The sequence below is a fragment of the Ahaetulla prasina genome, chromosome 5 (genome assembly GCF_028640845.1).
Source record: "Ahaetulla prasina isolate Xishuangbanna chromosome 5, ASM2864084v1, whole genome shotgun sequence".
Taxonomy (NCBI): domain Eukaryota; kingdom Metazoa; phylum Chordata; class Lepidosauria; order Squamata; family Colubridae; genus Ahaetulla; species Ahaetulla prasina.
In genome coordinates, this window is record NC_080543.1 from 20089884 (window position 1) to 20161972 (window position 72089).

The 72089-nt window shown below is 39.9% G+C and overlaps 2 protein-coding genes across 2 annotated transcripts in view; both read right to left on the reverse strand.

Moving 5' to 3' along the window:
- Positions 1 to 28076: 28076 nt before the first annotated feature.
- On the reverse strand, positions 28077 to 54683 carry MMP20 (matrix metallopeptidase 20). The gene is made up of 10 exons (XM_058185582.1): positions 54558 to 54683; positions 51826 to 52070; positions 46718 to 46866; positions 44219 to 44344; positions 42054 to 42215; positions 37975 to 38125; positions 34544 to 34680; positions 31167 to 31323; positions 29614 to 29717; positions 28077 to 28177 (listed from the first exon to the last, which is right to left on the reverse strand). Exons 1-10 carry the CDS (start codon positions 54681 to 54683, stop codon positions 28077 to 28079), a joined length of 1458 nt encoding a protein of 485 aa, XP_058041565.1.
- Positions 54684 to 68221: 13538 nt separating this feature from the next.
- Positions 68222 to 72089, reverse strand: part of LOC131199618 (matrix metalloproteinase-27-like) — a 22226-nt gene continuing 18358 nt past the window's right edge. The window contains exons 10-11 of the mRNA XM_058185580.1: positions 70879 to 70982; positions 68222 to 69212 (exon numbers count right to left, since the gene is read on the reverse strand). Coding sequence (XP_058041563.1) covers positions 69112 to 69212; positions 70879 to 70982 — 205 coding nt within the window. The 3' untranslated portion in view covers positions 68222 to 69111. The remainder of the gene's footprint in view (positions 69213 to 70878; positions 70983 to 72089) is intronic.

The window sequence follows — 72089 nt, forward strand, 5'->3', positions numbered from 1 at the left end:
GCCTTGGGGGTGGGGAGGCCATTTTCACCCTCCTTAGGCTCCAAGAAAGCCTCTGGAGCCTGGGGAGGGCAAAAAAAACCCAGGCCTACTGGGCCTGCCAGTAATTTTTTTGCTGTCGTGTGTCAAAAGCGAGGGGAGCGCAGGAGGGTAGCTGGCGCATGCACGGGGGTGGGGCGGGGCATGGGGGGCATTGAATTATGGGTGTGGGCATATGCACACGTGACCCCTCCACACTCCCCTCACATTTGGCATGAGATGGCAAAAAGGTTAGCCATCACTCTCCTATACCATTTCAGACAAATGTCTGTCCAGTCTTTTTTTTTTGGAAAACCAGCGATGGAGCACTCATAACTTCTGAAGGCAAGCTATAGCATTGGTTTTTTGCCCTCACTGAAGGGAATTTCTCCTTAGTTCTAGGTTATTTCTCTCCTTGGTTAGTTTCCATCCATTGTTTCTTGTCCTGCACCCCTCAGGTGCTTTGGAGCATAGCTTGAGCCCCTCATCTTTTAGGATCCCCTCAAATATTGGAATATTACTATCATGTCTCCCCCTAGAAATTGAAAGGCTAGTGCTTTCCTACTTGAAAACCATCACGGATCCGCTGTTAGACCCCTTGCAATTTGCATACCGAGCAAACAGATCAACAGATGATGCTGTTAATATGGCTCTGCACTACATCCTACAGCATCTTGAGTCTCCAAAGACCTATGCAAGAGTCCTTTTTGTAGACTTTAGTTCAGCATTCAATACCATCATTCCAGACATTCTTCTAACTAAGCTAAACCAGCTACAGGTACCGGAACAGACTTGTAAGTGGATCACAAGCTTCCTAATAAACAGGAAGCAGCAGGTGAAGCTAAGCAAGATCACATTAAATACCTGTACAATTAGCACAGGGGCCCCCCAAGGCTGTGTGCTCTCCCCACTTCTCTTCTCTCTGTATACCAATGACTGCATCTCCAATGATCCATCTGTTAAGCTACTGAAGTTCGCAGATGACACAACAGTGATTGGTCTCATTCAAGACAATGACGAATCTGCATATAGACGAGAGGTCGAACGACTAGCCTTATGGTGCAGCCAAAACAATCTGGAACTGAACACACTCAAAACCGTAGAAATGGTGGTAGACTTTAGGAGAAACCCTTCCATACTTCCACCTCTCACAATACTAGACAACACAGTATCAACAGTAGAAACCTTCAAATTTCTAGGTTCTATCATATCGCAAGATATAAAATGGACAGCTAACATCAAAAACATCATTAAAAAAGGACAGCAAAGAATGTTCTTTCTGCGCCAACTCAGTAAGCTCAAACTGCCCAAGGAGCTGCTGATTCAGTTCTACAGAGGAATTATTGAGTCTGTCATTTGCACCTCTATAACTGTCTGGTTCGGTTCTGCAACCCAACAAGAAAAACACAGACTTCAGAGGATAATTAGAACTGCAGAAAAAATAATTGCTACCAACCTGCCTTCCATTGAGGACCTGTATACTGCACGAATCAAGAAGAGGGCCGTGAAAATATTTGCAGATCCCTCGCATCCTGGACATAAACTGTTTCAACTCCTACCCTCAAAACGATGCTATAGAGCACTGCACACCAGAACAACTAGACACAAGAACAGTTTTTTTCCCGAAGGCCATCACTCTGCTAAACAAATAATTCCATCAACACTGTCAGACTATTTACTGAATCTGCACTACTATTAATCTTCTCATAGTTCCCATCACCAATTCTTTCCATTTATGACTGTATGACTATAACTTGTTGCTGGCAATCCTTATGATTTATATTGATATATTGACCATCAATTGTGTTGTAAATGTTGTATCTTGATGAACGTATCTTTTCTTTTATGTACACTGAGAGCATATGCACCAAGACAAATTCCTTGTGTGTCCAATCACACTTGGCCAATAAAAAATTCTATTCTATTCTAAATGACAATCCTGCCAACAGTATCCATCCTCCTCCTTCGATGGTTATTTCATACTGGGATGCTGCACTGCTGTATTACCTACCATGAAAACCTGGACATTTGGACTCTTCTTTATATAGTACTTAAAGTAAAATAAAATTTTCAGTAAATGAAATTGTGAAATACTGGCCAAGTCTTTATTACTGCTTCTTTTCATGCGTTTAGAGGTGAACTGTGAAATGTTGACAGTATCTTCATTTTGTTTTATTTTGCTTTGCTTCCTTTAATGAGGTAAAACTGACAAGAGTTTTGCAGAGTTTCCCTTCTAGCTGCGACAACTGGAAGATCAATGAAATTGCAGCTATTCTTTTTCTTTTCTTTTTCATTTTTTTAACCCATTATCAAAAGATTTGCCTTTAGAAGCTCCAGTGACGTCACCGCTCCTGCTGGGTGCTCTAACAGAGCACTCCGTGTTAGAAGATTGTAAAAGTCAGTGAAACAGAAAAAATCACTGTTCACTGAGCTTAGCATACCCTCTGGGAAAAAGGGGGTTATGCAGAGTTGTGGAAAAGTGGCAGGTCTGACAGGGGGTTTGCTCTTAAGAGCGAATTTTCCTGGATTTATGATCCCACCGAATTCCACTCCCTCCAACTTCAAACACGCTCCTGTTTTTTATCAGGAAAAAGGAGTGGAGAGTCGCTTCTGCTCAAAAGGACTTATTAAATTGATTGATTTTCTAAGCAGACGGGAATTTCACAAGCGTTCGATCTTTGATGTAGAATCAGCACGGCAAGTACCGACTCCCTTTCTGAAACCTGAAACCTTTCTTTGTCTTTGATTAATTGACTTTTAAAATGGCGTCTGAAAGTGAAAGTAAATTTTTTTTAGTACGATAAAGTAGCGTTATTTGTGGATTGTTACAAACGAGTTTTTTTTTATACTGAAAGGAGGGAAGGAAAGTTGTTAAGTTTAAATTCCTGATTCTTTTGAAGACAGAATGGCAGCTAAACCTTTAAAGCCTTCTGGAAGAAGGGGATCTGAACCAAGTCTTGAGGATATATTGAAAGAACAATTAAAACTTTCTGAAGATAGGCAAAAAGAGATGATGGAGAATTTTAATGCAAAAATAAGAGAAGATATTCTCATGGCAGTTCAAGGACTGAGTAAAAAATTGAGGATTGGAAGGAAATGCAACAGATCTCTCAGTCAAATAAGCATTTAGAAGACAAAATGAAAGGTGTTCAGAAAAAAGTGGATCAAAATGAAGATCAGGTTGTGATATTACAATATAAACTTATGGAAGGAGCTCTTAGAATTCGTGGTATGCAAGAAGAGCGAGGAGAAGACTTAAGAAAAATTATATCAGAAGCATTGGCTGAATTTATTGAAGTGGAACCCCAAGAGGTAGCTTACCAAATTGATAAAATATATAGAGTTAACTCCTGGATTGCAAGACAGAGAAAGCTTCCTCGGGACATTGTGGTTTATTTTGTGAAAAGGACTATGAGAAATCAGATTCTGCAAGTTTCATATCAGACAACTTTAAAAATTGGAGAACAGGAGCTGAAGGTGCTGAAAGAGATTCCTTCAAAGATGTTAAGAGGTAGGAAGGAATTTGTTTTTTTTACACAAGAACTTAAAAACATCAGATTCAATTCAGATGGGAGGTGCCAGTTGGACTGACAGTATTCTATCAAGGAAGGAGATATAGAATTGACACTGTTTTAAAGGCAAAGGATTTTCTTTCTACAGTTTTGAAAGTCGAAATAGAAGTGATAGAAAAACTTTAAGAGATTCAAGAAGGCGTGGTGATCCAAGAGCCTTCATTGCTGCCAGTATTAGAGGAACCACAAGAGCAAAGGGTGACAAGAGGAGCTCTTAAGCGTAAAGAAGAGCAACAGTCTCAAAGTAAAAGTCAGGATCCCAGTATGGAAGCTGTGGGAGGAGCTAGACGGAAGATACCGGAGGAGGAGCTTCCGTTGTCTGCTTCAAAGCTTCAGGAGGCCAGTAATGGCAAATAGAATTTTGTCATGGAATGTTAATGGCTTGAATTCAGCTCAGAAAAGAAGGAAAATATTTCACTACTTGAAACAATTTAAAAATGATGTGATTTGTTTGCAAGAGACACATATAAAATTATCAGACCAAAAATATTTAATTAACTCAAAATTGGGTAACCATTTTGTTGCATCAGCTTTGGAAAAGAAGCATGGAATTGTTGTATATATCAGGAAGGATATACCAGCTAAGTTAATTGAGGCAGATATTCAAGGAAGATTTATTGCTATTGAACTGGTGATAGATGCAAAAAAGACTTTGCTGATAGGTATTTATGCACCTAATCAGCAACAAGAAAAGTTTTACAAAATGTTACACGAGAGGTTGACCCTCTGGGATTATAGTTCATTTATTTTATTAGGAGACTGGAATGGAGTAATTGATACAAGAAGGGATAAGAGAACCTCCTCCAAGAAGATACCTATACATGCAAAACTACCAAAATCCTTTTTTGAGGATTATTCAAAATGTACTGAAGAAGAAGATAAAGTTCCTGCCACAATTTTTCCTTTTGGGAATTATAACGGATTGTACAGGGATTGAGACTAAATTGATTCTGAATTTAATAACAGCAGCAAGACTGTTGATTGGACAATATTGGAAGAAAGAAGAGATACCTACAATAGAAGAATGGATACTGAAAGTTATTAATTTGGCTGAGATGGCTAAAATCTCAGCTTTTTTAAAAGACAATACGCAGGAAAGATATTTAATTGAATGGAAAAAATGGATTGATTATCTACAAAATAGATATCAGATTAAGAAATATCAGATTGCCTTTGAATAATTAGAAAGTTATTTTATGTAATGGGGAGGGGGTTGGGAGATGAAAAGCTTTGGATGTGGTTATTTGGATTGGAAGGGAAAATTTTATTCTATGTTTGGTTTATGTATAACAATACCTTGTGATTGACCCGGGAAGCCGGGGGGGGGGGGGAGGGAGGGGGGAAGGGGGTTTTTTGGGAGGGAGGGGGGAAAAAGGGGGAAAAATGTTTTTGTTTTTTAAAACTCTTTCAATTAAAAAAAAAAAAGATTTGCCTTTAGAAGGGAAAGCAATTCTGCCATGGGCTTTCCTGGTATGGGCTGGAGGGAAAAAGAAGTAGGAGAATCTAGCAATTAAGGGCTGTGTAAACACCAAACGTGGTGGCTCAATGGCTAAGATGCTGTTGATCGAAAGGTCGGCAGTTCAGCGGTTTGAATCTCTAGTGCCGTGTGAGCTCCCGTTACCTGTCCAGCTTCTGCCAACCTAGCAGTTTGAAAGAACATAAAAAATGCAAGTAGAAAAATAGGGGCCGCCTTTGGTGGGAAGGTAACAGGGCTCTGTTCACCTTTGGCGTTTAGTCATGCTGGCCACATGACCACAGAGACATCTTCGGACAGTGCTGGCTCTTCCGCTTTGAAATGGAGATGAGCACTGCCCCCTAGAGTCAGAAATGACTAGCATATATGTGCGAGGGGAACCTTTACCTTTAAACATCAAGCTGTCACTGTAGCAAAAGGGGAGAATGGGACTAAAATGCAGAAATTGATTTCTTAAACCAAATTCATTTCCAGTGGCATAACGCATGAGAGACAAGCAGCTGAAGGCTATATAAGGTTAAAGTTTGGCCTTTCATAGTCTTACCTAGAAATGTATCTATTTGCATGTCAATTATAAATTCTACCATTGAATTACTGACCTTTTTTTTAACCTTCCCATTTAATAATTTGGATTTTTTTTAAAGTTCAAAATTGGTCTTTACTCCTCAGTCTCCATTATATGACCTTCCGAGGTCTCTCTGTCATTGACTACTGAAAATAGCTGACTATTTTGATAAGGAAAATACCTGAAACCCATCAAATAAGCATATTAGCAAAACAAAGAAACCTTAAAATCTGGCCTCAAACTTATCTCTATTCGGGAGTGAGGTAACTTTGTCCCTTTTGCAAAATTAAGGACCTATCCCAAATGGTAAGTAAGATTTCTGGCAACCACAAGTTTGCCCTGTTCTAACTAAGGAATAAAATGAAATAAAATTTAGTAGCTTGGTTGAATTAAGTAGCATAATTCCTGTCAACAGGCGAGCTAATTTTTTTTTCCTGTGAGCTAAACAATTTTTTTTTTTGCTTCAAACCGATAACATAATTTTTCAATGACGGCACAAAATGCATTTTTTTGGTACAACCTTTGGATAAATCACTTAGCTGACGGTAGACTTTTGCCTACTTCTGCAAAAATTGGTCGTGAAATTTCACAACAGTCACAACATAAATCAGAAAATTGCAAAATGGAGCAATGTATTCCATATCCTAATATCCTCGGGTGACCATTTATCATCCTGGTTGTATCTCACATCCTTTTGGGAACTGTTGGGCTATTCTCAAGAATGAGTCAAGTGCTTTTTTTTTAGACATGTTGAAATGTCTAAAGCAGCTGTAAATTATGGGAATGGCAAGATTATAACAATGAATTACCTCAAGTTTTTTTTTTTTTTTTTGAAGGAAGGGAATTATAAATACACACCTCAAAAAGCTTCTGGACATGATAAAAAGATGAAACGTACAAAACAGTTAATGACAAGCAAATGATAATTATTTAGTTGTTGCATGGGATCATAGATATTGGATAAGTTTAACATGTTCAGGAAAGATGGAACAACAGTTCAGTGGTAAGGTAATACCCTGAGAAATGATATTAGTTATGTATTGTGGTCAAAAATAAAAAGCCAAAGTGCGTAAAACTGTTACTGAAAAGCAAATGTTTTTAATGTTTTTCCTTGTAAACTACCAGGAATTATTGGGAGTCAGTATACATTTATTTTATTTATTTGTTTGATTTCTGTGGCCATCCAGAGTCATTTACTGAGATGGATGGCTATAGAAATCAATCAATCAATCCATCAAATAAATACAATATCTGGTATCCATACACATTTCTAATAATAGCAATAACAGAAACCATTTCAACACAGAATTGTAGAGCTTCAACAGGTCAATTTGTTCAAGACAATATTTATTTATCCAAATTCCATGTAGAGTTTAATTATGCAGATTTTTTTTTTTACTTCTTGTCCTATCTAGGGTTGCTTTTCTAAATAACTGGCTAAATATATTAGTTAAATCACCCTTTGGTAGCTTTTTCTTGATCTATAAAGCAGAGATGATCATCTAAGACAGAGTTCTCCAATCATCAAATGTTGTGCACACTTGCACCACTCACCCACCTCTTCTGTGGCCCAGTTCCGAATGGCTCAAGGCTGAGTAATGAGCCATGGCTCCAAGGTTAACATAACAGATAAAGGCTCTGCGCATGCGCGAGGATGGCGGTTTACTAGAGGAGCTCGGATCGGCGTGGGGTGCTTTTCTCGAAATGGGGGACTCCGGATGACTTACCAGGCTGCTCCTGTCCCTCGGTGTGTTGCATCATCTACTTGGCAGCCGCAGGAGAGGTCTTTTGGCCCTCTCGGATGTGCGGCAGCCAAGAACGGGCCGAGGGAAGAGCGGCGGACCGGTTGGTGGTGGCCATTTTTGGGGACGCGAAGGAGGCGAGGGAGGCCTGCTGCTGCCTGTGCTGATTGCAGGCCTCGATTTCGGCCCGGCTCCAGCCGATTCCAGCGGCGATGAGAATTCGGCCCGATTCCAGCTGGGGCATGGATTCCGGTCCGTTCGCCTGGTTATGGGCCCGCCAGTTCCATCGGCGCTTTGTTGCGCCTGGCGAGGCCTTGTGGGCCGCGAGGCGCCCGTCCAGCGGCGTCCAGTGTTCTGCGGCCCCATCGGTTCCATCGGCGGCGGGCGTGGTGGGGCCGTGGTCGGAGGTGGGGGCGGGGGCAAGGCTATGGTTTGGCTCCCTCTTCTGGCACTTTTGGCACATTACATCGTGCTTTGTCCCCCTCCCTTTTGCTGTATGCCCTCCCTCCCCCCCCCCCCCCCCCGGACTTTTGACCATCGAAGCTGGGTCGTCAGGTATTTATACCCACGGGTTCCTGGACTGGACTGGACTGGATTGGACTATGGACTATGAACAGACTGACGGCCATTTCTACCTTATTAAGACCTTCTGTAGAAACATTTTCCATAGGTTTACCATGGAGGCTGCCGGCCTGTTTACCTGGGCTTATCATCTTCATCTGGTTCCAGCTTTATTTGTCCTCTTTGACATCTGGACATCCGTTGGAGGATCCATCTTTTAACGTCTTACCATCTGGGATGTTACCATCTTAGCACCCTCACCGATTCGTACTTTTCTATGCGTTCGCTGCACATGAACTCTTGCGCCTGCAGTGCCCCGCCTCGCAGGAATGGCCCGTCTCACTACCAAGGGCCGGCCTCAATGACGGGTCTTGGGACCCACAGAGGTGGCATGCGAAGAGGAAGAGCCTTTGGGGTTTTAGATAGGGCATTTTAAGGGGTGGGAGGGTTAGGGCGGTGTTGGGGTAGCCCGTCGGGAGGAAACCAGTCCCTGCGCGCTCGTGGCGATTATTTAGTGGGTTCGGAGGTTATGGGGGAATGTGTTCCTTTTGTGAGGTGGTTCCATTTGCACGGTAAGTGGGAGGGGCAGATATGGCGGAAGGGGATCGTGTCGGTCTAGGGGTCACGCGTTCGATGTCTGCAAGCGATCGCGTGCCCGATCCTCTGACTTTTCCCGTTCCCCGGATGGTCAAGACCCTCAGAGCCTGGGCCTTCGTCTTATGTTATGCAACGCACGGTCCGTGGCCAATAAGGCCCCCCTAATACACGATCTTATCCAGGGGGGCGCCGCGGATCTTATAGGCGTTCGGAGACCTGGTTGGGCACTGAAGGCGTGCCCTGGTGAAATGTGCCCACGGGTTTCCGTGCATTCCATCAGCCGAGGCCCAGGGTAGGGGTGGGGGTGGCGGTTGCTATTAAAGAGAGTCTAGAGCCGAGGAGACCACTGTACCTCAGATTGCGGGTGTGAATCCCTCTTTGTGAGAGGGGGTCATAGGTGTCAGATGGGCTTGCTGGTCACGTACCTGGCTCCTTGCTGCGTGACAGCGGCCCGGCCTGAGCTCCTGGAGGTGCTTGCCGGGGTGGCAGTGGAGACCCCCAAACTTTTAGTCATGGGGGACTTTAACTTGCCATCTGCCGGCTCGTCATCGACAGTGGCTCGGGAGTTCATGGCTTCCATGACGGCCTTGGACCTGACTCAAGTAGTTGATGGCCCCACTCACATCGGGGGTGGCACTCTGGATCTTATTTTTATCTCTGGTCAGTGGTTGAAGGATCTGGATTTGAGAGATGTAGTCATAGAACCTTTGTCATGGTCAGATCACTCTCTCCTTCGCCTGGACTTTCTGACCGCCACTCAACACGCAGGAGGCGGAACCAGCGTTGGTTCCGTCCCAGCGCCTGATGGACCGGAGAGGTTCGGACGGAGCTTGGGCCACTTCCTGAGGGTCTGGCTCACGGCACGGCAGAGGAACTAGCCGCAGCCTGGCAGCGGGCTGCGGCTGGGGCTTTAGACCGTGTCGTGCCTCTGCGACCTCTGACCCGGCGCAGATCCCAACCGGCTCCTTGGTTCTCCGAGGAGCTGAGGGGATGAAACGCCGGAGAAGGCGCCTAGAGCTCCTGGAGGTCTAGCCGTTTAGAAGCTGATCGGACACTAGTTGGGTCCTATACTAGGACCTACCTAGTGGCACTGAGAAGCGGCGTTGCTCGCCTCCTCCCTCATTGCGTCGGCAGATAACCGCCCAGCCGCCCTTTTGGGTGACCCGTTCCCTCCTTCACCAGGGGAGCGGATGACCCGTGCAGGGGCGTGCTGAGGAGTTTAACGGTTATCTATCGATAAAATCGTTCAGCTCGAGGCGGTCTAGACCAAAATTGCGGCGATTCAGATGAGGCGTCTGAGGGTGGTCTTGGTGACATTTGTTGGGATGAGTTTGACCCTGTGGCTCCGAGGACATGGACAGGTTGTTGGGTAGGCTGAATGCCACCACGTGTTTACTGGACCCGTGCCCCTCCTGGCTGGTGCTGGCCACTCAGGAGGTGACACGAGGCTGGCTCAGGCGATTCTGAGTGCCTCCTTGTTGGAGGAGTCTTTCCGACCGCCTTGAAAGAGGCGGTGGTGAGGCCCTCCTCAAGAAGCCCTCCTGGACCCGGCTGTCTTAGGTAATTATCGTCCGGTCTCAACCGCTTGGCGAAGGTTGTAGAAATATGGTGGCATATCAGTTTCCTCTGCACCTGGATGAAACTGTCTATCTAGACCCGTTCCAGTCCGGTTTCCGGCCCGGTTACAGCACGGAGACGGCTTTGGTCGCGTTGGTGGATGATCTCTGGAGGGCCAGGGATGAGGTTGTTCCTCTGCCCTGGTCCTATTAGACCTCTCAGCGGCTTTCGATACCATCGACCATGGTATCTTGCTGCGCGGTTGGAGGATTGGGAGTGGGAGGCACCGTTTATCGGTGGTTCTCCTCCTATCTCTCCGACCGGTCGCAGACGGTGTTGACAGGGGGCAGAGGTCGGCCCGAGGCGCCTCACTTGTGGGGTGCCGCGGGGTCGATTCTCGCCCTTCTGTTCAACATCTATATGAAGCCGCTGGGTGAGATCATCAGTGGCTTCGTGTGAGGTACCAGCTGTACGCTGATGACACCCAGCTGTACTTTTCCACGGGCCACCCCAATGAAGCTATCGAGTGCTGTCCCGGTGTTTGGAGGCCGTCGGGTCTGGATGGGGAGAAACAGGCTCAAGCTCAATCCCTCCAAGACTGAGTGGCTGTGGATGCGGCATCCCGGTACAGTCAGCTGAGTCCTCGGCTGACTGTTGGGGCGAGTCATTGGCCCGATGGAGAGGTGCGCAATCTGGGCGTTCTCCTGGATGAGCGGCTGTCTTTTGAAGACCATTTGTGGCCGTCTCCAGGAGAGCTTTCACCAGGTTCGCCTGGTGCGCCAGTTGCGCCTTTCTAGACCGGGATGCCTTATGCACGGTCACTCACGCCTCGTGACGTCTCGCCTGGATTACTGCAATGCTCTCTACATGGGGCTCCCTTGAGGGGCATCCGGAGGCTTCAGTTGGTCCAGAATGCGGCTGCGGGTGATAGAGGGAGCCCTCGGGGCTCCCGTGTTACCTATCCTGCGCAGACTGCACTGGCTACCTGTGGCCTTCGGGTGCGCTTCAAGGTGTTGGTGACAATCTTTAAAGCGCTCCATGGCATAGGGCCGGGCTATTTACGGGACCGCCTACTGCTTCCAAATACCTCTCACCGACCCGTGCGCTCCCACAGAGAGGGACTCCTCAGGGTGCCGTCAGCTAGGCAGTGCCATCTGGCGACACCCAGGGGAAGGGCCTTCTCTGTGGGGGCTCCCACCCTCTGGAACGAACTCCTCCCAGGACTTCGTCAACTTCCGGACCTCCGAACCTTTCGTCGCGAGCTTAAAACGCACTTATTCATCTGCGCGGGACTGGATTAGATTTTAAAGTTATTGGTTTTAAGGGGTTTTTTATTATTTATATTGTTTTTAAATTAGGCAATAGAATAAGTTTTTTAATTGTTGTTTTTTAATTTGTATTTATATGTATTTTAACTGCCTGTGAACCGCCCTGAGTCCTTAGGGAGATAGGGCGGTATATAAATTTGAAAAATAAATAAAATAAAATAATAATAACATAATAACAGAGTTGGAAGCGACCTTGGAGGTCTTCTAGTCCAACCCCCTGCCGAGGCAGGAAACCCTACACCATTTCAGACAAATGGCTATCCAACATTTTCTTAAAAATTTCCAGTGTTGGTGCATTCACAACTTCTGCAGGCAAGTTGTTCCACTTATTGATTGTTCTAACTGTCAGGAAATTTCTCTTTAGTTCTAAGTTGCTTCTCTCCTTGATTAGTTTCCACCAGTGGTGGGATTCAGCCAGTTCGCACCACTTCGGGAGAACCGGTTGTTAACTTTCTGAGCAGTTTGGCAAACTGGTTGTTGGAAGAAATAATTAGGGCAGAGAACCGGTTGTTAAATTACTTGAATCCCACCACTGGTTTCCACCCATTGCTTCTTGTTCTACTCTCAGGTGCTTTGGAGAATAGTTTGACTCCCTCTTCTTCGTGGCAATCCCTGAGATATTGGAACACTGCTATCATATCTCCCCTAGTCCTTCTTTTCATTAAACTAGACATACCGAGTTCCTGCAACCATTCTTCATATGTTTTAGCCTCCAGTCCCCTAATCATCTTTGCTGCTCTTCTCTGCACTCTTTCTAGAGTCTCAACATCTTTTTTACATCATGGCGACCAAAATTGAATGCAATATTCCAAGTGTGGCCTTACCAAGGCATTATAAAGTGGTATTAACACTTCACGTCATCTTGATTCTATCCCTCTGTTTATGCAGCCCAGAACTGAGTTGGCTTTTTTGGCAGCTGCTGCACACTGCTGGCTCATATCTAAACAGTTGTCCACTAGGACTCCAAGATCCCTCTCTACTATTTTTTTTAAATTTCTTTTGTCACAACAGAATACACAAACAATTGTTATAGATAAAACAACATATTTTGAAGAAAATATACATATATGTATAAAAATATGCATCAACTATATCAATTTGATATGATGAAGGGAATAATAGGACAGGAACGGTAGGCACTTTTGTGCTCTTATGCACGCCCCTTATAGCCCTCTTAGAAATGGGGTGAGGTCAATAGTAGACAGTTTTTGGTTGAAGATTTTGGGATTTTGAGTAGAGACTATGGAGTCAGGTAATGAGTTCCAAACATTAACAACTCTGTTACAGAAGACATATTTTCTGCAATCAAGTTTGAAGCGGTTGACATTTAGCTTGAATCTATTTTTTGCTCTTGTAATATTGCGATTGAAGCTGATGAGCCATGGCTCATTACTCAGCCTTGAGCCATTCGGAACTGGGCCACAGAAGAGGTGGGTGAGTGGTGCAAGTGTGCACAACATTTGATGATTGGAGAACTCTGTCTTAGATGATCATCTCTGTTTTATAGATCAAGAAAGTCTTTTATAGGAAGAATATTGCAATAGATGATTTTGTGTGTTAAATACAGGTCATGTCAAAGTCGACGGAGTTGTAAGTTTTTTAATCCCAGGATTTCAAGTCTGTTGGTATAAGGTATTTTGTTGTTTTCGGAGGCGTGAAGAACTCTTCTAGTAAAATATTTCCGGACTCTTTCTATTGTATTTATGTCAGAGATGTGGTATGGGTTCCAGACGGATGAGCTGTATTCAAGAATAGGTCTGGCAAATGTTTTGTATGCTCTAGTTTAGTAGTGTAGAGTTTTTAGAAAAGAAGCTGCGTAAAATTAGGTTTACAACTCTTAGGGCTTTTTTCGCTATGTAGTTGCAGTGAGCTTTGGCACTAAGATCATTAGATATGAGAACTCCAGATCTTTGACAGGGTGGGGGTCATCAGTTAGGTAATGTCCATCAAGTTTGTACTTGATATTAGGGTTCTTTTTTCCCATATGTAAGACTGAGCATTTGCTGGTTGAGATTTGGAGTTGCCAAGTTTTAGACCAATCAGAAATTAAGTCGAGGTCTTCTTGAAGTGTAGAAGTATTATTGGTGGTATTAAATAGTTTGACATCATCAGCAAAGAGAACACAATAACTTGAGATGAGGTCGCAGAGATCATTTATGTATAGTATGAAGGGTGTTGGTCCAAGAACACTACCTTAGGGAACGCCACTTTTGACAGGAACAGGATTAGATATAGCGTTGCCAATTTTGACCACTTGTTGTCTGTTTGACAGGAAGGCATTTATCCAATTGTGAAGAGGTCCCGAAATGCCGTAGGATTTTAGTTTGAGGAGTAGTTTATCATGTACTACTGAATCAAAAGCTTTGCAGAAGTCTATGTAGATTGCATCTATTGCTTTTCCTTGATCAAGGTTTCTAGTCCATATGTTTTTGCAGTGGAGAAGTTGTAGATTACAAGACATTTTTTTTCTGAAACCAAATTGTTTATCAGAGAGAAGGTTGTTTGTTTCGAGATGGAGTGTAATGGATTGGTTTATGATGGATTCCATTACTTTGCATGAGACACAACATAGAGAGATAGGTCTGTAATTTTCAACAAGGCATGGATCTCCTTTTTTGAAGATAGGAATGACTGTGGCTAGAGACCAGAGTTTTGGAAGGGAACTAGTTTTGAAGGCTTTATTAAAGATAATGCTTAGGGGTTCAGCTATATTAATTGAAAGGTTTTTTTAAAAGTATGCACATAGTCCATCTGGTCCAATAGATAATGATGGTTTCAGGTTGCGAAGGGCTTTTTCAACATTATCTTCTGTAAAGTCCACGTGTGTTAGGTCGTTGTTTTCTTCTGTGGAGTCTATGTGTGTTGAGTCGTTGTTAACATTTTTGATACGATTGAGGAATGTTGGATATAAGCCATCACTGTTTACAAAGACTGAGCCGAAGAATGTGTTAAAGAGGTTTGCTTTAATTGTTTCGTCGGTACATTCTTTACCGTTAGATTCTTTTAGTGGTGGAATGGTTCTTGTTTCTTTTAGTTTATTGTTTACAAAATTATACCAACTGGAATTGGTGGAATTGGTGCGTAGAAGGTTTTCTTTTTGTTTAGTGTGGTAAGTGTTACATTCTGTTTTTATTTGGTTGCAAATATTTTTGTAGCGGTTTTTGAAGTTTGTTACATAACCTTTTTTGTTTTTTTTCCAGAGGGATTTTTTTTTGGATTGCAGCTTTTTTATTGATATGGGAAATTTGCTTTTCCTATTGATTTTGGTGATGATTTGTGGTACATATAGTTTGATGATTTTATTAATTTCAATTAGGAGTACTTTATAGTGGTCTTCTGTAGTGATATACGGTACCTGAGCATTTTGGGTTTTTTGCCTAAATGTAGAACCTTACTTTTTTCACTGTTGAATTTCATTTTGTTAGTTACCGTCCAATGTTCAAGTCTGTCAAGATCCTTCTGTATCCTGAGCCTATGTTCTGGAGTGTTGGCTATTCCTGCCAGCTTGGTGTCATCTGCAAATTTGATGAGTTCCCCATCTATCCCCTTGTCCAAGTCATTGATGAAGATGTTGAAGGGTACTGGGCCTAAAACAGAGCCTTGGGGTACTCCACTGCATACTTCCCTCCATGTGGATGCAATTCCATTGAGGACTACACGTTGAGTGCGGTTGGTTAGACAGTTACGAATCCATCTGGTGGTGGTGGTGTCTAATCCACATTTTTCTACTTTATCTAGTAGTGGGTTATGGTCTACTTTATCAAATGCCTTACTGAAGTCCAAGTAAATTATATCAACAGCATTCCTCTGGTCCACTAATTTTGTCATTTTGTCAAAGAATGCAATGAGATTAGTCTGGCATGATCTGCTTTTGACAAACCCATGTTGGCTTTTGGTTATTACTTTGGTTGTGGATCCCTGATCTAAGAAGACATCAATATACTTAGCTATCATTAATGCTTCTGTCACATCATTTTGCTAACTCTGTGAAATGAATCCTGTACCTCTTCCCACATAAGAAATTAACAAGTTCCTTTAAAACTATGCAAAAGAACTACCTATGATTCAGGCTAGTTGTTGACACTAAAACACATAGAATTTCATTAGCCTAGCTCCGTGATGGTGGACCTATGGCACGCGTTCCAGAGGTGGCATGCAGCACCCTCTCTGTGGGCATGCAAGCCGTTGCCCCAGTTCAGCTCTGCTGTGTATGTGCGTGTGCACCTCCTGCCGGCCAGCTGGTCTCCAGGTCTCTGCTGCACATGTATGGGGGGTGAGGTGCATGCATGGGAGCCAGGTGCGCATTGCATTTTGGGGGTTTGGGTGCACTTTGGGCACTCGATCCAAAAATGGTTAGCCATCATTGGCCTAGCTGCACTAATAATCTGAGAGCTCTAAACCAGGGTTATCCAACCTTGGCAACTTTAAGACATGTGGACTTCAACTCCCAGAATTCCATGGCTGGCTGGGGGAATTCTGGGAGTTGAAGTCCAAAGGTCTTGGCCAGACTAGATGGAAACATGTGGAACTGGAGAATGTGTAAGGAAGGGAAGGTTGCATTGATATTTCCACTGTATTTTCCTTTTACATATGAAATACATAGGATACAGATTTGATAATAGTCCAAAAGCACTTAGTCAAAATAATAATATCAATTTTTAGTGGAGCAACAGCAGTAATAATGAATAGCAAAAGGCACATGATTTAGTTCTATTTTGACTTAGTGCTGGAGAAAGAAAAGTTTTGCATGTTTTCCTACCCATACTCATTGAGTTTGATGAATAAAAAGCCCTTGCTTTCAAAATTCTATCAAAGAAGAAAAGATTTTGGAAGTACTTCCCAGGGCCGAAATGTAGTGGTGTTAATGCATTCATTAAGTGGCTGAGACTTTTCTGGAATGACCAATTTTTATTTATCTGGAATGACTGATTTTTATTTACACAGTCTGTGTTTTTGGTTTCCCCTGCAACTTCTCTGGCTTCCTATAGTTCCATTAAATCCCAGCTCCTAAGAGAAATCCTCCCCGTGGGCTTTTTCAGAAGCCATTTGGCTGTAACTGCTTGAGTGGGAGTCTTGCCCTTGAGAAATTATGGGAGAAGATCTCCTGGTCGCCAATGTCTCTCCATGTTTTTGCTGAGAATTTGTTACAATCCTTTTGAAATTGGTTCTTCCCCGTAAGAGAAGTTTATTTTATTTTATTTTTTTTATTACTTTTTTTACAACAAACAAACAAAAAAAAAATACATTATTACACCCTTGTGCTATACATAAAAGGAAGATTTGGGTCTTCGGATATATCCTCATGATTGCCAAAATCCACGTTCTCGAGGTACAGGTACTGAAGCGTCCAATGTTCCAAGCGCAAAGTCCACAAATGGTTTCCAAGTCTTCCAGAAAATATCTTCTTTATACACACCACTTCTAATTTTAATATCACATGTCATTTTATCATTTAAAGCTAATTTCCACATTTCAGAATTCCACTCTTCTATTCTAAAAATCACATCTAGTTTCCAATATCTAGCTATTATAATTCTACCTATTATAATCATAATTCTAATCAATTCTTTTTCATATTTTGTTAATTCTATTTCCTTAATTACCAACAATAATATAGTTTCCACTCTCAATGTTATTACTTTCCCCATCATTTCAAATATCATTTTCTCCAATTGTTGCCAAAACTTTTAACCTTATCACAATTATACCACATATGTTCATAAGTCCCCAATTCCATCTCACATCTCCAACATTTTTACTAATTTTTTATCTATTTGTGACAATCTTACTGGAGTCAAATACCATTTCCAAACAACTTTATAATTGTGCTCTTTAATCCTTATAGATAAAGTTCTCATAATTCTACTCTTCCAATTCACATTCCAATCTGACTCTGGTATTTCAATATTAAGATCTTTTTCCCAATTTTATCCTCATCACTCTTTGTAATTTTTCATCAGAATTTATAATCTTATAAACCCTACTAACGAGTCCCTTTAGCCCAATTTCATCTTTCATAATCCGAGATACTAAATATTCAAATTCAGTTTCACATCTATTTATCGAATAATTTTCCTTTAGTTTTTTGTCCATTTTCTATCTGTATTTTTCAAACCAACTTAACCCTAATTTTTCAATAATTTCTTTATTCCTCCTTTCATTTCCATAACTTTTATCCAATCTCTAATAATTTCTATATTTTCCTCTTTAATCACTTCATTCGTTTTATATTATTTTAATCGGCCAAATTCGAGTTGTCTCCCCCAAAAAGATTATATCCGGAATTAAAATTTTAACAAATTTGTTCCACATTTTACTTAATCCCTTTAACCAATAACTTCTACTTACACATTTTAAATTTGCTTTATCTAAAAACCACCTTGATCCAAATTTCTCTATATCCCTTAACTCTAAATCTCTCCAATAGTTATCTTCACCTTTAAGTATTTTTACCACTATCCGGATACCATACGCACAGTAATAATTAAATAATTTGGGGATTCCTAATCCACCTTCCTTTTGATTTTGATACCACATTTTCTTCACTAATCTAGGTCTTTTGCCACCGTTGCAAAATTTATCCAGTTTTTTCTGATATCCTTCAATATCTTTCTCTGTCAAATTTAGTGGTAGCATCTCGAATAAAAAGTTGAACTTGGGCAGCAACATCATCTTACACATTGCAATTCTACCAAACCAAGACAACTTTAAAATTTTATATTTATCTATCTTCTTCTCAATTTCGTTAATCACCACATCATAATTAAGTTTTTTCAATTCTTTAACCTTAAGTGAAAGCACTATACCCAAATATTTCAATGTGTTTTAATCCTTATCCCAAATTGCTCTTGCATATTCTCAGACTCATTACCATTACTATCCATCAATAATTCTGACTTTGACCAATTTACTTTCAATCCTGTCATTTCCTCAAATTCTATCAAATGCTTATATATCTTTTTCAGATCTTTCTCTACATTTTCAAAATAATTAAAGTATCATCCGCATACAAATTTATCTTATACCCTTATATCCTTCTAATTCTTCATCTTTTCTATCATTTTGTCAATATTTCCATAGCCAATAAAAATAATGTTGGGGACAGGGACATCCTTGTCTCGTACCAGCTTCTAATTTTATCTCTTCAGTTAATATTCCATTCACCTTCACTCTTGCACTGCTCTTTTGGTACAATTTTGAAATAACATGTATAAACTTATTACCAAAGCCTAAAGCCTCCACAATTACTTTAATTGTTTCCCATTGTACAGAATCAAAAGCTTTAAAAATATCCAATGATACTATACCAATTTTATCACCATTATATTCAGCTACATCTATAATATTTAATACTCTTCTAACAATATCACTCATGTATCTACCCTTCACAAAACCTACTTGATTATAACTTATATATCTATCTATAAATCTATTTAATCTATTACTTATAATAGCAGTAAATATCTTTGCATCCTGATTAATTAAAGAAATGGGCCGATAGGACTCAATCCTTTCTAAATCTTTATCTGGTTTAGGAATTAGGGATATCACCGTTCTATTCCATGACGAAGGTACTTCCCCACCATGTAATATTCCATTAAATAATTTTTGCAATCTTGGTATTATTAATTCTTTAAATTCTTTATAAAACTCAACAGGTAATCCATCCTCACCTGGAGCTTTCCCTAATTTTAATTTTTGTATTATTCCATTAATCTCATCTTGTGTTATATCTTCTTCCATCAATTCCTTATATGTTTGATCAATTTTCACCACATACTTTTCTAAATAGCTTTGCAATTTTCCCCGATTAATTGGTTTCTTTGAATATAGATTCTGAAAAAAATTTCTAACCACTTCACATTTCTCTAATTTTTTATAACATCTTATACCTCTATCATCTATCAAAACTCCAATTTCTCTCTTCTCTCTTTTATCTTTCGCCATCTTTGCCAATAATTTAGAATTTCTATTACTAAATTCAAAAAAATTCCTATTTAAAATCTCAAATTTCTTTTACTAACTCTGTATCTTCTTCTATCATTTTATTTCTTAACATATTAAGCTCCTGAAGAATTTTTTTCTTTAGTAAGCAAAATTGATTTTCCAATTCTTTAATCTGATTTTATCTCTTTCCATTTTAATTTTTATAATTTTTATATTTCCTACTTGATAATTTAATACTCTCCTCTAAACACCGCTTTCATCGCATCCCAAACAATTTCAAATTTAACCTCCCGTTATCATTTAATCTCCAACTTTCCTCCAGTTTTTAAGTATCCATTTTTATCCTTTTCATTTTATACAATTTCTCGTCATATCTCCAATAGCTTCTTTTTTCTCAAAATTAAAATCTAAGTCCACCATAACTTCTGCATGATCAGAATCTTTAAAATTCCCACATCTACCTTATCCACATTATTCAACAAATCTTTAGAAAGAAAAATATAATCAATTCTAGAATATGTATTATATATCTTAGAAAAAAGTGTATACTCTCTCAATTCCTTTAACCTCTCTCCACACATCGACCACGCCGTTTCGAAGCATCCACATATTTAAAATCCCCATTTTATTTGCTCCTCCACAGCGGGGGGGATTAGTACTATCTATTTTATCTCTGATTAAATTAAAATCCCCAGCCACAATTACTTTCCCTACACTTTCATTCTCCAAAATTTTTGTTATTTTTTCAAGAAATTCTCTTTGTTTTTCATTCGGTAAATATAAATTAACAAGTGTCACTTTTTCCTCATTAAGATTTCCAACAATTATTACATATCTTCCATCTTCATCCAAAATTACCTTATGTTTTCAAAGTACACCCTATCTGATATCAGTGTTGCAACTCCTCTAGCTTTTGAAGTTCCAAATGCTTTTCATATATTTGCATACCTTTTATATACATTCTATTTGAATCTTCAGATTTCTGATGGGTTTCTTGTAAAAATAAAATGTCTGGCAAATCCTTTTAATCTTAAGCTCCAATCTTCTTCTTTTAATCTGATTCCTGTACCCTTCACATTCCATGACATTATTTTTATAACTCCCATTTAAAATATAATTTTTTTAATCCTATCCCCGCATCTTCCTTTCTGTGCCCACCACCCGACATTAAACTACCATATTTAACATATAAACAACAATAAGAAAACAGAAAAAACAAAACAAAACAACAATAAAGTACAAACAATCTTCTTCCCCACATCCTCATCGATTTCGCCTCTATAAAGAGAATGGGGAGAGGGACGTGCCAATGCCCGGCCACTTCTTTCGGGCTGTCCATTTAAATTCATCACTAAAAAAAAAAAAGATAGCGATGACCCGCATTCAGCTTCGTATTTTCCAAGACTCTTATCTGCTTCTTCTCTTACTGTATCCTCACGACTCTTCTTCTGTTCAACCAACACAGGTGATATTTCTTTCCTCTTTAACCCTTTGAGTCTTGCCTCCAATAGCCCCTTTTTCTTCTTCTGGGATTGATGTTTCCGTATGTTCCACCCATCTGAAGCATTTGATCTTTTATCTCCATTAAATCCTCCATCTCAATCAGTCCAAGCTCCGTAAATATAATAATGCATCTATATCTGGGGTGATTGTACGCATCCTTCCTTTATAAAAAATTTCAATTGTTGTGGTGGCCTCAATTGTATTTAATTCCATTATCCTCAAAACTTTTGTGATTGGTTTTAAAAAATCTCCATGCCCTTTCTTCTCTTGATATATCCGGGAAGACTTGAATAGTCTTCCTTCAAACTCAAAGCATCTCCCAACTCTCTCACCTTGGCCATAACTTCCAACTTATCACCAAGATTTGCGAACCTGACAAGCACATTCCTGTTAGAACCATTTTGCCTTCTATATCCAATTCTAAAAACACTTGCCAGGTCTGCTATTGTGAACGTAAGTTGCGTATCCAAATCATTAATCCATTTCAGAACCCGCTGTTTCAATTTATCCTCCTTTTCTTCTGAGATTCCTCTGATAACTAAATTATATTTCCTCATCTCTTCTTCCAAAAGACAGATTCTCTTATCTTGCTGCTCATTTTTATAAAATATTTTACCAATTTGCCGATCTACTTTTACCTCGTGCACATGCATCTGCTCCATTTCATCTTTAATCATTATCATTTCCTCTTTCTGTTTTGCAAAGTTTGCATTCATCTCTTGCTTTAAATTCTGCATTTCAGATGTCAGTTTCAATGTCAAATTATCTATACGCTCTGATAGTCCTGCTATTTTTTCCCCAATTTTATTTAAAGCTGCAGCAAGTTGCTGCGTTTCTGAAAGTTGTTGAGTCATTTTGAAAAAAACCAAAAAATTTCCCAAACTAAGATTCCAAACCAATTTTACAGAGGGTCTTAGTGAAGATCAAAGGACGACTGTCTTTTAATTGAAGCGAAGCGGCTTATTTGCACTGTTATCTCTCAAGTTCAAGGATACTCCACAAAGAAACACAAAACTTCACAGCTAACATTAATCAGCGCCATTTTTCCTCCACGTCAGCAAAGCAGAAAGGAAGACAAACCAACTTAAACGAAGCAAAATCCTTTTTTTTTTTTTTTGTAATATAAACAAGCTATTAATTTGCTCTCAAGAGAAAAAAAAAATAAAGAAAAAATTAGCTCAGTAAAATCCTCTTACTGCCAAACAATCCAATAAAAAATCAGTTTCTCTTCTCTTCAATTAAATTCTTCTTGGCTGAACTTCCGGAAGGCTCAAAAAAAAAAAAATCTTCTCATTATCAAATTCAGTCCTTAATATTCAGTCCTTAATATTCATTCCTTAGCCTCAGCAATAGAAAAAATTTTTTTAACACAGAACAAGATAGTTAATTTTGGAAAAACAGAACACAGTAATTTATTCCAACTTATCTTGTCTGCCGGCTCGGTCAACCCACGCTGTAGAAACTCCTTAATTCAAGCCGTTTCAGATGACCTACCAGTTTTAAATTCAATCTGCTGGGCTGTTAACACTTTCAGTTCATGATTTATTAACTTTCATCCATAACAGTGCATTCCAAACGACATAAATTCTCATAAATCTTCATTAATAAGCCCTGTGAAGTGAAGGAAAGGTCCTTACCCCACCACGGTCATGGCCACGCCCCCGTAAGAGAAGTTTATTCTTAGTTCTTCTCCATAAGAGTTCTCCATTAGTTTTCCATAAGAGTTCTTCATTATTTCTTCTTCTTCATCAGAGGTTCATTCTTAGTTATTCAAAATGAAGATGGGGAAATATTCTTAAAAACATATATTTATTTTTAAGCAGAAATCAGCTGTTCATCCTAAAATACTCTGTCATTGCTTGTTCTTCCTCAAAAGGAACAAAAATAGTCTATTTTTAAGAATGAACCCTACTGAACCATGAATAAGTTTGCAAAACGAGTAAGGCTGCTTATGTATAGGGTTGACTGATACCTTATTATTCGGAAGAATGGCCAAAACTATTACAGAATTACAAATAATAGAGCAACGTTTTCCTTTAAATATTTATGGAAAGATATCCCATAAAAAGTGAGTCATGTAAGATTACAGATTTTTCCCTCATGCCATCACTCTGCTGAAAACCTAATTCCTGCCTAATTGTCTTATATCTAAGGATATTTACTCATGTAGTATAGTTGTATTCCTCATCCTTCTCATCTTTTCTATTACCTTCTTTTATTGGTATCATTATTAGGATTATATTACTTTATTGTTTGTATGAATACCCGAGACAAATTTCTTGTGTGTCCAATCACACTTGGCCAATAAAAAATTCTATTCTATTCTATTCTATTCTATTCTATTCTATTCTATTCTATTCTATTCTATTCTATTCTATTCTATTCTATAATGCATTTTAAACCCCAATTTTCCATGGGCTTAGTTTTATATTTTAAGTGCTAGACTTCAGCATTTTAAGTATGCAGTGCACTAGACATGGCTGTGACAAAAGAGAAGGAGTAAGAGATCTAAAAAACAAAACTTGCAAAAATATATACCCCCAAACCTGAACTAAAGCATTATTAGAAAAACCACTTCCAAATAGCGGTTTACACAAATTATAGTACTAATTTTAGCATCAAATTACTCCACTGGTTTCTAATTCATGATCAGGTAGGAATATTGGGTCAATGAACTCGAGCATTATTAGTATTCACAAATACTTAGCACCTTTCCCTATTTAATAAATTTAACAATGTCAATCTGAGGTTTGTTGATTTCGACTAGACAAGTCAAAATCAACTTGTTAAATATTTTGGTTCCAAAATAAGTATGACCGTTGATTACAAATTCAGTGTCTTGAATCTCTAATCAACACAAAGAGACACATCTTGGCACATGGCCAAGCAATTGGTTTAGTGTAAGACTGGTGTTCAACACAATCTTAGAAAGCTGATATTTTGATATTTTCTTATTGAAATACTTAAGTTGATTGAATGTAATAATTATGAACAATTTCATTAGTTTTATTTGTATTAAAATGTATGACACCCAGGTATTCATGCATTGATTTGATATATTTTTTTTAAAAAAATAAAAAACTTAAAAAAAGAGAAATGTTACTATTTATAATCAAACAATTTACATTGTTTATAACATAAAACCTGGAAGGAGAGGGTGCGAAGGGCTGAGGGATCCGAATACGTCTGTTGGATGGGAGTAGCTGAATTCTGTTCTATTGAGTAGATATAGGCTCCAAGTAAAATAATCCTTTTTATAAATTTATTTACAGTATAAATTAGCATTACCGATAACCTTATGAAAGCTTATGAAAGGGCTTGGCATTGGTCTGCAGTTTGCTTTCCCTGAAACTGCCTTGAGCAATGTTTTTTATCACAAGGATCAAGTTGCTACCACTGCAAACTTTTTAATTGCTTCTGAAGAAAATTGTGAAGTGGTTGTGGGTGAGTTTCATAATTACCTGTTTGAAAGTTTCAATCTTTCCAAACCCAGATGTGTTAGAACAGGGGTGTCAAACCCAAGGGGCGGGGGATGGATCTGGCCCATGGGGTACTTAGATCTGGCCCATGGGGCCACCCTGGAAACAGTGAAGGACTGGCCCGCTGTGCTTCTGCCAGCGAAAACAGGCTCCCAAGCTCCGTTTTCGGCTGCCACAGCCTCCTGCAACCCTCTGCCAGTGAAAATGGAGCTTGGGAGGACTTCATATGGCCCTCCCGTGCTCTGTTTTCACTGCCAGAGGGTTTCAGGAGGTCTTGGCAGCCGAAAACGGAGCTCGGGAACCTGTTTTCGCTGGCACAGGCACGTCCAACACAAGTGAAGTAGAGCTGGCCACGCCCACCCTAGCCACACCCACCCCAGCCCACTGACGTCAAACACAACCCTGATGTGGCCCTCAATGAAATCGAATCTGACACTCCTGTGTTAGAATATTATGTCTGCAATTCTTAGTACAGTTGCTGGGAATTTTAATGCAACCAGCCTGGATTGTGTCAGATTGGAATGGCTGTAGAGCAGTGTGATTTATGATAAGAAAAAAAAAAGGGGAAGAGAAAGGAGGAAGTTTAAATTACATTGTACCCGTATGGTTCTATACTATATGGCAGACTGCAGTTATATTAATATAAAAAGGAAAAAATGTGGGAATGCATTCTAATCCACTTTCACTCAGAAAAATTACTGTTTTAACTGGGGGAAATCAGATTAATTATCTATCAATTCTTTGTGAAAAAAAGGGAGCCACCATTCCAATGTTCAAATTTCTTTACAGGAAAAGTGAAAAAAAAAATATCCAAAATAAATGGTGATAATCCAGGAAATGATGATCTATAAAACAATATTTTATATACAGTAAAAACACAGCTTTCATGGGATTGTACAAAATTGTTCTTTTTCCAAAATAGTTTTTGGCCCTATACAAGAACAGTCCCAAATTCACAATCATCACAAAACTTCTTTGATTGACAGACTTGTTCATAAGGCATATGTTTTTCCCCCTCTTCATAGCTCTAAACTCTGTCATTATTTTTCAGTGGGTTATTTTCCAGAGGCAAATATTCAGAAACAAACAAACCCATAATTACCACCCTCAAACCAAATAAAAACAAATTAAAAAGCAAACATGAGGTTTGGCCTTTGATATCCATATAGTAACATAAAGTTGTTATATATTGAATTTATGCTTGATGCAATTAAAGTAAATCTCATTTAAGGACCATTGCTCTTACTGTGCAGATAGTTTATTATGTAATTTTGTTTGGTTATTTTGTCTAGTATTGATTATCTATCTACAATAAATAGTTCTAAAATTATCCCAAATAGATTTTTTCCCCTTTCAAATAGAACAATATAAAATACAAAATAGAATATTTAAGTCAATTCGTCTGAAATGGCATAGGGTCTCCTTTTTAAGCAGGGGATTGGATTAGAAGACCAAAGTCCCTTTCCAATTTTGTTATTCTCTGTTGCATGATTTGAGAGCAATCAAAGGTAAAGGTAAAGGTTCCCCTCGCACATACGTGCTAGTCATTCCAGACTCTAGGGAGGTGGTGCTCATCTCCATTTCAACGCCGAAGAGCCAGCGCTGCCCGAAGACATCTCCGTGGTCATGTGGCCAGTATGACTAAACGCCAAAGGCACACGGAACACTGTTACCTTCCCACCAAAGTGGTCCCTATTTTTCTACTTACATTTTTTACGTGCTTTTGAACTGCTAGGTTAGCAGAAGCTGGGACACGTAATGGGAGCCCACCCCATTACGCGGCACTAGGGATTCGAACCGTTGAACAGCCAACCTTTTGATCGACAAACTCAGCATCTTAGCCACTGAGCCACCACATCCCCTTGAGAGCAATAATAAGGATTAAATAGTAATGATTAAATTCTTAAGATACTTTAAACCACGTATAAAAAGTGGCGCTTTGATTTCATGGTTGTGCCTGCCATCTTGAATTTTTTGACATTCCCACTGTGGACATTCATGACTAGTTTGGAAACTTGTACCAGTTTTGGATAAGTAGATTAATTGATGGGCCCCAAAATGCACAACTATCAAAAACAGCAACAATGTCAGAAATGGGCTTTGAAATTAATCACACAAACCCTTTCCTGCAACAAATAATCCCTTGAATATTCTTTTACTGGTGGAAGGAAAAGGAGCATCACTGGAAGGGTTTACGTCTCATCATACACAAAGGCAAGCAAATACATTGGCTTCAGACAAGATATGGTATTTGTTCTATTTGTGCTCAGAAGAAACATAATTTCCTGTTAGAATCAAGAAGCTTACAATCTTTTTAAGCGATGAGTATAACTTTGATACTATGAAAACAAAGCCCCTCTGATTATAAATTAATTATTTAATTAGCAAACTGACAATAGGATAGGTCCTCTTGAGGAATATTTATACCCTCTACAACTTTCTTGCAGGTAATGAATTAGAGAAGAGCCAGCTTGGTTAATGGTTAAGGCCAGTGGTGGGATTCAAATAATTTAACAATTGGTTCTCTGCCCTGGGTGGGCGTGGCCATGGTGGGCACATCCAGAGGGTGTGACAGGCAGCACTTGGCCTCCTGCACCCCCCTGGGAGCAAAAACGGGCCATGTGGGGTGCCCCATTTTGGCCTGCCTGTAGCCTCCTGGGAGTGAAAATGGGCTGTGGGGGTGTGTGCTGCACCCCCCCGTGCCCTGTTTCGGGCCTAGGAGGCCTCTCTGAAGCCTCCTGGGAGCAAAAATAGGCCACGGGGAGCCCGCTGCACCCCACCGCACCCCATTTTGGGTCTAGTAGGCCTCCCTGCACTTACCTGGGGGCCAAAATGGGGCATGTGGGGACTCCTGGAAGGGACAGGCCCAGCCAGCAATTTAATTACTGGTTGACCTGAACAGGCCCGAACTGGCTGAATCCCACCACTGGTTAAGGCATCAGAGTAGAAATCAGGAGACCATGAGTTTTAGTCCTACCCTAGGCCTGGAGCCAGCTGTGTGAACTTGGGCCGGTCATTGTATCAGCCCTAGGAATAAGGCAATGACAAACCACTTTGAAATCTTGCCAAGAAAACCGCAGGGACTTGTCCAGGTTTTTTCCCTTTGAGTCAAAAATTGACTCAAAGGGAAAAAGAAAGAAAAGAAAAAAAAATGAATTAGGGAAGACTTAAGAAGATTTGGAGACTGGTGGACATTTTTTGGGGGGGACACTGTCAGACATTTGAGGGTTGTTGTTCTAATGTCCCTTACTTCTGCCACAAATCATGAATGGTCTTCCACATACTGGCCACATCACATCATCTGAAGGATTGTGTTAATAATAAATGCTGTTGATGAGGAATTATCAACATAACCATTTAGGGCTATTTAGAAGAAGCACAGAAGCGCAGGAATGGCATCTAATAAGAAAATACAGAAGTTATCACTTCTGCATTTTATCTGAATTTATCAGGTAAGGATTTCTAATGACTTATTCATATGATTTGGGTAGGTTCATCACATTCGTGAGCTGGGGATTATCAAAGTAACTGATAGTCTACTGTGTCGATTTCTTGAATTGCTTATTTTTCTTTTGCTTTCTTTTCTTCGTTGGATTTGAGCAATAAAACGGTGCTCTGTAGTCATTTTTTTTTAATATAAAAAACCAGAGGGACTGCAATTCTTTCTTCTGGTTGACCATGCCTTGGTTTCTGCATCGGCTGGTTCATTTGTCATCCTCTTTATGGTCACTTTAGATCAGCAACCCACCCAAGAGCTGGATTTCACAATGTTAACCACATCTTCCTTTTCTCTGTCATATTTATAGGCTTTGGGGCCTGAAAAGAAGTAAAGGAATCCTAAAAAAAGGAAAAGAAGAAAAAAAAAAGGAAGAGAAGGATTCAAAGAAATGCCTATTGTTATTAGGCTCTGAATATAGCCAATCTATCATAGATTATACAATACTGGTCCATGATATTTCAATCTACAAACTCTATTTAGTCCTTTTTATTTTATAAAGGAATATACAGTCGCATACTAAAAGAAGTTAACTACATTAAAGGCATATTTTGCTGCTCCATCAGCCTCCTTCGATGGAGTGTCAGTTGTGTTGGGACAGAATATGTCATTTGGGAAACTACTGAAAAGTGATTTTGGAGCCCCCTTCTATTGTTTTTTTTTTTGTTTTGGTCTTGTTCTGAATATTTTCGTTACATTGGTTAGTTGTACATTTCTCATTCTCTCTCTCTCCTTTTCCACATATTCCACAATAACTTACTATTTGCTTAATTGTAGGTCTTTTGTAAGTCAGGACACCTACAATAGTGGTCAAAATTGTGGAAACCTTTTGGGAAAAATGTATTTTCTAAAACTAGCTAATAACACCACTTTTGTTTTTTGGAGTAGTACCATAAAATTATATATCAATGGAAAGATAATTTAATCAAGAATGCAATGCAATCACTTTTATGAAGGATTTGCTATTAGAATAGCAGTTACATTATAAAGAAGAAAAGTGAAACACGTAGAAAAAACAAGATATTTAAAAATTATCACGTTAGTTAATACTTAGTTGGGTAATCTTTAGCATGAATTATGGCCTTACAATGTCTTCCCATGGAGTGAACCAAGTTTTATAGTTTTGCAGCTGTTATAATGTGAAACCAAGATTGAATGATTTCTTCTATTAACTGGGTTTTATTGCTGGGTGGCTTCTGACTGATGTTTCTTTAGTCGGTTCCATAGATTTTTCAATTGGGTTAAGGTCTGGGCTATTCCCAGGCCATTCCAGCAGTGAAATATGATTATCTTGAAACTCCAAAAAAAAAAGTGGTGTTATTAACCATCAAACTTCAAAAATACACTTTCCCCAAAAGGTTTCCATAATTTTGGCCACTATTGTATACATTCATTAAATGAATAAATGATGAATGAATGAGTGAATGAATGAATCATCAATCAATCCCAATTAGCATGGGCAATTCTTGGACTTGGAGTTCCAATCACTAATAAGAACCAGCGTATTGCCTTGGGAGTAAGAAATCCATTTTTAAGTCCCCCCCCCCCCAGTCAAATAACTAAATCGAGTTTGATCTGTTGACCTACTTACTCTACAGCATCATATCATGAATAAAAGGAGGATGGGGAAAATATGTATTTTAGAGTCAATGTGATAACTAAAGAAAGTATGATTCAAAAATCAAAAACATTCAGAAAAATTAAACGGCAAGAGCTTTTAACAAGAATGCTTTAAAAACATGCTTGAAACAAATCACATGATAGAAAAAATACTTACCATTAACTTCTACAGCAGCATCTATTCGACCATTAATTCCTGAAAATTCATCCTCAATGGTCTTTGGAAAGTCTTTGTCCATCTTCCGTTTAGTTTCATCGTAGCTTGAAAAAAAGGAACATAAAGAAGGAACATAAAGGAACATAAAAGGAAACATAAAAGGAACATAAAGAAGTTCTATGTATAGATGTAACGTTTTGAAAAAAGTATTACCTAAGAGTTGAATTAATTTAGCTGTCATTCTTGCAATATCACAGGGTTAAATTAAGTCTTTTTTCTAATTATATCTTTGCCTTTTTTTCTAAATATACACACTTTGAATCCAAATGGTGCACAACTTGTGACAATAGCATCTAAGTCAATGGTCATTAACATATCTCCAAGCAGAGAATTACATCAAATATGTATGTGTATATGAAGGAAATATTTACTTTTATCTTTTTTGAGTTGCATAGATCTTAATTTTATTTTCACTAATCTTATTTAGATATGTGGTGCCCTGTATTTGTCCATTCATGGCATCACCTGTCCATTTCTTTGGACATCATGTTTAATTAAAGTGGAAGATATGTATGACTTGCAAAAGGAACTAATTATATACATCAATATTTGCTTACTAGAGCCAGGCTTTTAAATGCTACTGAATGAAAATTTCATCGATTAAAATCATGTTCCTATGCTATCTTGACATATTTCCTGGCAAGAAATGAGAACAGGAAAAAGTGGATTGCCCAGTTTGTAAGTAATTAATCCAGGAGAAATCCAGTTGTCAGGACATTCGGGTTAATGTCAGGGTTCAAAATAACACTCCCAACAAAAGAGAACTCTGAGGCTTGAGTTTCCTCAAAGTTACATTTTATTAGAGATGTCATATTGGCATATCTGGGAAAACCCAAATCTGAAAGCTTCCAGGTTTTCCCCACCCAAAGGAAAGTTTAAGTCTTTGCCCAACACCCACAAGTCCATCACATGGTCCAATCAAAGCACCATCCCAACTGGAAATGCCTCCCAGTTCCAGCTTTCCAGGGCAAGTTGTCCTTGACTCTCTGAGAAAGGAATGTTATTATGACTATATATCACTCATGATATCTATCTCTCTGTCTGTCTGTCTATCTATCTATCTATCTATCTATCTATCTATCTATCTATCTATCTATCTATCTATCTATCTATCTATCTATCTATCTATCTATCTATCTATATCACTCCAGGTTCCAGGCCTGATACCAGTTTCAATTTGATTCATGAAAGAAAATCTGTATTTGACATTTATGTATCTTTCCCATTTGTAAACTGATAAAGAAAGAAGAAATTTCAAGGCATGTCAGGAAAGAAACTATCTTATCACAATGAGAAATATAAAAGTTATGTAATTAAGGGTATAGTCACACCTCTGTATTGGCTAAATAGATGCAGGGTATCTATTTTACTGGCTGAGGCAATATTCAAGTACTATGAACAAGAAAATATTTTCCCCTTTGGTCCCTCATTCAGCACCAAGGAATGGCATTTCATGATTATTTAAAACCTATTTTTATTAGAAGACAATAAACCTGTAAAATTCGTCTTCTACAAAGAAGAGGGTCTTCTTTTCATCTCTCAGGTAGACAGCTGCATCTATGTGTAGCACATTTCTAGAAAATCCAAAATCTGCAATAGACCGAGGAGGGCCCTGCATGTGGAAACCGTGGGTTGTCCAATAATGAGGACCTGGCAAAAATAAATACATAAATAAATAAAATGACCTTACATAACCTTGCACTAGTAATTTGAATTTCTAATGTTTAATGGGGTGTTACAAGGTTTCGTCTTAGGCCCTGTACTCTTCAATATCTTCATAAAATGACTTAGAAGAGGGAATAGAAGGGGAACTCACCAAATTTGCAGATGATACTAAGCTGGCAGGAATAGCTAACACCCTAGAAGATAGGCTCAAGATCCAGGTGGATCTTGACAGACTTGAACACTGGGCCCTATCTAACAAAATGAAATTCAATGTAGAGAAAAGTAAAGTCTTACATTTAGGTAAGAAAGAACAAAAGGAAACATATAAACTGGGGAAAACCAGGCTTAATAGCAGTGACTAAGTCTAGGAGACTTAGTGGACAAACAGGTAAATATGAGCCAGCAGTGTGCAGCGGCAGCTAAAAAAGCCAACACAATCCTAAATTGCATTAACAGAGAGATACAATCAAGATCAAGTGAGGTACTAATACCATTCTATAAAGCCCTAGTAAGACCATACCTAGAGTACTGTATCCAGTTTTGGTCACCACACTATAAAAAAGATGTTGAGACTCTAGAAAGAGTGCAGAGAAGAGCAACTAGGATGATTAGGGGACTGAAGACTAAAACATATGAAGAACAGTTACATGAACTAGGCATGGCTAGTCTAGTGAAGAGAAGGACCAGAGGAGACATGATAGCCATCTTCTAATACTTGAGGGGCTGTCACAGAGAGGAGGGGGTCAAGCTCTTTTCCAAAGCACCTAGAGGCCAGACAAGGAATAATGGATGGAAACTGACCAAGGAGAGATTCAACCTAGAAATATAGGAGGAACTTTCTGACAGTGAGAACAATCAACCAATGGAACAAAAGTTGCCTTCGGAAGTTGTGGGAGCTTCATCACTTGAGACTTTCAAGAAATGATTGGACTGCCATTTGTCAGAAATGGTGTAGGGACTCCTGCTTGAGCAGGGGGTTGGACTGGATGACCTATAAGGTCCCTTCCAACTTTGTTAATCTGTTAAATAGGATATCCTCAAGCACTTCCACACAGAGCTTGCTGCTTCACTGGTCTGGAATCAATTCAGACCTGTGTGATCGCCTGCCATTGTCTGGTTTTCACAATTTTTGACTCAGTCTGAACAAAACCAAAACTTTCATGGAGCTATTGCCAGATGTTAAAAATAGAGTAGCAATTGTGCCATTTGGTGTAGATGTTAGGGGCCACCTCCTCTTCTAAGCCACAGTTTTAATTTTTATAAATTTCACACTAATTAACTTCAACTAATGATGCAAAGTAGAATAATAATAATAGAATAGAATAGAATAAAAAAACAGAGTTGGAAGGGACCTTGGAGGTCTTCTAGTCCAACCCTCTGCTTAGGCAGGAAACCCTATGCCACTTTAGACAAATGGTTATCCAATCTCTTCTTAAAAACTTCCAGTGTTGGAGCATTTATGACTTCTGGAGGCAAGTTATTCCACTGATTCTAACTGTCAGGAAATTTCTTCTTAGTTCTAAGTTGCTTCTCTCCTTGATTAGTTTCCACCCATTGCTTTTTGTCCTGCCCTCAGGTGCTTTGGAGAACAGATAGACTCCCACTTCTTTGTGGCAGCCCCTGGGATATTGGACCACTGCTATCATGTCTCCACTAGTCCTTCTTTTCATTAAATTAGACATACCCAGTTCCTGCAGCAGTTCTTCATGTTTTAGCCTCCAGTTCCCTAATCATCTTTGTTGCTCTTCTCTGCACTCTTTCTAGAGTCTCCATATCTTTTTTACATCATGGTGACCAAAACTGGCTGCAGAATTCCAAGTGTGGCCTTACCAAGGCATTATAAAGTGGTACTAACACTTCAGGTGATCTTGATTCTCTCCCTCTGTTTATGCAGCTTACGTTTTGCAATGATACCTTTAATATCATCAGACCATAGCCCCTGCCTAGTCCAGCTCCTTGGGAAAGACTCGCGAAGCAGGCAAAAATATCAAATCCAGCCTAAGTGTCTGGCTGACTGTGTGGCCAAACATAATAGTAAAAGGGCATGAAAATACAGTGGGCTCTTTGGTACTCTCTGAGCTTGGCTGTATCCTTGCAGTTGTTTCATTACTGAACTCAGTAACACCATCAAAGCTTGAAAGGAGTAGGGCTTTTCTCTCGGTTTATATGCAAAAAGCTTGCTCTGTCAGGTTTGGTGGAGGTACTGTTTTCTTCTTCATAGTTCCTTGGTTAGGCTGTTGTTTACTGTTCAATTGTTTGTCTGAGTTGCTAGTTCCTTGATTGGGGTATTCTTTACTGCTTGATTAACAGCCTAGTTAACACTCTTAACACTCTAGTGCAGAGGTGTCAAACTCAATTTCATTGAGGGCTACATCAGGGTTGTGTTTGACCTGGGGGTGGGGCATGGCTGGGGTAGGTGTGGCCAGGGTGGGTGTGGCCAGCTTGATGTCCTGCAGGTTGCATGCGGCCCTCCCGGGTTCAGGTTTTGGCTGCGACGGCCTCCTGAAGCCCTCTGCTAGTGAAAACACAGCCCAGCAGGGCCGCATGTGGCCTCCTGGGCTCTATTTTCACTGGCAGAGGGTTGCAGGAGGCAGTCGCAGCTGAAAATTGAGCTTGGGAAGCTGGGCCTTTGCTGTTTGCAGGGCGGCCCTGTGGGCCAGATCTAAGCACCCACTGGGCCAGATCTGGCCTGTAGGCCTTAAGTTTGAGACCCCTGACCTAGTGTTAATCTTGGGGTTAATCTGGGTGTAGATTGCTGCAAAACAGCAGTCTTCATCATTATTGACACTTTTTCTCCAGAACCTCCTTCAAAATTATGTAGCGTTAGATCAGGGGTCTCCAACCTTGGTCCCTTTAAGACTTGTGGACTTCAACTCCCAGAGCTTTGCTGGCTGAGGGACTCTGAGAGTTGAAGTCCATAAGTCTTAAAGGGACCAAGGTTGGAGACCTCTGCGTTAGATGATTGACTAAATTGAACATAATCCATCAAGGAGATGCAATGCCTCCTGCTTGTGATGGAACAAGAGCAACTGCTGGTACAGGCCCGGTAATTATATGGGGCAGTTAATAGCAGTCTTTCAGGCAAGACTGATTTTAAGGTAAACTTGAACCTTGGTTAAAGGTTACCATTACACAAATGATGAATACGCATTTACTGAACAGTTTCCTAAGAAAACAACTCCGAATGTTTTCAAAACTGACCGACCCTTGAAAAAAAAAGCAATGCCTCTCTCAGCTATTTCGTAGGCTGCATCCACATTTGACATGAGCTGAGGGAAAGAGCTGGTAATGCTGAGTGGTTGCACGTGGCTTGTGAGTTGAGCCTGCCTTCTCCAGAAGTATCTGTTGAGAGGGACAAATATAAGGAGAAGAAAAGAGGATGTTTATTACACAGCAAACATACCCTGGGACTTTTGAGAGGACATGGTAATGAGCTTGCAAAATAACTCTATGGCAGGGGTGTCAAACTCAAGGCCCGTGGGCTGGATCCAGCCCACACAGTGCTTAGATCTGGCCCGTGAGGCCGCCCTGGAAACAGCGAATGACTGGTGCATGGTACCTCTGCCAGTGAAAACGGAGCTCGGAAGGGCTGTGTGCAGCCCTAGCCAGCTCTATTTTCGCTGGCAGAGGGTTGCAGGAGGCTGTCACAGCTGGAAACGGAGCTCAGGAGCCTGTTTTTGCTGGCAGAGCACTCAGGCCTCCACAGGTGCCCCTGACATGAGTGGCATTGAGCTGGCCATGATCCCCCCGGCCATGACCCCGCCGGTCCCACCAAGGTCAAACACAACCCTGTTGCAGCCCTCAATGAAATCAAGTTTGACACTCCTGCTGTATGGGAAGCTTGCTTATTCATAAAACAGGTGCTATGTTGAGCTTGATCAATCACAAACACACATTTACCACCTAGCTAACCAACATGCAAATTAGGGGCATCCAGAAAGAAGCCAAAAGACCAATGTGATAGATGCAACCATGCATTTCAAGTTCTGTCCCCTAACCCCCCCCCCCCCTCTTTGTACATACAGTATATGTGGCACTGAAACCAGAATTCTACTTCTGCTTTACGCACAAGCCTAGCTGGGTGAATTTGGGCCAGTCATTCTGTGTCAGCACCAGGAAGAAGGAGGCAATGGCAAACCCCTTCTAAAAATGTTACTGAGGAAACTGCATGAGGTCAACATCCACCCCTCATATCTATTAAAAATTGAGGAAAAATAAGAAGTCTGGAAAGGAAGTGTCTGGGAGGATATGGTGTTCATAAGCAATCTGTTGCCTACTCTTTATTTTGAAGGAAGTTTTAATGCTGGGAAGTTAGGATTTCTATTCACTGGTAGAAGATAAGTCCAATCAGTATTTTTGGTTGCAAAGCAGATCCCAAAATAAAATAAAAGCAAGCAAAACCAACAAAAACAAAGATGTTCTAATTCTAATTTGGTTGTATTAAGGCAGAATTTTATATCTATTGTCTTGGTTTAAAAAGAGGGGTGGGAAATTAGAGAGATGAAAAATAACAGAAAAATTCAGGTAAGAGTAATTTCCTTGCCCCTGCCCCCCCAAGACCTTTATTGAAATTCAGAGAAAAATAGGGGCTGGGATTGTTTTCTCTTTATTTTCCTAACATTGCACCAGAACCCATCCACCCACATCTCTACACACACACACACACACACACACAAAATGATCATGGTATCTTCTACAAACTGAACATTTTGCTGGACCAGAGACACCAAAGACAATAATCCATACTCTTGTACCCTCTTATTTAGACTATTGCAATTTGCCTTGTGCAGGGCTGCGCTTGAACAGGTCACAAAGCTGAAGAAGGCCTAGAACAGGGGTGTCAAACATAAGGCCCAGATCTGGCCTGCAGGGTGCCTAAATCTGGCATGTGGGGCTGGCCTGGAAATAGCAATGGAAGTCCGAAGTGCCTCCGGTAGCCAAAATAGAGCATAGAGGGGCGTGTGTGCCCCCCCCGTGGCCCGTTTTCAGCCTGGGTAGCCTCCTGCAGCACTCCACCAGTCAAAATGGACTGTTTTGGCTGGCAAAGTGCTGCAGGAGACCATCCAGGCCGTCTCCCCCCTGGCGCTTGGAGGAGCACTACAGTGCTGTCTGACCTTCAAAGAAATCCAGTTTGATACCCTTGGCATAGAATGTGTTGACCCATTTGCTGACCAGTATTTGCTGGTCAGTTGAATGACACTTGTCCTGCAGGACCCAGCCTTGACTGATAATAGACTTCTGAGCCAAGGGACTGCTGCTTACCTACAAACACCTGTTGTGTCTTGCCCGCCCTCAGAGCAGCCGGGGCCTTCTTACCTGCTCCCGAACACTGAGGAATGTATGCCTCCCGGCCCAAGTCCTGGCTCCATGCCCACACAAACTGCAGAAGAAGGAGCATCTCCCGGCCCCAGCCCTGACTCCATGCCCAGGCAAACGGAGCAGCTAGACCCCTCCCCCTCCTCCACAGCATGTGAGCCTGAGGAGGTTTATTCTAACAGCTGCTGATTGGTGTGACCCTCGCATCAGAAGGCTGGATAGGCGGAGGCAACAGAAGGAAGGGAGGGGCAGGCCTTAATGAGTGCTGAGTCATGGAGCCACACCCCATGGCCTATATAAAGGATCTGCTTTCTGGCAGTCTCTGAGTCAGGCAAAAGTCGAACTTATCTTGCTGAAGTAACTTACTGGTCTCCTGCCTGCTCTGAGGACTTTGCTAGGACTTTGGGCAGAGCTGCAGAGGCAAGCCTGATTCGGATTTCCCTGACCCGGCCGTCAGCGGAGGAGTGGGACACGACAACACCTCTGTGAATTGTCTTCTTCAGATAGAATCTATCTGCCCTAAACAATCTAGTAAGGAGAGGATTTTCCAGGATCCAGCCTGATATCGATTGGGGGCTGAGACCCAAAGAATGATATTCTCAGCAATAGCCCCCCCCTCTCTGAATCAATTTACCTGCCCAAGATAGATATGCTGATGGCCTTTTGCAAAATGGTGAAAACAATACTCTTCAGGGGGGATGTACTCTGTAACAACCGTTTTTAATTACAGTTTTTGTTAATAGCATTGACTGTTTTTTAAAGGCTTGATTTTGTATTTTATTGATGTTTTACTTAAGCTGCCTAGAACAGTGGTGGGATTCAGCTGGTTCTCGCCGGATCGCACAAACCAGTAGCGGCGACGGCGGGAGGCTCTGCCTACCTGCCCAGACGTGCGTGCATTCGCATTTGTGAACCAGTAGGTAAGGTAAGTGAGTCCCACCTCTGGCCTAGAAGTGTGAGAATAGGCAGCACAGAAAAAAATCTTTATGTGAGTCATTGTATACCCCTCTCCTTTTTCTCTATCAAAGAAGTCAGGCTTAATGGCAAAATCATTGAGTCATTCCAGAGCAGGAAGCAAAAAGAGGGAATTTCTAGATGGTGTTTTTTTTTTTCAGAACCAAGAGTTGCGTGGGAAACAATCTTGTCAAAGGGGATGTTGCCTTTATTCCCAAAAAGGGAATTTGAGCCTAAATGGCTACGTTGGGTTCATATAGCTAGAAACTGGCCTTCCTAAAAAAACCAGGAGTGTATTCCTCTTCTAGAAATAAAATGGACAATATTCTACTGTCACTGGGAACTTGGATAAAGAAAGACACTTACCTGTCTTTGAAGAAAAGTAACTCTTTCCCCAGCATTGTCACAGCATCGAATGAAAATTTGGAGTCACAAAGTTCGGGATTATATGGGGTTGGTAGTTTGGACAAAGGTTGACGTGACACCTGAGGCTTTCGGGATCCAAATTCCCTCGGCCCTAGAAGATGATAATTCTCTTTGAATTAGGAGTGAAAACTCATTGTAAGACTAATACGGTATGTAGCTGATATGTGTATTGCATACACATTCATATTTGTGGTCCTCCAAATTTAGATGGATGGATGAATGGATGGATAGGTAGGTAGGTAGATTATATAGATAGATCTATGTATGTATGTATAGATGTATAGATGGATGGATGGATGTATAGATGGATGGATGGATGGATGGATGGTTGGATAGTTGGATGGATAGATGGATAGATGGATAAATGGATAGTGCCAGGGTTCAAAGTAATACCCCTAGTGAAAAAAAACTCCAAGGCTTGGATTCCCTCAAAGTTACATTTTATTAGGAATGTCAAATTGGCACATCTGGGGAAACCCGAATCTGAAAGCTTCCAGGATTTTCCCCAGCCAAAAGAAAGTTCAAGTCCCTGCCCAACACCCACAAGTCCATCACATGGTCCAATCAGGGCATTGTCCCAACTGGAGATACCTCCCAGTTTCCAACCTCCCAGGTGCAAGACAAGATGTCCTTGACTCTCTGTGAAAGGAATGTTATTAGGACTATATATATTTCCCATGCTCTACACAATCCCTCCTCCCAATTTCCCACAGTAGTAAATGTGGCAGGTTTGAAGGCCCAATACATAAGGTGGCTTCCAATACATAAGATGGATGATAGTAGAATTTATATTAGATTATATATCAATATATCAAATCTACGGTATATGTTAATCTCTTGAATTGTCAGGAGATTGCCAAATGGATTTAGCAACTTTCTCATTTAATAGCATAAATCTGAAACAAAATTCCAGCATTTTTGCACAAGATTAGTTTTTGGGAATGTTATCATTGAAAAGAGTCCTGGACTTTGGAATTTCAGATTTTATTTGATTTCTTGAATTGGTGTCCAAAAGTTACCAATGCCTAATATTCTAATAATTGGAGTGTATTCTAATGGGAGACAATTTTACTGGAAATGTTGGGATATTTCTAGAAATGCATGTTCTACTTTAAGGTTGTAAAACTATAGTTAAATGATGGGTGGCTTTTGGGTCTGATTTGATGAATAGTTCTCATTAAAAAAAGTGCAAAATCCAGTTCCATTAAAAAGACCGAAATATATTTCAAGCCAGACCAAATCTCTTCAGTTCCAGAATGTATGGCAAAATGTATACTTGATAAGGGATATTAATTGTTAACACTATTTATAGGAAAGGGGGGAAATGAAAATAATGTTTCAACATGAGCTCTGCAGTAGTTGTAGGTAATCTGAATCCCCAGAACTGTGGTTGGGTGTCCATGGAGTTATTGAAAAGAAAGTCAAGATGGCAGCCATGATGATATGATCAAAGGTCTACCTGCGGCATACATAAAAAACAGGTAGAGTTTCAATCATACTATTCTGGCCGCCATTTTTATCTTTTAACCATACCTCTCCAATGTGTCTGGAGATCTTTGTAATATCTGGAGCCCCCTTGGATGCAACTGCTGAAAATCTTAAAAGCAGAGTTTTTCACCATTTTAAAACACAAATCATGTATGAAGGGGAAAAAAAATCAAGCTTAGACCAGAATAGAGAATCTTTCCACAAACTCCTGAAGAAATCAAGATGAAACAAAAAAGTTCTGCTCATTTTCCCAAATCACCTCACATATCGTGGCTCTCAGGTTGCCAAATGGAACCTCTTGCTTCCAAAACAATATGTCAAAAAGTAAATATATAAACCATTGCAACATGCACATGTTAAGTGAGTGCATTATGGGATTTTTAAAAGCATAATAATAATAGAAAAGGTGGGCTGGAGATGAAGTTGAAAAACTGTTCAGCATAGGGTGGTTAATAAATGCAGGTATGTGCCTGAATTTGAGCTAGGAAGTTGGTTGAACTCATCCAGTTGTGGTTTCTGAACAGCCATAATTTAGTATGGAGTCATTGGTGCTCCCAGAGCTTGGTTGCTTTCTTCCAGATGTTTCATTACCAAGCTGGGTAACATCATCAGTGCTACTGGGAAATGGGATTTGCTCTCGTTTTATATATTACTAGCTGATAACCCAGCATTGCCCAGGTATTTATTTATCCCAACCCTGTATTAGACAGGAAAAGCCATCACTCACTGTGGTGAGAATTAGAGGCCTAATTGCCCTGGCTAACAGCCTGGGAAAAATTCTACAGGAAACAGCTTTTGAGGTGATTATCTGCATTAGCAGGCACCTCCCCCGACAACTTGTCCTCTTTGCTTGAAGCTGAGGGCTTCCGTTTGTTTGTTTGTTTGTTAAGAATCAATCCTCCTTACCAGAGGGAGCCCCCTTGTGGAGTATTGTGAAGCCGTTACCATGGCAACTCCATTGTGATGTACATTAGAAGCCATTTTAAGGCACAACAGAACTTGAATAATAATAATAATAATAATAATAATAATAATAATAATAATAATAATAATAATAATAATTTAATTTTTATACCGCCCTTCTCCTGAAGGACTCAGGGCGGTGAACAGGCAAATAAAATAATACGATACATTTCAATAAAAACACTATTTAAAAAACTTATTCCAATAGCCTAAATTTAAAATACAATACAAAATATAAAATATAAAAATATAAAATAAACCCCAATAAAATCCATATTTAATATTTTAAAAAAAACCTATTAAGCCTATTAAGCCAGTCCTGCTCGAAAGAATAGATACGTTTTAATACAAAATGCAAACTATCACTGTCAAAAGTACTGTGATTTGACACTATAGATATAATTCATTCCTTTTCATTTCAGCAGCCTAGGTGTTCCAGAGCTGGAACACAGACACAGACACACACAGACAGACACCCCGCCCCCCGAAGGGTGTTAGGGTTGTCTTACCCCCACAGTATTTTTTTTTGCAGAGAGTAAGTCATCTGGGTACCAAGTTGGTTGAAACTGCTCAAGTCGTTCCAGAGTTATGCTGGATTGTGTGTGTGTGTGTGTGTGTATATATATATATATATATATATATATATATATATATATATATATATATATATATATATATATATATATATATATGTCTTTGGTTGTTCGGGTTTTCTCCCGTGCAAAATTGGAAGTGTCTTGGCGGCGTTTCAACGAGACTTCACGAAACGCCGCCAAGACACTTCCAATTTTACACGGAGAAAACCCGAACAACCAAAGACCTATATACAAACACCGTGAAAACCTCAGAAAACAAATATATATATATATTTGTTTTCTGAGATTTCAGTGTTCTATAGGTCTTTAGTTGTTCGGGTTTTCTCCGTGTAAAATTGGAAGTGTCTTGGCGACGTTTCGACGAAGTCTCATTCGACGAAGCACGAAGCTGAAGCCTGAAGATGACGAATGAGACTTCGTCGAAACGTCGCCAAGACACTTCCAATTTTACACGGGAGAAAACCCGAACAACCAAAGACCTATATACAAACACCCGTGAAAACCTCAGAAAACAAATATATATATATATATATATCCTTTTATATGTAGGTCTTTGGTCCTTTTATATATATATAGATTAGCTTGCCCTGTCAGTGTTGGTGGGAATAGGCATGGTATTTCATTGGGCTGTTGTTTACAGCACTCAGACAAACAAGCTAACAGTAAACAACAGCCCAAGGGCCCCACAGTTCAACCCTGAATTAAACATATTCTTTTCTAAAGTTTAGTATGATGACATCAGGTAATGATCAGTAAATGTTAATTAACCATAGCCAGATTAGAGAATTTATTTCAACTAATATTAATACATCCTACTTTATAAAATGGAGACAGCACTGCATAAATAAAGAAAGCAAATGTTTTGCATGAATTACTAAAAAAAAGGACTAGTTGTAAGGAAGTAAATCTTTAAATCTAAAGAATTTAAAATGTTAAGAGGGAAACTTCAAAAGAAAAAGCAATATGTGTTACCATATAATGCCTGAATCCCTTTCACATCATCCTTGGGGAGTCGGAAACCAAAAGGATGTTGATATTTGTAGGTTGGATACATCAAAGATGATGGATCGGTAGAATGGGCAAGGCCCAATGCATGACCAAATTCATGAGCAGCAACAGTAAATAAGTTGAATCCTATATAATAACAAAATACAATGTTAATATTAATAATAGCTATAGCTTTTTTGGATTTTTTGCTAATGATTGTGATAACAAGGGATCACTTGAGTTAAGTGCTAAGGGCCAAAATTCATAATTTTATTGTCCTATAATAGTTTGGTGATACAGTTTCCAGCTACAATATTCTGCAGTATATGTGTGATAAAGCAAAACGATTTGAACATGATGCCATTGTACAAACAGAGGTGGATGGTGGACTATCTAATAAATATGAAAACAGATATTTCCTGTCTTTTTGGAACAACTGAGTTAACTTTAATTAATTAATTACTTTTCATTTAGAGCTTTCCTTCCATGCTTAGCATGATTGACTACCAACAACAACAGCAATTTAAGACTTCAAATTTACAAAAGAAATGAAATTCTATGCTATTTTCACAGGATTTTCTCATTCTTTGAAAAAAAGAAACTAAGAAAGATTGTTAAGTCATTGTTACCAATAAAAAAAAAAAAGAACATTTGCAGCTCAGGGTTAAAATGAGAGGTCCTGGGTGCTCTCTAAGCTTGCATGTCATCTAGTTTGGGTCAGTGGTGGATTGCTACTGGTTCTTCCTGGTTCGGGAGAGCCAGTAGTGGAGTTGTTGATGTGACAGCGAACCAGTTTGCTCTGATCGTCATATGGGCCCTCCCGCCTGCCCCTGGGCTATACCTATCTTTATTCCTTCATTTTAAGCCCAGCTGAAAGGCGCGGCAGAGCAGATTGCAATGCCTCAGCTGTTCAGCAATTCAATGCACTTGCGTGAAGCGCAAGTTTGTCATGTGTGTGAGTGAAGCGAGCACACGTGCGCCGATCATGTGCAAAGTGCATGCATGAAGCGAACCGGTGGTAACACCAGTTAGAACCCACCACTGGTTTGGGTAACAAAATGTCTGCAAGAAAACAACCAAGCTCAGAGAGCACCAATGTTCATGCAATTTAGTTGTTTTTTCATAAAATGTAGCTCTTGAGACTTTTTATACATGAAATACAAGCCAATATGTTAAGGGGATTGCTAAACCCCATTCACCTATAAGGAATTGATAGTCCTGATCTTCCAGGGTCGGGAAGTATCTAGAAATCAAGGAAGAACTAACCTATTGAATCTACTGAAAAGCAAACTTTATTCCAGTTGAACTAAACTCTGTGCATTGCAATACATTAACAGTGGTGGGATTCAACTGGTTCGCACCACTTCAGCTGAACTGGATGTTAAATTACTGACTGGCCCCTCCCCTCCCCGCCCCTTCCAGAAGTCCCCACACACCCCATTTTGGCTCCCAGGTAAGTGCAGGGAGTCATACTAGGGCCAAAATGGGGTGCAGGGGGGTGCAGCGCAGCCCACCCGTGGCCAGTTTTTGCTCCCAGGAGGCTGCAGGGAGGCCTACTAGGCCCAAAACAGGGCACAATGGGGGCAGCACGCCCTGTGGCCCATTTTTGCTCCCAGGGGGTGCAGGAGGCTGAGTACTGCCTGTCACACATCCCTGGTCACGCCCACTATGGCCACACCCACCCAGCCAGTCATTAGGGCAGAGAACTGGTTGCTAAATTATTTGAATCCCACCACTGAATACATAGTTGTTTTCCTGTGACTTAAGGATCAAGATACATCATTTTTCAGTTCACTTATGGTCGCTTGCATATTTATTTATACAGATGATTGGTTTTGAACAAAGGGCCGTAATAGCTCAGGCTGTTAGTAGCCTGTTATTAGAACACAGTAGCCTGCAATTACTGCAGGTTCAAGCCCGGCCCGAGGTTGATTCAGCCTTCCATCCTTTATAAGGTAGGTAAAATGAGGACCCAGATTGTTGGGGGGGCAATAAGTTGACTTTGTAAATATACAAATAGAATGAGACTATTGCCTTATACACTGTAAGCCGCCCTGAGTCTTCGGAGAAGGGCGGGATATAAATGTAAATTTAAAAAAAAAATTGCCTTTTCAAAGTATTTTCAGATTAGTGTATCGTTTCATGCCTACCATTCATCCCCATCGTCCACTTCTCTGCATTGTCAAAATGAGTGTCTCCACCCAGTCCTTCCCCGGGTGCAAAAGCGTGGGCTAAGGTGCCCCGTGGCCCATCAAATGGGTAGGAGTCCCCGTGGTCTATCAGAATATAAAAACAAAACGGAACCTTAGAATAATCAAAGAATTAGAATATACTCCAAACTGCATGGCGTTTTTCTATTCTTAGTATGCTAGAATTCTATTAATGGAAGAGGTTCCATGGAACTTGGCAGTGACTGTGGAATTGCTACCAAATAAACCAGTGACTCGATACAAAGACCAAATAGCCATTTCCTTTTTAAGGCAATCCTAAATAAATTAGGATGAATTTGGCTTTAAGGTTTTTTGTTTTTTTTACCGCTAGCATTTAGTGAATCAGAACAGAAGCTTCGGCATATCATCTGAAATAGCATAGGCCCTTCCTCGTAACACACATAGTTGTGTTGAAATTTTTTGTTTGGCTCCCTGTAAAGTTAGTCCTCGACTTTCAGCTGTTTATTTAGTGACTGTTCAAAGTTAGTACGATGCTGAAAAAAGTGACTTACGACCATTTTTCACACTTACGACCTTAGTAGCATCCCCTATGGTCACGTGATCAAAATTCAGATGCTTAGCAACTGGCATGTACTTATGACGGTTGCAGTGTCCCGGGGTCACATGATCCCCTTTTGCGACCTTCTGACAAGCAAAGTCAATTGGGAGGCCCGATAGGCTTAACAACTGGGTTACTAACTTAGCAACGGATTGTGATTCACTTAACAACTGTGGCAACAAAGGTTGTAAAATGGGGCAAAACTCAACACACATCTCACTTAACAATGGAAATTTTGAGCTCAATTGTGGCCATAAGTCGAGGACTACCTGTATAGCAGAATTAATACAGGTACTCCTGGACTTACAACTTTTTGTTTAACAACAGTTTGAAGTTATAATGCTCTGGAAAAAATGGCCTACAGCCCATCCTTGAAGTTCTGACCATCTCCACGGTCATGTGATCAGAATTTGGGCACTGCAGTTGCACCATCTTGTGGTCACCTGATCATGATTCCCAACCTTCCCAGCTGGCTTCAGACAGGCAAACTGAATTTGGGAAGCTGGATTCACCTTATGATCACATGGTGATTCACTTAATGGCGGTAGTAAAAATGATCATGAAATGAAATCTGGTCACATGACTTTACAACTGCAACAGTTTGCAATGGAAATTCCAGCTCCAACTGTGGTTGTAAGTCAAGGATTATCTGTATATTTCAAAGGGCTACCAAGTAGCACTTTACAAATTGATTTAAAAGTGTGAAATTTGATAGATTCTTATCAAAATAGGAGCCAGATAAATTCCCCCCACCACCATCTTCTACTTACAGTATATTTTTCTGTATCTCTACCTCCCCTGCACCTTAGCAGCTATTGCATGGGTGTCAGACTCAAGGTCTGGGGCCTGGATCTGCCCCGCAGGGTACTTACATCTGGCCCGTGGTACTTCTGCCAGCGAAAATGGGCTCCCGAGCTCCGTTTTCAGTTGCTATGACCTCCTACAACCCTCTGCCAGTGAAAATGGAGTTCCGTTTTCACTGGCAAAGGGTTGCAAGAGGCCATGGCAGCTGAAAAGGGAGCTCAGGAACCCATTTTCGCTGGCAGAGTGCTCGAGCCACCAGAGCGCCCCTGACTGTAATGACACTGAGCTGGCCATTCCCACCCTAGCCATGCACCCCCGCCCCCCGAGGTCAAGCACAACCCTGATGCAGCCCTCAATGAAATCGAGTTTGACACCCCTGAGCTTTTGGCTAAGAAGCATAAGTGCTTTTTCCTTTCCTATTGCCAAACTGACATGTATTTACCATTCTTTAAATATCACAAGAAATAGAGCCCATCATGGTTTTTTATTTATTTTTTGCAACAGATGGAAGTGTCTCCTGATACCAACGCTACAGAGCACTGCACACCAAACAACTAGACACAAGAACAGTTTTTTCCCGAAGGCCATCACTCTGCTAAACAAATAATTCCCTCAACACTGTCAAACTATTTACTAAATCTGCACTACTATTAATCTTCTCATCGTTCCCATCACCAATCTCTTTCCACTTATGATTGTATGACTGTAACTTTGTTGCTGGCAATCCTTATGATTTATATTGATATATTGACTATCATTTGTGTTGTAAGTGTTGTAACTTGATGAACGTATCTTTTCTTTTATGTACACTGAGAGCAATTGCACCAAGACAAATTCCTTGTGTGTCCAATCATACTTGGCCAATAAAAAATTCTATTCTATCTATTCTATTCTATACCCCATATTCATCTCATCCATACTCACATGGGGATCTTCCAACCCAAAGAGGCTTATAAATTGAGTAATCGCATTATTTTGAAAATGGTGTCAGCTCTTTCCCAATATAAACTTAGCCTGTTAAGAATAAAGGCAAATATTTGCAATTCAGTATGACAGATATTACTAACACCAGTTACCTCCGTTTTCAAATGATATCATGATATCTGCTTCTCCTGTTTTTGCCTTGATGAAGCTCAAGGGGGCAGCAGCACTCCATGTTCTCAGACCCATCTCTACAGCCTTGTCAACTTCTGCCTGGGTTAGGCTAGAGGTGTATTTTTTTATTCTGTGGAGAAGAAGGCACATGTAGGAAATGACCAGGCTGAGCCTGAAGGGGTGGGGGGGTGTCAAACCAGGGGTGAGTTCTACTTACCTTTACTAACGGTTCGCATCGTGCCCACATGCGCGCTCTTCTGCACATGCGCAGAAGCTTCTGTGCATGTGCAGGTGAGTTTTGATGACATTTGGGTCAGTGGGCGGAGCCTCCTGCTGATTTTACTACCAGTTCTATAGAACTGGTCCGAACCAGGGACAACCCACCACTGGGTCAAACATGTCATCAGTCTCGAGTCCCTTTACACCCAACAAGAGACATAAGTCCAGCCCACCTTGAATTCCATTTACTCTTATCTACCACCAATTCGCTTTGACTGTTAGTAGTTCAGATTCTTGTAAAGTGCTTAAGCTTGCAATAAACCTATTCATTCGTTTGAACTGCCTGAACTCTTGTCCCAAAGATGCTTTTTTCAAGAGGCAACTGGATTTTCTTGTTTTTCTTTGAGGATTGAAGAAGCTTCTTGGATCAGAAACAAAACATCTTCAAAGAAAAACAAGATAGTCCAGTTCCCTCTTGTAAAAGCACTTTTAGGAAGACTTGGATGACTGAGACTGAGATGTTTGCCTGAACTCTTGATTTCCAGCCCTTAACAGCACACTTCTGGATGTACCTATGAAAAGATGGGAGTGAGACAGTATGCAGCCAGATAGGGAAAAAAGTTTCAGAATATGTGAAGCAGTTATAAAGCAATCGTAGCTATGTTGGTCCTTAGAGCAAAAAGCCAAAATGGATATCAAGGCATTGTTTTTATTTAGAAGTGCAAATTCTTGAGATATTCAGAATTCGTCATCAGGCGTGATGATAACAAAAGGAAAGGGCAGAGAAGAAAAAACTCTTATTTTCATCTATGGAACACAGATTTACAGGTACTCCGCGACTTACAACAGTTCGTTTAGTGATTGTTCAAAGCTATAGCAGCACTAAAAAATGTGATTTATGACTTTTTTATGACCAGGGTCACCTTTTGTGACCTTCTGACAAGCAGCAGTCAATGGGGAAGCTAGCTTCACTTAACAGCTACCATACTAACTTAACAACTGCAGTGATTCACTTAACAACTATGGCAAGAACATTCGCAAATGGGGCAAAAGGCACTTAACAATTGTTTCGTTTAGCAACAGAAATTGTGGGCTCAATTGTGGTCGTAAATTGAGGATTAACTGTATTGTTTATTTTGAAAAGAAATGGGGATGATAAAAAAAATCTATGGAAACATTATTGCATGGGAACACTCTAAAATTAATAGATGGAAAACCCCATAAACAGTAGTTTATAGTTTAAAGCCATATAATTATTTATGATAGTTTGCAGTGATAGTTTCAAGCAACCTCTAGATGGTGCTCCAGTTATTTGTGAGTTATTTGTTGAATCAGTCATTCTGATAGTGTCAGTCCGAAGAAAATTGAATGTAATGCACACTCAACTGAAACAAATACATTCAGGATGGAGTTAGTAAAGATTAAATGCTCTCATGCGGAGATCATAAATCGTAGAAACAGTCCACCTATAGGCTTGTCAATGGATCTTGAGGAACAGAAAAAAACTGTTCTTTTTTCTTTTTCAATTTTTGTCTATATTTTTTTTAAATGCAACTTCTACCAGATACAGAAATTACTGCTTTATGTGTTTATTTGGCAAGCTGGATGACATTTAATCTGGACATCTATCAGATTTAGCTCGCTTCCTCTCAAACTCTACCAGAATCACATTCAGACTTCAATGTTCCACATCCAAGAATGAATAACAGAATAACAGAGTTGGAAGGAACCTTGGAGGTCTTATTGTCCCACCCCCTACTCATGAGTGATGTTCTTAGATTCAGTTTCCATTCTAAGATAGCCATTTCTCTTTTCCTTTGGTGGGGAAATTCAACATTTGCAACATACAGCCTTTCTGGAAGATCTAAGATTGCAGAATATAAAGGTAAAGATAAAAGTTCCCCTTGCACATATGTGCTAGCCATTCCTGACTCTAGGGGGCGATGCTCATCTCCGTTTCAAAGCCGAAGAGCCAGCGCTGTCCGAAGGCGTTTCCATGGTCATGTGGCTGGCATAACTAAACACCAAAGTCGCACGGAACGTTGTTACCTTCCCACCAAAGATGGTCCCTATTTTTTCTACTTGCATTTTTTAGGTGCTTTCGAACTGCTAGGTTGGTAGAAGCAGGGACAAGTAACAGGAGCTCACCCCATTACGCGGCACTAGGGATTCAAACAGTTGAACTGCCGATCTTTCGATTGACAGGCTCAGTGTCTTAGCCACTGAGCCACCATGTCCCCTATATATTGCAGAATATACTTCCCCCCAAAACTTTTATTGAGCAGTTATCTGATCTCAGTCTTAGCTTTTATGCTGTGTTTAATTTTCATCATCTCCCACTTGTAGTTCTCATTTTTTCCTACCCATTTGATGGTGGGTTTTTTTATCCCACAAAAATCCCATCAAGAAGGAGAAGAAAGAAAATTGAACTGTATTACTTGATTTGTAGTTTGAGGAACTTTTCATCCGGAATAACTCTAAGTTGCATTTTAACTTTTAAATTTGGAAACTGAACTGCTACGTTGCATTTCACTTAACGAAAGATTTAGACTTAAGTTTAAAATTTGTTGCCACTGGAAAAGTTCAAAGTGCTGAAGGTACTTCTTTTATTTACTACATGCATATTGAGAGGGGATTCAAGGCAGGTTACATTAAATGTCATTCCACTTTATCCTCACGTTGATCCTGTGAGCCGAGTACTATTAAGGGAGAAAGCAATTTATAATTATCTAAAGACTTTCATATATAAACCAAGATTCAGAGCTAGAACATGCTGTCCAACTTTATGCATGTCTTCCCTATTCTATCTTACTGGCTTGAGCCTTTTTGGGTAGCATAAAAGCATTTTAAAATTAATATCATGTGATAAAATATAATGTGTTTTTGTATTTATTTATTTTAAAATAAATAATTTACACAATCAGCTATATTGCAATTACCAATCTAAGTAGCATACAAACAGAAAACCCAACAAAGCAATAAAAACAAAACAATGCAAACTCTATAAAAAGTCACAGCATTCTGAGTCAGCAATCTTTATATTTTTCCTACATATTATTATGTACATGATTATCCCAATAATATATATCTCTAAAATGATTACAGGTAGTTTTCACTTATCTACTGTCTAGTTAGCAACCATTTGTAGTTTTATTTAGTGACTGCTTTGCTTAACAACTGAGTTGCTAGTCTCAATTTTGGTTGCTACAGGACCACCTGTTTCTGTAAATCACACTAAATGTGGCTTTGAATCTTAATTCAGTTTGGTTTAGAACAGGGGTCTCCAACCTTGGTCCCTTTAAGACTTGTGGACTTCAACTCCCAGAGTTCCTCAGCCAGCAAAGCTTTGCTGGCTGAGGGACTCTGGGAGTTGAAGTCCACAAGTCTTAAAGGGACCAAGGTTGGAGACCCCTGGTTTAGAATATCTTGGTTTAGAATAATTTCTTTAAAGAAAACCAGTTACATCCCATTCACATCCCGTTTTGGGCAGGGATTCAAAATATAGCATGAATGTTGATATTGTAATTTTGAACATGACTTGGCCGCTATAGTTGTCACGAGAAACAAAATGTAAACATAGGGTTCAGAGATGTCTTTTATTTTATTTATTTTTATCTTGCCTTTATTATTTTTATAAATAACTCAAGGCAGCAAACATATTCAACACATTTTCTTCCTCCTATTTTCCCGACTGCAACAACTTTGTGAGGTGGGTTGGATTGAGAGACAGTAACTAGCCTGGAGTCACCCAGCTGGCTTTCATGCCTAAAGATAAGATGAGGACTTACATTCTGGTTTCTAGCCTGGTGCCTTGGCCACTAGACCAAATTAACTCTCAGCATTAGATTAACTTCAAAAGAATATATACAACACATTATGATGTTCCTGACTTCTCATAAATATCCAGATGCCATACTACAAAGCAACGTAGCTGTCAATGTGCTGTGTTATCTGAATATGAGACTTTTAAAACATCGAAAGATAGAAGGTAAGGTAAGAAAGAGGGATATTTTCATGTGAATACATCCTATTCGAAATGTCAAAGGGATGTATCTTACATCTTATAACTTGCACCTGAATATATCAGCAACTTCCTTTAAAAAACATCTCTTGGTATCCCAACGGTGCTTTTTCAAGAGGCAGCTGGATTTTCTTGGGGTTTTTTGGCAGATGTTGCACTTTTCATCCAAGAAACTTCTTCAGCTCCGACTTGGTGATGGGGAATGGAAGGATTTATATTCCTTGCAGGTACCTGGTCATTTGCATTCTTTAGAGAGTCCTTGAAGCCACTTGAAGGTTTGACTGCGTCCTCAGGGTCACTGGAGTAGTGCAAATGAGCTTCTTGGATGAGAAGCCAAACATCTTCAAAGAAAAAACAGAAAGTCCAGTTGCCTCTTGAAAAAAAAGCATCTTTGGGACAACCATGACCCAGATGACTGAGACTCTCCATAGATATCAGTTGGTATCTTTGTTAGTGAAGTCTGACACCTTATGGTCATAGCTTAGGGCCGCGGTCCCCAGCCTTTTTGGAATCAATGACTGGTTTCATGGAAGAGAATTTATCCAGGGACAGGAGGGTGGGGGATGGTTTCAATTTTGCTTGCTTGTCCGCTGCTCACCTCCAGCTGTGCTGCCCAGAAATTGGAGACCCCTGTCTTAGGAGAAATATTAAAATCCTATATGGTCTAAGTACAGACACATACCATTTCTGTAACCAATAAGTGAAAGAAAGATTTGCTCACCTCCCCAAAATCGCAAATGTTGAAATACCTCTATAATCTATAAGCGCATAGACTACTGGCAGAACACAAGGCATCTGAATTGCAGAATAACAAATAATGTAAATATTTCAAGACTGTTAATTCATTACCTATAAGTCAGTGTCCTTTTCTTCCACTTAGGTTCCCCTGGGAAAAGTCGATAGTTTGCTACATCGGGGACTCCACATCGCGGCTTCTTTATTATATCCATAGTGCTGTAGTCCAACTTCCCAGTGACCTGTAAGCCAAAGAAAGCTTGCATCTGCTGGACTTTCTTTGTCATGGAATTGCCGCCACTGATCATTTCTGCAACTTGGTGTCTTCCCTTTGGTGTGTAATATTTCTCAAGGTATTCCTAAAGGCAGAGACCTAAAGGAGTAAGTTGTCCTCTTACACGTCACAAACAAATGTATAGATTCGCATAAAATTAGGAAGCCCTCATTTAAATACTGTATAGATCCATGTCTGCTATAATGTATTCCAGAATTGATTGTATTCTTCTTTAAAAATAATCTTCAATCAGGTTACAATGAAACAACCTGAAAGTGCCATACTAAATTCCAGAGTGAAATCCTCAAACTAAATCTTGACAATTTATTTATTTATTTATTTATTTATTTATTTATTTATTTATTTATTTATTTATTTATTTATTTATTTATTTATTTTGTCACACAGTATATATATAAGCATAAGCATGAAATAATTATACAATATATAAGCATATATATGAGTATGAGTATGTAATAACTATATTAATTGGATATAACGAAAGGAAAGAATAGGACAGGGATGGTAGGCATGTTAGTGCTCTTATGCACGCCCCTTACAGACTTCTTAGGAATGGGTGAGGTCAATAATAGTAGATAATAGATAGATAGAGAGATAGAGAGATAGAGAGATAGATAGACAAAACTTACAAAATGAGATAGAAATAAAAATTCAAACCTAGATGAATAGTAGATTTGAATTGATTCCAATAGCTACTAAATTCTTTGTATAATAAAAGTCATCATCATCATCTTTATCTTCAATATAATGTTTATGTGAATTGGTGCTCTGAATATTGTCTTCAATTGTTCAGATGCTTATTGTGGCTAGGAAACTGTATAGCTCCTTATTCTCTTTGTAGAAGATGTTTTGATGCAGAGGATTATATTCTAAGAAGCCTTTAAAACAATACCTTCTATAGCAATTTAAACTGGATATATTACTGAGAAATGAAATACACATATAGGTTTTTCCCTATGTGATATAGTTAAATTAAATGACAGTTTGCTGCTTTTAAAATAATGATTCTAATCTCTGCATTTACAATCTCCATTTAGTGAGGTAGCAAATCAAACAAGCCATGGTTTGCTTAACCAAGATGTATTAAACAAATCAAGGATGCAATGGATTTGCAATATGCATTAAATTATAATCATACATCAGCCACAATGGATTGGTTTACACAACTTGCAAAACTCAACTGTATTGTGGCTCAGCATGTTACATGGCTATTTCATGATTATTAGACTGCCTTCTCTAACTTGGAATTTTCTTGATTTTCTTGCAGCTCTCAAAATTATCAATTGCCAACAGATGTTAATCTGGAAGCTGCAAGATTATTGAAATATCTATCACCACTCTGTCAAGGAGACATATGTGTCTGGTGTGTATGTGCACAAGGGAGACAGATGAAATTTGCTTTATTATATTGTGATATTAATTCTATGATTTACAATTGTAAACCAAAGCATAAAAGCTTTGCATCTTAACATGCAAATAGGAAGAGATCATCCCCCCCACTTCCTTACTAACATTTAGAGTCACACTTATTCTAAGGCAGGTTAACAATTTCCAAAATTGCTTTCTTAAAGTTTTTAACATGTTATGGAAATTATAGCTTGAGTTTCCAATCACTTGACATTTCTAATGATCCATATAGTTGCAGGTTGCATAAAGGGCATGCTTAAAATTTAAAGCAAGATTCCATTATATTTCCAGTCTGAGTCTTAAGACTCTGTTGACATTTAAAGCATGCTTTCCCCAATTGTATGGGAAAAGGAAACAACAAACCCAGATTTCTAAATGGTGACAGGGGTGCCATCATTTGGGATAGAAAGGCAGAGTTTCATTTATACAGCAGAATTAAAAAAATGTCATGTAATGAAAAAGGGTTAAAACATCTTCCCTAATTTCTTCATAGGGCAGAATCTAAAAACGACAATTTGTTTATTAAAACATTTGAACAAAACTCTGCTGCATTTAAATTAAGTCCTGTTGATACCTACACAACATATTTTCAGCATATGTTAGGTGGACGATTAGGTGACTGGAGGCTAAAACATACAAAGAACAGTTGAAGGAACTAGGTTTGTCTAGTTTAATGAAAAGAAGGACTAGGGGAGACATGATAGCGGTATTCCAATATTTCTGGGGCTGCCACAAAGAAGAGGTGGGTCAACTTATTTTCCAAAGCATCTGAAGGCAGGACAAGAAGCAATGAATGGAAATTAATAGAGGAGAGAAGCAAGCTAGAATTAAGGAGAAATGTCCTGACAGTTAGACAATTAATCAGCAGAGAACTTGCCTCCAGAAGCTGTGGGTACTCCAATGCTGGAGGTTTTTAAGAAGAGATTGGACAACTTTTTGTCTGAAATGGTATAGGATCTCCTGCTTGAGCACAGGGTTGAACTAGAAGACTTCCAAGATCCCTTCCAACTCTGTTATTCTGTTCTTTCTCAGTTATGCTAACAGTTAAGCCCAGTTCAATTGAAAAATTCAGTAGGACTTAGGCTTCCCAATGTACGCCTAGAATTGCAGCCTAAATCATTAAAGCATGCAAAGCATTACCAACCTGGGCAATGTAGAAATCACTCCAGTTGGATGTTTTTGGCAATGTGAAAAGAGCCGGGGCTGTAGCTGAGTATTTCAAAGAAAATATCAAAAGTAAAGCTGGGGAGAAGATGCAAAACAGCTCCATTTCTTCCTATATATGATATGAAGAGTGGCTTGAGAAGAGCAGGTGAAGAGATCCCATTCTCCTTTTATAGAGGAAACCTAGTTTGGAAACTAAGAGCCAAGGTGACTCATGTCTCAGATGGTAATTATACAGCTTAAAGATTTGATGAAGGGGTAACACACCGGTACTTAGATAGAGGAAAAGTTGGATTCCTTCTAACTCATGAAAAACATTGCCAAGAAAGAAACATTGTAGAATGCTACAGAAATTCAATGTGTTGGATCCAGAACAGAACATCAGTTTTATAAGCGTACTTATTGCTTCACCACATTGCAATTAAATCTACAGTCCCTTCTAAGAACCACTTCTGAATATCTGAAGACTTACTCCATATATAGCATAGAAACAGGGGTGGGATTCAGCCAGTTCAGACCGGTTCGGGTGAACCGGATGTTAATTTTAATCTGGTTCAGCAAACTGGTTTTTCCAAGGACTGTCTGACCCTGCCCACCCCAACCCACCCCTCCCAGGAGTCTCCACGCAGCCCATTTTGGACGCCAGGTAAGTGCAGGGTGCGTGCGGAGGAAAAAATGTCCTACCAATAGTCTGGAAATGGGCCTGTTTCCTGCCTCTGGAGGGCCTCTGGTGCCCGTGGGAGGCCGTTTTTTCTTTCCTGGAGGCTCTAGGAAAGCCTCTGGAGCCTGGGGAGGGCAAAAATTGGGCCTACCGGAAGTATCGGAAGTCTGGAAACGGGCCCATTTTCAGCCTCCAGAGGCACGCAAACCGAACTGGTTTTTACATCTGGTGAAGCCCACCATTGTGTATAAAGCATATTAGCTATGAAATGAGCCTTTCTCAAGTGTAATGCCACCCAACCTGATTCTAACCATTGGGTGAAAGAAACATGAGGGACATCAAGGTTAAAAAAAAAATCCTTGATAACAGTGGATTGTTTCCACAATGAAATTCAGCTACTTTTATATTGAACTATTAGAAGTGATCTGAAACCATCAAACTGTTTTACTTGTTGCGTTGATCAAAATGCTACCTACTCTTTCATCTCTAGGCAGCTTGCAATTTATGAGACAAAAATGAAAACAGTAGCACCCCTTCATAAAAACCAATAAATGGTAAGCATGACAATGAAAAACTATAAATAAATCTGGTTTCTATCAGATGATTCCAAATTTTCTCTTATAGAGGACTGTTTTCATAATCTTTTGAACCATTGTAAGAATAGAGGCTCATCCAACCTCATGGAGCAACCTTTTCCTGAGGGACAGGCCTACCATAGAGAAGGTCTTAATCAACCCCTCTGGTTTTTTTCAGGGGCATGAAGAATTTTCTCCTTCTTAGATGATATAGGCTCCATATGAAGAAGTTATTCGAGTTATTTAGATATTCTGTAGTAGTTATTTACTCTATTACTGCTAACATCTTTTTTATTGGTGCATGTGGTTTCACTAGTACAAATATTCTTTCTCTTTCAGGCATGCTCTGTCAACAACAGTCATGTTGTCACTCGATCCCATAGTTAACATCATTGGTATCTTTACTGAAACTTATCATAGTCTTTGGAAACAACTTTGATCAAAGGCAATTGGGAATGTCAGTAAGAATAGTATAATCAAATACGTGAGAAGGATCACCCTTCTTGCTTATCTCAAAGGATAGCCATTTTCTATCACTGTAATGCACACTGTGAATAGATAACAGATTAACAGAGTTGGAAGGGATCTTATAGGTCATCTAGTCCAACCCTCCGTTCAAGCAGGAGACCCTACACCATTTCTGACAAATGGCAGTCCAATCTTTTCTTGAAAGTCTCAAGTGATGAAGCTCCCACAACTTCCTAAGGGAACTTCTGTTCCACTGGTTGATTGTTCTCACTGTCAGAAAGTTCCTCCTCATTTCTAGGTTGAATCTCTCCTTGGTCAGTTTCCATCCATTATTCCTTGTCTGGCCTTCAGGTGCTATCCTGGAGTCATAGTGGACAACCAGCTAAAAATAAGCCAGCAGTGTGCGGCGGCAGCCAAAAAAAGCCAATGCAATCCTAAATTGCATTAACAGAGGGATAGAATCAAGATCAAGTGAGGTACTAATGCCACTCTATAAAGCCCTAATAAGACCACACCTAGAATACTGCATCCAGTTTTAGTCACCACACTACAAAAAATGTTGAGATGCTAGAAAAAGTACAGAGGAAAGCAACCAGGATGATTAGGGGACTGGAGACTAAAGCATATGAAGAACAGTTGCAGGAACTGGGCATGGCTAGTCTAGTGAAGAGAAGGACCAGGGGAGACATGATAACAGTCTTCCAATAGTCTATTGATTGAAGAGATACAACAATCAGTGGAAGAATGTAATCTGTTATGCTCTTTTGTGAAGTGATTGCTTAAGTGAGTTGACCTTATGGACTCACTTATGTATGCATGACAATAGAAGAAGAGAGGTATCTAAGACTACGTCAACAGGATGATCGAAAGACATCAACCACAATGAAGCCATCTGTTGTGGTGCAAGCAGATGCATAAGATAATGGACTGAAGGAAGTTTCATAATCACAGCAGATGCAACTACTGTGAAGAGGAAAGATTGCCTTTGTGCTTATTGTGCATTCTTTGTCTGATGCATGCGTCTGTTGGATGAGTCTTCTAATTGATCTACTTTCACCTATTTAGTAAGTGCTGCAAAAAGAGATATAAATGCGTTTACTTTCAAAAGACATATGAATAGTTTGACAATCCTCAAGCCTTGTGATATTCTTTCATTGGGGGCGGTATTACTTGGAACCCTGACATTACTGTTAATTATTCTAAGTGTAAGCTTTCTGGGTTATATTTTGAAAGATGTTTATGAACAACCAGTACAATTATAGCGTAGTTTGTGTATGATGTGCAAAATCACAATGAAAGCCTATTCTGGATGCCTTACAGTGTTATTGCCCTGTATCTGCTTACTAAATTACATGGTACTTTGACACATAAATCAGCATTTTTCTAAATGAATATGAACTCTTTCTGAAATATACTCATCTAAGTTTAAGTATCATGTTGGAGTGAAATAGTTTATTGCAGCTGTTAAAGGCTCTTCAAAGGCTAGTCGAGGTTTTGGGCAATTTTTGCTTCTTTCATCAACTCCAACATGAAGAAGAAAGTTGTGTCATAGTGTCGTGATATTTTACTTGTGTTGTGTTTCAATTGCCTGGGAGTCCAACTTTTCTTCTAATCTTGGAGAAGTTGGAGAAAACTTTCTGTTGCACATGCTTTTGTAGACATTTACCCTGTTTTCCCCAAAATAAGACATCCCCTGATAATAAGTCCAATCGGGCTTTGGAGCGCATGGCAATAAGGCCAAGCACTTATTTCAGGGTTCAAAAAAATATAAGACAGGGGTCTTATTTTTGGGGAAACATGGTAGTAGAATATATTGTATTTTGGCGAAAAATTAAAAATTGGTTGGAGGAAATTACCCAATTAAAAATGGAATTTAAACCAGAACTCTATTTATTAGGAATTAACCCAAAAATAGACAAATCTTTATAATAACTAATATTTCATATATTAACGGCAGCAAAGATTTCTGTCGCATATGGATGGAAACAAAACAATGTACTAGGAGAGGAAATAATAATCTGAAAAATTCTACAATGTGCAGAAATGGATAAGATGACGCTGGAAATTAAGGAAAGGGAAGAGTCAGAATACAATAAAGTGTGAAACAAACTATATGATTGGTTAGAAAAAAGAAATCAAAATAATAAATCGGAATGTCAATCTAATTGGGTTAAAACTAGGAAGTGTAAATTACTGAATAGTGTTAACCGGACAATAATGGTTCTGTAAATAGACACCAATGTAAATATAAGCACGTAGATGAACGATTAAATAAGAACAGAGAATATATATCTATGTCGATACAGTAAGCTGTAAAATAATATACGATGTAATGTTATGTTTGTTAGGTGTTTTTAATGTGTTTTTGTTTTTTGTTGTATTTTTCTTTATTTTGTTTCTAAAAGTAAAAAGTTTATTAAAAATTACTTTTAAAAAAAGAATATGTTGTATTGTAAGCATGAAAAGTCGGCTTCTTGGAACAGGACTACTGAAATAATACTGCATTACTGAATGTAGTATTGGTACAGTAAACACTTAGCAAACAGACTGCATAAACATGCTGGGATTCATCCGCTATTAGCCTGTGTTGATTCTACTTTTGGAGATCTTTTTTCAATTATCTTCTACTTGCCTCTTTGTTGTCTTGTTATCATAGGAGGCAAATTCAAGAAACAAGAACCACACAGACTTCAGCTTGAAATACAGCTTTAATGCTAGTCAGGGTAACATCACAATCTTGAAACATGTAAGAACTTCCCAAATTATATATATTTTCTGAGGTTTTCACGGGTGTTTGTATGTAGATCTTTGGTTATTCGGGTTTTCTCCCGTGTAAAATTGGAAGTGTCTTGGCGACGTTTCGACGAAGTCTCATTCGTCATCTTCAGGCTTCAGCTTCGTGCTTCTGGGAGCAATGTGTGACTGCAGCTGTTTCTTCCTTTTTAACTGCTAGTGGGGGTTTGAACTGATTGGGTGGGAGCTTGGCTGTGCTCTGATTGGATGGGGTTTTTTTGGTGCTCTGATTGGATGGGGGTGTGTCCTCTTTGGGTGGGGGCTTGGTTGTGCTCAGATTAGTCTGAGCTGCAGGGGGATTTGAGCTGGTGAGCTGCACAGCTGTTGTCCGGCTTCGTGTTCGCGGTCGTGCCACATCTTCACAGTGGGTGTCAGTCTGCTGCATGTATGGATTGGAGGGGTTTGAAATGGCCAATGTTGCAGCTGCGGTCTGGCTTCTGGTCCTTAATCGTGCTTCATGATCAGTGTGGGTTTGGGTCTGCTTTCTGGGTGGATGTGTGGTGGTGACACTTCCAATTTTATGGGAGAAAACCGAATAACCATATATATATATATATATATATATATATATATATATATATATATATATATATATATATATGTTTTCTGAGGTTTCCACGGGTGTTTGTATGTAGGTCTTTGGTTGTTGGGTTTTCTCCCGTGTAAAATTAGAGTGTCTTGGCGACGTTTCGACGAAGTCTCATTCGTCATCTTCAGGCTTCAGCTTCGTGCTTCTGGGAGCAATGTGTGACTGCAGCTGTTTCTTCCTTTTTAACTGCTAGTGGGGGTTTGAACTGATTGGGTGGGAGCTTGGCTGTGCTCTGATTGGATGGGGTTTTTTTGGTGCTCTGATTGGATGGGGGTGTGTCCTCTTTGGGTGGGGGCTTGGTTGTGCTCAGATTAGTCTGAGCTGCAGGGGGATTTGAGCTGGTGAGCTGCACAGCTGTTGTCCGGCTTCGTGTTCGCGGTCGTGCCACATCTTCACAGTGGGTGTCAGTCTGCTGCATGTATGGATTGGAGGGGTTTGAAATGGCCAATGTTGCAGCTGCGGTCTGGCTTCTGGTCCTTAATCGTGCTTCATGATCAGTGTGGGTTTGGGTCTGCTTTCTGGGTGGATGTGTGGTGGTGACACTTCCAATTTTATGCGGGAGAAAACCCGAATAACCATATATATATATATATATATATATATATATATATATATATATATATATATATATATATATATATGTTTTCTGAGGTTTTCACGGGTGTTTGTATATAGGTCTTTGATTGTTCGGGTTTTCTCCGTGTAAAATTGAGTGTCTTGGCGACGTTTCGAAGTCTCATTCGTCATCTTCAGGCTTCAACCGTGCTTCTGGGAGCTTCCCAGAAGCACGAAGCTGAAGCCTGAAGATGACGAATGAGACTTCGTCGAAACGTCGCCAAGACACTTCCAATTTTACACGGGAGAAAACCCGAACAACCAAAGACCTATATATATATATATATATATATATATATATATATATATATATATATATATATATATACACTCCCTAACACCATACTATTTGTACTTGTATGAGAGTTAGTGCTCCCATTTTATTTTCCAGTTTTGTAATTTCCAACCTCATTGCTCCTGTTAAATAACTGAGAAAAAGAAGAGATAAAGCTTCTAGGCTGGAGTTAGCTTATTATGTAATGAATGGCAGAGTTGCAGATTTAAGCCTTCCAAAGCCCTAAACGGAGTGCAATGCATGTAACACCATATCTGGAGAGAGAACAAGGAAGAAGAAGAAAGGAATGTATCTGCCAACTTTTTTTTGAGTGCCCAGTGCAAAAGACAGAAGAAGCTTGTCCATGTTTCAAGAAAACCCCTGACAGGAATTTGTTTTTTTTTACAGTAGAAAACCTAATTCTTAAGAAACAGGCACAAGTTTTAATTACAAGGTAGATGTTTTGCTATCTCTTCTCTTTTCTCATCTTCTGTTTGCAGGTTTTAGGAGCGAGGTTGGTTTAATAGTTAACACAACAAACTAGAAACTGGGACTTCTTCTAGTCCTGCCTTAGAGAGAAAGACAGCTGGGTGATTTGGGACCAGTTATACAGATTGATACATAATAGGCAATCTTTCTAGGTGTTAGATCTGATGATGGAAGAGACGGACACAGCTCTTTCAGTAACAATAGCTCTTTATTAGTAGACCAATACAACCCAACAGAGTGCTAGTCTGGCAGTGTCCTCTTTTATAGACGGCTTAACCAATGAGCTTTAAGTACTTTCCCGCCTTTTTGGAGGACCTGAGTGAAAACTATAGCACACTCCTTATATGGTACATAACACCCCTCCCCTCCTAGAATAAATTTACTTTGAACAATTATGTATATATTTACAGACGTAATCATGCAGGTAGGTGGGGCTGGTGTGAGCCCTAGTTGACCTGTGCAGTTCAGTTTGCTCCTGGGCATCGACTTGAGTGGGTGGATTAGTTGCAGTCTCTGAACCCGCCAATGGAACCTCCTGGAACATGTCGCTGGGCATGGTAGGAGCTGGAAGGCCCAACCCCTCTGGAAGTCTGCGCTGGAGTCTTGGTTCCACAGGTGAGCATTCAAGTGCACAATTGGGTTTGAGTTAGTGTTAGACATTGGATTTAACAGTTTAGAACAGTCAGGATCTGGCCACTTGTCAGATTGAGTTTGGTCTGGTGTGCGAAGTGAAGAGTTCAAAATTTGGCCTTGGAGTTGGTCCAAATACTGACACCACAATCTCCCGTCCTCTAGCTCAACCTTGTAGGAGCGAGGACCAGATATTTCCATGACTGTGCCAGGAATCCAAAGAGCACCCCTGGCATAATTGTGGGCATAGACCTTGTCCCCAATTTCATATTTCTGAATTTTTCCTGTGGAATCAGTGTGTGTGTGTGTGTGTCAGCAATATAATTTGGATGCAATCGGTCCAATTGTGATTGGATCCTCCATCTCATGAGGAGCTTTGAGGTACTTCTATTGGTGACAGCACAAGGGGTGATTTGTTGAATCAGTAAAAATGTATCAATTCAGGCCTGCCAATCCCCCAGACCCATTCTGGCCAAGGCCTCCTTCGTAAATCTCACTAATCATTCAGCCTGCCCATTACTGGCCGGATGAAATGAAGCCACCAGGGTATGTCTGATGCCCAAGTCAGCCAAAAAAGCCTTGAATGGGATGGCCATCAGTTGCTATCCAAGACTAACAACTGAGCTGAAGACTAGTTTCATCAAATTTGAGAACTCTCTCCTCTGACTCTTCCTATGGCAAACATACCAATCCTAATGGAGCATACTTTTGTTAAAGAATCCCCATTCCCTCATTCCCCCACACATAAAATGTGAAATAGTAATTCACTATAATTCAGAGTCATATGACTCTGTGTTTTATTTGCATACATAAAGAAACCTAAACACACATACAGTAGTGGTCAAAATTGTGGAAACTTTTTGAGAAAAGTGTATTTTTGAGGTTTGACACCACTTTTCTTTGGAGTTTCATGATAATCATATTTCGCTGCTGGAATGGACTGGGAATAGCCCAGACCTTAATCCAATTGAAAATCTATTGAAACTTGTTAGTCAGAGGTGACCCAGCAATAAAACCCAGTTAATAGAAGCAATCATTCAATCTTGGTTTCACATTATAACAGATGCAGAACTAAAAGACTTGGTTCATTCCATGGGAAGATGTTGTAAGGCCATAATTCATGTTAAAGGTTACCCAACTAAGTATTAATTGACATGATAATTTTTGTATATCTCATTTTTTCTATGTGTTTCACTTTTCTTCTTTATACTGTAACTGCTATTCTAATAGCAAATCCTTCAGAAAAGTTATTGCATTACATTCTTGATTAAATTATCTTTCCATTTTTAGATAATTTTATGGTAGTACTCCCCACAAAAAAGTGGTGTTATTAGCTAGTTTTAGAAAATACACTTTTCCCAAAATGTTTCCACAATTTTGGCCATTACTGTACACTGGATATAACATCCAAAGCAATGGTGAAATCCTACCGGTTCTGTCCGGTGTGCGCGAACCAGTAGCGGTGGCAGTGCATGCATGGTTCAGCAAACTGGTAGCAGCTCAAGGCTCTGCCCACCCGCCCGGATGTTATTACTTCCTGGTTTTAACCAGGAAGTAACTCTTCTGCATGAGTAGATCAAAAACCGGACATGATGATGGCATGCGTGCAAGCGGAGTGAGCGCATGCATGCAGCATGCACACTTCTGAACTGGTAGGGAAGGTAAATAGATTTCACCCCTGACCCAAAGGTATATGTTTCAATAACTGAAAACCTTATCAAGTTTATTGATAGTAGTTTTATGTGTTTCTCTCTTTGAACATTACACAATATATTCTCTCAGGACAAAAGGTTATACAGATAGTCCACAACTTACAACCATTTGTTTCATGATCATTCCAAGTTACAATAGAACTAAAACATGTGACATGTGACCATTTTTCACATAATGATTGCAGCGTCTCATGATCAGAATTTGGACTCTTGGCAACTGGCATGTATTTATGACCGTTGCAAGATCTTGGGATCATGTGATTATCTTTTGTGAACTCCTGATAAGCAAAGTCAATGGGGAAGCCAGATTCACTTAATAACCATGTTACTAAGTTAACAACCATAGTGATTCACTTAACAATTGTAGCAAGGAAGGTCATAAAATGGGACAAAACTCACTTAATACATGTCTCACTTAACAATGGAAATTTTGGGCTCAATTGTGGCTGTACGCCAATGATTACCTGCATATCTATTAAAGTGATTGTGATTATGTGATTACTTATGGCAATGTTATTAGTCCTTAAGGTGCCATAGTTCATAGCAGCAGCAAAACTAGCATGGTGGCCTTTGGAATTTATTTCAGTGGGCACCCTGTCTGATCACCATCGCTGCAGCAGTTCCATATGTGTTATATTAGCAAAATTAAAGATATACTGTGTGGGTATTCCTAAATTCTATTTTTTGGGAGGGGTCAAATCAGTTGAGCATAGCTTTTTGGAACTGAAGACTTTGAAGAAAGAGGGATTTTCTAACTTCATAGAGTGTTCCAGACTCTATGGTCCAGAGCAGAGACAACTTTGCTGGCTGAGGGACTCTGAAGTCCCTCAGGGAGTTGAAGTCCACAAGTCTTAAAGGGACCAAGGTTGGAGATCCCTGGTCCAGAGGGTGGAAATGTAAGAAAGCCTTAAATCCACTAGATGGCATAAGAGGATTGGCATAAGGTTCACAGATCCGGTTCACAGAAGACCCATCTTGTGGAAAATAACAAGATATTGTACGTCTGTGCTCTCTGAATGTAAATCTGTTGCTTTAATTCTTTTACATATTAAAGTGCTCCACCGGGCATCAGTTCCATAATAACAACTGTTCTCTATTCATGCAGGAGTGGTTGAGTTCAAAGTTCAGATCACGAAGCGATGAACGAATGGCAGAAGGTTTAAATTAGTCGCTGATGAAATTTCCTCATTCTTCAAGAGATTTGTGATCTGCTCCAAAAGGATTTCTCTAAACATGCATGAGTGGCCACAAAAATGAGAAATGAAGCAGCTTAAAGAAAAGTCAAGTGATGCACATTGATTTGACAATGCTGTGCAAACAGATGCATGGGCACAAAAACACATGTATTAGAAAAAAATGTGCTGCGGTTCTGAAGCAGCAGACAGGACGTATCAGGAGATGGAGTGAAAATAATATTATGATGTCCTTTTATAAGATGTTCCTCATTGAAAAGAGCATGCGTAGATCTGTCAAGGAGCTGAAAATGGATTGAAAGCAGACCACCAAACATTTGAGAGGTCCTACTTTCAATGCCGGGGATGCGGTGGCTCAGTGGCTAAGACACTGAGCTTCTCGATCGAAAAGTTGGCAGTTCAGCATTTCGAATCTCTAGTGCTGCCGCGTAATGGGGTGAGCTCCCGTCACTTGTCCCAGCTTCTGCCAACCTAGCAGTTCGAAAGCACGTAAAAAATGCAAGTAGAAAAATAGGGACCACTTTGGTGGGAAGGTAACAGTGTTCCGTGTGCCTTTGGCATTTAGTCATGCCGGCCACATGGCCACGGAGACATCTTCGGACAGCGCTGGCTCTTCGGCTTTGAAATGGAGATGAGCACCATCCCCTCGAATCGGGAACGACTAGCACATATGTGCGAGGGGAACTTTTACCTTTACCTTTTACTTTCAATGCCATTAAAAAAAACAACACTAATACCATGGCATCCAGTCCCATCACTTCCTGGCAGATATAATGGGAAGAAATGAAAACAGTGACAGATTTTATTTTCATGGATTCTAAAATCACTGCAGACAGTGACTGTAGCCATGAAATTACAAGACTCCTTGGGAGGAAAGCTATGACCAACCTAGACAAGCAGAGACATCACCTTGTTGACAAAGGTCTGTATAGTCAAAGCTATGGCTTCCCCAGTAGTAATGCATGGCTGTGAGAGTTGGATTATAAGGAAGGCTGATTGCCAAAGAATTGATGCTTTCGAATTGTGGTGTTGGAGAAGACTCTTGAAAGTTCCTTGGACTGCAAGGAGATCAGATCAGTTAATCCTAAAGGAAATCAACCCTGACTGTCCATTGGAAGGACAGATACTGAAGCTGAAGCTCAAATACCTTGGTGCCATGCCCCCATCAGAGCCTGTATCTGCAGGGGAAGTTGAGCCAGAGCTGTGGCCAACAGAGATGGAAAGAGTGGCTTCGTTGGCCTTGGAGGAATGTGGGGAGTAGCAGGACAAAGCAGCCCTAGGCCCCTCAGGCTTGGGACAGCTTGCCAGCAGGGAGGAACAGGGACAGGACAGCTGAGAGAGGGCAGGCTGTGGAGATGAAGAGTGACGGAGCTCAGGCAATAGAGCAAGGAACACCCCCCTCCTGTTCCCTGAGCAAGGAGAGCGGAGAGGAGGCAGGAACAGTGCAGGCCAACCCTACATCTTGAAAGAAGAGTGCCCTGCCCTTCTTCACAAGGCACATCTGGGAACTGAGACTTAAGGAGATGCTGTGTGGAGGAGTGTTTGTTGGGAACAAATGCTATATTTGTGGAGTTTTGTGTCCCATTGACAACATTTAGAGTTTCCTGGACATCTTGCATTATTCTTTGCTTCTTGGACTAATTTCCTTGTTCCTTTGCTTCCTGAAACCATTTCCTTGTTCCTTTGCTTCCTGGACTCATTGATTTATTCCTTTGCCCTGCTGGATTTCTTGCTTTGAAGCCAGTGTGATAACAGCATTTTGATGGACTACTTGCAGCCAGAGGCTGCTCTCTCTCTCTCTCTGTGTGTGTGTGTGTGTGAGTGAGCACTTTTCTCTGGGACTTGCCATAAACGTGAGAGTGTTTGGGGGAAAATTGGAGCAATAAAGGGGTGTGTTGAACTTTCAGCTGATTGTTATCTCCGTGCCTTGCCCGGATCATCAAACTTGGTCACCAAATGAGAAGAGAAGATTCACTGGAAAAACCCCTGATGTTGGGAAAGATTGAAGGCGGAAGGAGAAGGGGATGGCAGAGGATGAGATGGTTAGATAGTGTCACTGATGCAATGGGCATGACTTGGGCAGACTGAGAGAGACAGTGGAGGACAGGGGGGCTTGGCATACCATGATCCATGGGCTCATGTAGAGTGACTTAGTGACTGAACATCAAAAACTCTCAATACTTCCAATAAAATGATTTTTTTAAAAAAATGGGATGGATAAACGTGATAGAGATTTATACAAATGTGTATGCATAAAAGCAGGAGATACTATTTGGATGCAAAGTAGTAGTTATTGCCTTCCTATGCATTCATCTTTCCTGTTTTAAAAATCCACATCACATAGCAATAGCACTTAGACTTATATACTGCTTCACAGTGTTTTGCAGCCCTCTCTATGCGGTTTATAGAGTCAGCCTATTGCCCCCAACAATCTGGGTCCTCATTTTACTGACCTTGGAAGGATGGAAGGCTGAGTCAACCTTGAGCCTGGTGAGATTCGAATTGCCAAATTGCAGTCAGCTGGCAGTCAGCAAAAGTAGCCTGCAGTATTGCATTCTAACCCAGTGATTCCCAAAGTGTGAGCCGCGGCTCCCCAGGGAGCCGCGCTATCGTCATGGGGGCGCCGCGGAATATCTGCGCCCGCTGGGTCTGGCGCTGATGCGCCATTTCTGGGGCGTCTGGTGCGCATGCGCAGTTGCAGGTCGGATTTCCGGGGGAGCCGCGGGCGAAAAAGATTGGGAACCTCTGTTCTAACCATTGCACCACCTCTTATATCATGGTATCTTGCCCTGAAAAATGTGTGAAACATAATCAAAGCCTTTTTGACGATATAGTTGCAGTGGGTTTTGGCATTTAATCGTTTGATATGAAAACTTCAAGGTCTTTGACGGGGTGAGGGTCATCTATAAGGTAATGTCCATCGAGCTTGTATTTAGTGTTCTGATTCTTTTTTCCAATGTGTAAGACAGGGCATTTCCTGATTGAGATTTGGAGTTGCCAAATTTTTGACCATTCCGACACAAAGTCAAGGTCTTTTTGAAGGGTAGCCATATTGTTGGTAGTGTTAAATAGTTTAACATCATAGAGAACACAATTACTTATAATATAATGTCTTATGTACTTAGCCAAAGTAAATTATAGTGTAAAACAATGTGCAACCACAGTTTTAAACTGTTTAGAAATAGAAACAATGACTTTATGCTGATTGGATTTGCAGATCATGCCATTTGTTTATCTAGTTCACGAACAGCAAGAATTAAAAACAGATTTTCCTGACTGAAATTTGCTGATGTGCCTGTTGATCTGCTATCCGGAGCCTTCAGCCCAACTTTACTTTCGTTCAGTAATGATTTTCGAAGTGTAACTTCTGTATCTTGCATGTAATGTGAAAAACATTTTCTAATACATGGGCATCAAACTCGCCACATCACATTGCCGTCATGTGACATGGTGATGGTTTTTCCCTTCATGGAGCTGGGGTGGGCATGGCCTGCATGTGACACATCCAGTTTGACACCCTTGTTCTAATATAATCCTTTGTTGTTATTAACATTATTTTCTTATCTTATTGTACATCAACTTCAAATACATTTTAAAAGGAAATAGTTTTTTTAAAATTGCAAATCAATTTCAGAATGCATAGCATTGAATTTATTTATTTATTTATTTATTTTGTCAAATACGTATTAAATAATATATATATAATTATAAGCATGAATTGAATACATAAAATGAATACAATTAAAGGGAACATTAGGACAGGAATGGTAGGTACGCTGTGCTCTTATGCACGTCTCTTACAGACTTCTTAGGAATGGGGTGAGGTTCAACAGTAGACGGTCTTAGGTTAAAGTTTTGGGGATTTTGGGATGAGACCACAGAGTCTGGTAGTGCATTCCAGGCATTAACAACTCTGTTACTGAAGTCATATTTTCTACAATCAAGACTGGAGCGGTTCACTTTAAGTTTAAATCTATTGTGCGCTCGTGTATTGTGGTAGAAGCTGAAGTAGTCATTGACAGGTAGGACATTGTAGCAGAGGATTTTATGATCTATGCTCAGGTCATACCGAAGGCGTCGTAGTTCTAAATTTTCTAAACCCAGAATCTCAAGTCTGGTGGCATAAGGCAGAATTGGCACATATTCTCCAGCCAATGTAATTCTCTACACTTAGTGAATCTTATTTGGGAGCAAACATACAGACTATTAGTGTCCATGTCACAGAAGAAAATGCAGTCACTGTTTACAAGCAGCTAAAATTCTTTTTAAAGCTTTATATGCATTGAGTAAATATAGATATTTAAAAAGAAATCACATTTTATAACTAAAGTAGGAGTACATAACTGTTTTGCAACCATCCTGCGGACAGCAAAAAGCTAATTTTCAATATTTCTTTACTGCCATCTAGTGGTCCACTGGATCATTGCTCCCCAAATGTATTATCTGTGATATACAACAGTTCATAGTTTTAGTGTTTTAGCAGAATCATCTGTCTACTATTTTCTTGTTACAGGAGTTGTGTTTTAAGAAAATTTCTAGCAATTAAGCCAGCTGTTACTCTTCATCACACGAATCACCCTTTGAGTCTTCGGATCAAACTCCCACTGCTTGGACCCATGGAAAAAATAGAAGAAATCTAGAAGGAAAAACATTGTGTTATATAGAGAAAAATGATGGAAACGTAGAAAACTGATGGCAGAAAAACATCCATCGAGTCTGCCCTTTGAGGGTTTTTGTTTGTTTGTTTCCTTTTTAATTGATTTGTTATTATTTTAATTTTTTTTCATCGTACCCTCAGCCAGATGTTCAGGCTGGATTTGTCATATTTGTCCATCATTTTTTTTATTTTTTAAAAAAAATGTCAGATGATAGACAAGATATCAAAACAATGGCATCAGTTAAAAAAAACATGGATGGCATGAGACAGGTTTTGTAAATTTATAAACCAATAGAAGAGAATATTTATAGCTGAGGGTTGAACTGTTGAATTGACCCACTGGCACTGATGATGTTACCTAATTGGGTAATGAAATGTCTGCGAGAAAACAACCACGTTCAAAGAATACCAAGGAACCCTCCCTCCCTCCCAATTTGTAAATGCTGTAGAAAGTCTGATTGACAAAAGATTGGTAGAGGCGTTCTCTACTCTTTCAGCTGTGATGTGATTGCAAAGACGATGATAAGGCAAACTCAAAAGTGGCAAATCTTTGCAAATGTCTATGGAGATTCTCAGACATCCAGGTCATAGTTGTCCCAAAGGTGCTTTTTCAAGAGGCAACTGGACTTTCTGGTTTTTCGTGGCACAACACAGGAGAACAAACACATCAGGATTAGATTCAGCAGTCCATCTCCATTTATAAAAGGCACAGGCCACTCTTTTGAAGACAACAAAGTCCATATTTTAACATAACATAACATAACAACAGAGTTGGAAGGGACCTTGGAGGCCTTCTAGTCCAACCCCCTGCCCAGGCAGGAAACCCTACACCATCTCAGTCAGATAGTTATCCAACATTTTCTTAAAAATTTCTTAAATCTTAAAAGTTTTGGTCTCTCTTTTGGACAGAGAGGATCGCTGGTTTAAAAGAGGGATCAAAGAAGCCATCTATGTCAAAATTGAACAGGCCTCTCTCAACAGAGGGGGAGGTTTATGACATCATCTATTTCAAATCTACAACACAGTCCTTTCAACAGTTCCAAGAAGGCTCCACACCAATTTGCACCACTCAGGTGACCCTGATGACATAGAGAAACCTCCAGGTGACCTTGATGACCTGCTAAAAGAATGCAAATAACCAGCTGTCTGCAAGGAGTATAAATCCTTCCATCCCCCACCATCCAGTCAGAGCTGAAGAAGCTTCTTGAATGAGAAGCGAAACGTCTTCAAAGAAAAATCAGAAAGTCCAGTTGCCTCTTGAAAAAACACATTTGGGGCAAATTATTGCAAGTTCTATTCAAGTCTATGAAGTTAATTCAAAGCCTTTTATTTGTTTCTGGATAACATTTCTGCATTTCAGTTTTCAGTCCTTATTATTGACTATAGAAGACTACTGGATAATGCATATTATTATGCAGATTAATGAAACTGTTTAAGGTTTGTTGTTAACCAAATTTTCTTTATAAAGATAATTATAAGTGAATTATCTTGTGATACAGTATAGTTTTTCTAATGCTTTTAAGTACCACTGCCATAGGAATGTGACATACAAATAAATAATGACAGTAGACAAGTTCCTAGGTCTATGAGCAAGTCCATGATCCATATTCTAGAACCATATTAGAAAATACATTTTTTTCCTTACCATTGAGCTGGAAGGCAGCATCAATCTTCTCATCAATTTCAGGAAAATCATCGCTTATATTCCTTGGGTAATCCTCATCCATGGACCGAGTATTTTCATCATACCTGAAAAATACAATTCAAGGAGCATACTGAGTGCAAGACATACCTGGTATGAATTCAGCCCATAGTCCTAATGAAAGATAGTGAGAATAGCTGTCGGTGGAATATGTGATATGGGGAAAGATGAAATAGAATCCGATGGAGAACAATACAATACAGGTAGGCCTCGACTTACAACAGTTCATTTAGTGACCGTTCGAAGTTACAATGGCACTGAAAAAGGTAACTTATGGTCATTTTTCACACTTATGACTGTTGCAGCATCCCCATGGTCTCGTGATTTACATTCAGATGACTCACATTTATGATGGTTGCAGTGTCCCAGAGTTACATGATTCCTTTTTGCAATCTTCTTACAAGCAAAGTCAATGTGGAAACCAGATTTACTTAACAACCGTGTTCCAAATTTAACAACCGCAGTGATTCACTTAACATGCTCTCGTCACATCCCGCCTGGACTACTGCAACGCTCTCTACATGGGGCTCCCCTTGAAGGGCACCCGGAAGCTCCAACTGGTCCAGAATGCAGCTACGTGGGTGATAGAGGGAGCACCTTGAGGCTCCCATGTGACACCTCTCCTGCGCGGTTTGCACTGGCTCACGGTGGTCTTTCGGGTGCAATTCAAGGTATTGGTTACTACCTTTAAAGCGCTCCATGGCATTGGACCGGGTTATTTATGGGACCGCCTACTGCCACCAGTAGCCTCCCATCGACCTGTGCACTCCCACAGGGGGGGCCTCCTCAGGGTGCCATCGGCCAAACAATGTCGGCTGGTGACCTCCAGGGGGAGGGCCTTCTCTGTGGGGGCTCCGGCCCTCTGGAATGAGCTGCCTCCAGGGCTTCGTCAACTTCCTGACCTCTGGACTTTTCGCCACGAGCTGAAGACGCTTTTGTTCCATCGTGCAGGGCTAGCCTAAATGCAGTTTTAAATGGGGTTTTTTATCTTTATTTTAGCTTTTCTACACCATATATTGAATCAGTTTTTTATATTGTTTTTAACCTATATTATATGTATTTTTATTGGCTGTAAACCGCCCTGAGTCCTTTGGGAGAAGGGCAGTATACAAATTGAATAAATAATTGTACACTGAGAGCATATGCACCAAGAA

What these genes read in the sequence shown, in the direction of transcription:
- MMP20 (XM_058185582.1), bottom strand. Translation starts at nt 54,683, where the DNA reads ATGGAGCTGTTTTGCATCTTCTCCCCAGCTTTACTTTTGATATTTTCT. An exon ending in AAAAGGACACTGACTTATAG is followed by an intron (nt 46,867 to 51,825) that starts GTAATGAATTAA and finishes TCTTCTCCACAG; the next exon opens with AATAAAAAAATACACCTCTA. An exon ending in CATTGCTTTTTTTTTCAAGG is followed by an intron (nt 31,324 to 34,543) that starts GTCGGTCAGTTT and finishes TATTTTTGCCAG; the next exon opens with GTCCTCATTATTGGACAACC.